The 70,586-nt window shown below is 46.8% G+C and overlaps 4 protein-coding genes and 3 non-coding genes across 9 annotated transcripts; 1 reads left to right on the forward strand and 6 right to left on the reverse strand.

The window, feature by feature from the left end:
- Positions 1–15,597: 15,597 nt before the first annotated feature.
- On the reverse strand, positions 15,598–19,355 carry LOC136550586 (protein ENHANCED DISEASE RESISTANCE 4-like). Its single transcript, XM_066542200.1, has 3 exons — positions 19,056–19,355; positions 18,074–18,240; positions 15,598–17,947 (listed from the first exon to the last, which is right to left on the reverse strand). Exons 2-3 carry the CDS (start codon positions 18,189–18,191, stop codon positions 15,837–15,839), a joined length of 2,229 nt encoding a protein of 742 aa, XP_066398297.1. The 5' UTR covers positions 18,192–18,240; positions 19,056–19,355; the 3' UTR covers positions 15,598–15,836.
- Positions 19,356–22,870: 3,515 nt separating this feature from the next.
- LOC136550587 (serine/threonine-protein kinase AtPK2/AtPK19-like) lies at positions 22,871–26,986 on the forward strand. 2 transcript variants are annotated; one of them, XM_066542203.1, is made up of 7 exons: positions 22,871–23,160; positions 24,632–25,494; positions 25,605–25,687; positions 25,773–25,893; positions 25,979–26,152; positions 26,244–26,348; positions 26,452–26,986. In XM_066542203.1, the coding sequence occupies exons 2-7, from the start codon at positions 24,835–24,837 to the stop codon at positions 26,767–26,769; spliced, it is 1,461 nt and encodes a 486-aa protein (XP_066398300.1). In that variant the 5' UTR covers positions 22,871–23,160; positions 24,632–24,834; the 3' UTR covers positions 26,770–26,986. The 2 variants fall into 2 exon arrangements, with proteins under 2 accessions (XP_066398300.1, XP_066398298.1); XM_066542201.1 differs by having other exon boundaries at positions 22,874–23,032.
- Positions 26,987–28,053: 1,067 nt separating this feature from the next.
- Positions 28,054–32,424, reverse strand: LOC136550589 (eukaryotic translation initiation factor 2 subunit beta). Its single transcript, XM_066542206.1, has 9 exons — positions 32,280–32,424; positions 32,097–32,194; positions 31,744–31,905; positions 31,599–31,650; positions 31,423–31,520; positions 30,910–31,055; positions 30,647–30,789; positions 30,404–30,489; positions 28,054–28,401 (listed from the first exon to the last, which is right to left on the reverse strand). The coding sequence occupies exons 2-9, from the start codon at positions 32,139–32,141 to the stop codon at positions 28,330–28,332; spliced, it is 804 nt and encodes a 267-aa protein (XP_066398303.1). The 5' UTR covers positions 32,142–32,194; positions 32,280–32,424; the 3' UTR covers positions 28,054–28,329.
- Positions 28,472–28,555, reverse strand: LOC136553077 (small nucleolar RNA SNORD34). Its single transcript, XR_010782983.1, has one exon. It is a non-coding gene; the product is annotated as a small nucleolar RNA SNORD34 (small nucleolar RNA).
- On the reverse strand, positions 28,724–28,807 carry LOC136553073 (small nucleolar RNA SNORD34). Its single transcript, XR_010782978.1, has one exon. It is a non-coding gene; the product is annotated as a small nucleolar RNA SNORD34 (small nucleolar RNA).
- Positions 29,632–29,710, reverse strand: LOC136553079 (small nucleolar RNA SNORD34). The gene has a single exon (XR_010782985.1). It is a non-coding gene; the product is annotated as a small nucleolar RNA SNORD34 (small nucleolar RNA).
- Positions 32,425–32,979: 555 nt separating the features above from the next.
- On the reverse strand, positions 32,980–39,039 carry LOC136550588 (probable inactive receptor kinase At5g58300). Of its 2 annotated transcripts, XM_066542205.1 has the most exons (4): positions 38,839–39,039; positions 38,376–38,409; positions 34,259–35,611; positions 32,980–33,835 (listed from the first exon to the last, which is right to left on the reverse strand). In XM_066542205.1, the coding sequence occupies exons 3-4, from the start codon at positions 35,538–35,540 to the stop codon at positions 33,204–33,206; spliced, it is 1,914 nt and encodes a 637-aa protein (XP_066398302.1). In that variant the 5' UTR covers positions 35,541–35,611; positions 38,376–38,409; positions 38,839–39,039; the 3' UTR covers positions 32,980–33,203. The 2 variants fall into 2 exon arrangements, with proteins under 2 accessions (XP_066398302.1, XP_066398301.1); XM_066542204.1 differs by lacking the exon at positions 38,376–38,409.
- Positions 39,040–70,586: the final 31,547 nt, after the last annotated feature.

Here is a 70,586-nt window from a genome sequence, read left to right on the forward strand (position 1 = left end):
TGATTTTCTCAGGGGCTCCGGATTGCAGAAGCAAACATCAAGAAAAACTAGCACTGCGGACCATTATGACCGCAGAACCGGCTACACCAAGATACCTCAATTGGTCACAGTATCCTATCCAATTCACCAGAGAAGACCAATGGACTAGCGTGGGAAACGCAGGCCATTATCCATTGGTTCTGGATCCGACTATAGCTGGTATGACCGTCACCAAAGTACTAATCGATGGAGGAGCTGGGCTTAACATCATCTTTTCAGAAACTCTAAGGAAAATGGGACTACAACTCGTCGGGATGATTACACCAACAAGCACACCTTTTTACGGAATAGTACCCGGCAAAGCAGCCATGCCACTCGGACAAATTACTTTACCTGTTACCTTTGGAACTCCTTCAAACTACCGAACAGAGTTTATCAAATTCGAAGTCGTCGACTTCGATTCATCATATCATGCAATCCTAGGACGTGCAGCACTGGCCAAATTCATGGCAATACCACATTATCCGTACTTACTGCTTAAGATGCCAGGACCCCACGGTATCCTTTCTCTTCGAAGCGATTTAAAGCGCGCTTTTGACTACGACGTTCAGGCGATCCAAATTGCAGCTAAAGCACAAGCTGACAATGGAAGAAAAGAAATAGCCGCAATCGCTGTAGAAACAAGCCAAGAAGAATTAGAAATACCAGCTAAAAACCCAGTATCATCGCGCCACCAAAAGAAGCCGACGTCAAGCAAATCGACTTAGGCACAGGCGACACCTCTAAGACAGCAACTATCAGTGCTCACCTCTCGGCAAAATAGGAACTCGCGCTCACCAACTTTCTTTGGGACAACAAAGATATCTTCGCCTGGAAGCCAGCCGACATGCCAGGAGTCCCAAGGGAGTTGGCTGAGCACAGAATTGATGTTAACGAAGGCTCCAAACCTGTAAAACAACGGTTATGATGATTCTCACCCGACAAGAAGGCAGCAATTAAAAAGGAAATAACAAAACTGATGGCAGCCGAATTCATCAAGGAAATCCTTCATCCAGATTGGCTAGCCAACCCGGTCCTTGTACAGAAGAAAAACACGGACGAGTGGCGTATGTGCGTCGATTACACAGATCTCAACAAACATTGCCCAAAAGATCCGTTCGAGCTACCACGCATTGACCAGATAGTTGACTCAACAGCAGGATCTGCGTTATTATCTTTTCTCGATTGCTATTCAGGGTATCACCAGATCGCACTAAAAGAAGAAGACCAGAGCAAGACATCTTTCATCACCCCGTTTGGCGCCTACTGCTACAAGACCATGTCGTTTGGACTAAAGAACGCAGGCGCCACGTACCAAAGAGCTATCCAGACTTGCCTTGGGAATCAAATAGGTGAAAATGTGGAAGCATACGTGGACGATGTGGTGGTGAAAACAAAGAACCCAGACACTCTAATTGAAGATTTAAAGCAAACCTTCGAAAACTTGAAGAAATGGAGATGGAAATTGAACCCAAATAAATGTGTATTTGGAGTTCTCTGAGGACAACTACTCGGATTTTTGGTTAGTCAGCGCGGGATCGAAGCCAGCACCAAGCAAATTCGAGCTATAACAGAAATGGGCCCACCTAGGAGTGTCAAAGATGTGCAAAAACTAACAGGATGCATGGCGGCCCTCAACCGTTTCATATCAAGACTCGGCGAAAAGGGGTTACCTTTCTTTAAACTACTAAAGAAGGCAGACAAGTTCGAGTGGACAATAGAAGCCGACGAAGCTTTCAAAAAACTTAAAGAATACCTCACTTCATCGCCCATCCTGACACCTCCAAAGAAAGATGAAGATATGATGCTATATATCGCGGCAACTCCCACCGTAATCAGTACAGCGATAGTCATAGAAAGAGAAGAACAAGGGCGCGTGTATAAAGTGCAACGTCTAGTATACTACATCAGCGAAGTACTATCAGAATCCAAAATAAGGTACCCACACGTACAAAAACTACTCTACGCTCTACTCATTACCTCACGGAAGCTTCGCCACTATTTCGAAAGCCACAAGATTACCGTAGTGACAGATTTTCCACTCGGAGACATCCTACACAATAAAGACGCCACAGGGCGCATATCCAAATGGGCAGTTGAAATTGGAGCTCTTGATATCAATTTCACCCCACAGAAAGCAATCAAATCTCAAGCCCTCGCCGATTTCGTGGCCGAATGGACAAAGATTCAACAGCCCTTATCAGATACAATCCTCGACCACTAGAAAATGTACTTTGATGGATCACTCAAACTAGGCGGGGCCGGTGCAGGCATTCTCCTCATTTCTCCAGAAGGAAAACAACTCAAGTACGTCCTTCAGATATTATGGCAAGCTACAAATAACGAAGCAGAATACGAAGCCCTCATCCACGGGCTACGAGTCACGATTACCCTCGGAATAAAAAGATTACTCGTATACGGCGATTCAGCAGTGGTCATCAACCAAGTCAATAAAGATTGGGACTGCAACAAAGAAAACATGGGTGCTTATTGTGCTGAAATACGGAAACTTGAAAAACACTTCCAAGGATTAGAAATTTTACACGTCCTACGCAATTCTAACATTGCAGCAGATGTCCTTACCAAGCTCGGGTCAGACAGAGCAAAGGTTCCACCCGGCGTATTCATAGAAGAGCTATCAGTTCCCTCTATCAAACAACCCGGTGAAACAACACATGAAATTCAGGCTAAAAGCATTCAGATCTTGACAATCAACACTTCATGGACCCAAGATTTCATTGAATATATCAAAGGAAATAAACTGCCAACAGATAAAGCAGAGGCCACATGAGTTGTTCGCAGAAGCAAAAACTACGTTTTAGTAGGGAATAAACTCTACAGAAGAGCAGCATCATCAGGAGTATTACTAAAATGTGTCTCATTTGAAGAAGGCAAAGAAATCCTAAATGAAATACACTTAGGTTGCTGTGGAAATCATGCCGCCTCAAGGACACTGGTTGGCAAAGCATTTCGCACCGGATTCTACTGGCCAACCGCTTTAAAAGACGCCGAAGAGCTTGTCAGAAAATGCAAAGGTTGCCAAATGTTTGCAAGACAAGCCCATATACTAGCTCACAATCTTATCTGCATCCCACCCGCTTGGCCTTTTTCCTGCTGGGGGCTAGATCAAGTAGGACCCTTGAAAAAAGCAAAAGGCAGTTTCGAGTACATCTTCGTAGCAATCGACAAATTCACCAAGTGGATTGAATACAAACCGCTCGCAAAGTACAGCGCAACCAAAGCAGTTGAGTTCATCCAAGACATTATGCACCGCTTCGGCATGCCCAATCGAATCATCACAGATCTAGGCTCCCCCTTCACGACTATGGAATTCAAGAGCTGGGCACAAGACTGTGGTTTCAGTATAGACTATGCGTCCGTTGCACATCCAGAAGCCAATGGACAAGTAGAAAGGGCTAACGGACTCATACTAGCCGGATTAAAACCAAGGTTATACGAAGAACTAGTGGACTATGGGTCCAAATGGATTGAAGAATTACCAAAAGTAGTATGGGGGCTACGAACTCAGATAAGCAGAGCAACAGGCCACTCACCCTTCTTCCTAGTTTACGGGTCAGAGGCCGTACTACCCGCTGACTTGATCTGGACTTCCCCAAAAATAGAACAATATGATAAAGGAGAAGCAGAACACACAAGAAGATTAGAACTCGACAGCTCAGAAGAAGTCAGAATAAACGCTACCCTCCAATCAGCCAGATACCTACAAGGTTTAAGACGGCACTACAACAAGAGTACCCAACCGCGATCACTACAAGTTGGAGACTTAGTACTAAGAAGGATACAAAAGACTGATGGACGACATAAGCTACTCAGTCCATGGGAAGGCCCGTTCATTGTCACAAAAGTCACCGGACCAGGCACATACAAATTGATGACCGAAGATGAAAAAGAAGTCAGCAATACATGGCACATCAGCCAGCTAAGAAGATTCTACGTGTAAAAACAACTCAAGAAAAAACAGATATGCAAGCCACAAGGGACCTACAATCAACGAAAGACAATACTCTTCAACAATATATGTATTAGTTTATACTCATGATCAATAAAGATGATATTCATCCACAGCATGTCTTGTCACGAACTCCAACGAGTTGTTTTCACGAAAAAGCAAAATGGCTGAAAACATGCCTGAGCATTCCGGCCGAGAGCAAAATAGCTGAAAAGATGCTTGAGCCCACCGATGAGGGTAGCTAAAAGCTAACACCCGAAACAAAAAGCAAAATGGCTGAAAACATGCCTGAGCATTATGGCCGAGAGCAAAATAGCTGAAAAAATGCTTGAGCCCGCCAATGAGGGTAGCTAAAAAGCTAACACCCGAAACAAAAAGCAAAATGGCTGAAAACATGCCTGAGCATCCCGGCCGAGAGCAAAATAGCTGAAAAGATGCTTGAGCCCGCCGATGAGGGTAGCTAAAAGCTAACACCCGAAACAAAAAGCAAAATGGCTGAAAACATGCCTGAGCATTCCGGCCGAGAGCAAAATAGCTGAAAAGACGCTTGAGCCCGCCGATGAGGGTAGCTAAAAGCTAACACCCGAAACAAAAAGCAAAAATGGCTGAAAACATGCCTGAGCATCCCGGCCAAGAGCAAAATAGCTAAAAAAAACGCTTCAACTCGCCAATGAGGGTAGCTAAAAGCTAACAAAAAACAAATTGGCTGAGTCGACCGAAATTTAACTTCAAAAGATCCTCCAGCACTTCGTTCCGAAAAGCAAGAGGCTCGGGGGCTACATCCAGATAGGAATACTTTTTCCTCACAAAAGCATAAGCGCCACTCAAGAAAGCACTCGGACAACGAAGTTTGTCGAGGCAACTTTCTATACCGAGTCGTTTTACATAGCGCAGGCGAAAGGTTGTTAACACAAAAGATCTACATCTAACAAGTCATAGCACGGACAAAGCACTCGACGAATCACAAAGGAAAGAAGAAAATAAAAGTACTCGACAAATCGAGGGGCCTCGTCAGAATAATGCACAGAGTTGTCTTACGGAGCAGAGACGGGAACAAGACAAGGTACTCAGCAAGTCAAGTAACTTCAACCACACCCATGCAAAGAATACATCAACAAAGATAAAGAATCTTCATTTAAAAAGAAGTGTAATATTACAAGAGGACGCTCAACCGAGTCAGGCGTTGTCATCAGAAAGGGAAATATCAATATTTAGACTATCTACAACCCTACTGGCTAGATCTTCAACCTCGGGTTCCATCCTTTCAACGGCGTCAAGATATTCTTGGCTTTCAGCTTCTTCTGCTATATTGGAGAGAGGCGCTTCTGGAGCAAGGACCCGGACCTGGGCCAGCACATTCTTGGTACATACTTGGGCACACCTCTTCACGAACTCTTGGAAACGAGTCGGAATTCGGGGAATGAACTGCGTCCAAGATTGCCCGTCATCCGCTGGAGTCCGAAGGACATCGGCCACCGAGCGAAAAGACTTCCACAAGGCATTCCAATTCTCGGTAGCCGTCGCCAGCTTCCCGGACAAGCCTTCAATGGTTTTTTGGGCCTGCACAAGATCTCTGTCAGCTCCACGCCTAATCAGCCTAGCAAGGGCGAGTTCTTCCTCAGCATGAGTGTTTACCTCCTCAGCTCTATTATGACTAGAACGGACAAGGGCCTTCATTTCATCAATACTCTCCGAGAGCTTTTGTTTCTCAACTCGGAGAGCTAGACAGAACACCAAAGAACAAGTCAGCGGAAAAAGAAGTCAAAATACAAGAAGAAACAGGCAGAACCCACGGCACCTTTGCATTCATTCTTCGCAGACTCCACCGCAGCATCTCTCTATTTCTCCGTCTCCACTACCCGAGCGCGAAGGGCTTTCTCCTCCTTTTGGTGCAATTGACGCTCCGTCTCCAACTCAACCCGGAGAAGGTCAAGATCGGCTTTCAGAGCGTCCACCTCCGAAGACAACTTCCTCTCATTTTCAGATGAGAAAAAGAAGCCAGAATGATCACGAGAAAAAGACTGGGCAGAAAGAGGCAAAGAGAAACAAGGCATAAGGATAGAAGAAAAACAAGTATGCAAAAGAGAAGTGGCAGTAAAACTTACCTGGAGCTTTTCACCAAAAGAAGTCGTGAGGGTCGACAAGCTCCCCCAGGCTGTGGTCAGCTCCGATAACCGATGAGTGGCATCGAACTGTTGCACCACGTCATCGGACAGGGAGGGGCCGCCGGAGGCAAAAGAAGGGGAAAGAGAAGCCAGCTGGGCGAAGCAGGAGCGACCAGAGCAACCTCCAGGGAAGCCGGAGCCAAACCCCCAGAAGAACCCGGCGCGACGGCCACAGTTACCTCCGAAGCGACCAAGTCCACGACTCCGCCAGGTAGCTCTGAAGCCCCCGTCGCGACTTCATCAATAGAATGTTGTGAGTCTCGAGGCTCAGAACTCGTTGGCACGGTGGGAGGCAGAGAAGAAGTCGATGAAGAAATTAGAGAAGACGAAGCACTGAAAAGTGATAAAAGGAAGCACCAATAAGAACCAGAGGAAGGAAGATAAAAGCCAAAAAGATGAAGCAAGAATCTACTCACCCGACTACTTTTTTCTTTGCGAAGCCAAGAGAAGGCCTCGCAGGGGGAACCACGACGGCGAAGACGTCCCCGCCACCCAGCGACGGGAGCGGGACAGCCGACAGCGGAGCCGTGGAAGAAGCCGGAGCTGGAGCCGTGGAAGAACTCCGCACCGGAGGAGCAGTACAGCTCGGGGCAGAGGCAACCAAAGAACTCGACCCCGGAGCTTTGGAAGAAGTCGGCGCGAGAGCCTCGGAAGAACTCACACCCGACCTCCGATTACTTCAAAAAAGTTCAAGACTAAAATTAAAAACAAAGAGGAAAAATTCAATGCGATAAGAATATGAAAAACAACTCACCGCCGCATGATGAGGGGAACTTCATCATCCTCTTCTTCCTCAGCCAGCGAAACCAGAGCACCTGCTGAAAAAGAGATGAAAAGTACTCGGTTCAAGAGAGAAACATGAAAATAAAAGAACAAAGAGTACTAAATGTGCTCACCTAAGAGCATGCTAGCAACAACTGGAGTACCTGAGGGAGTACTTGGTTTGCGAGGCTTCTTGGAGACAGGCAAGCCAGATGAAGACCCGTCCATTCGCCCCCTCTTCGGGACACTGCGAGGACCGCGAGGGACTAGACGAGGAACATGCTCTTCATATACATCATCAAATCTGAAAGAAACCCCAGGAAGGGCTGTAAAAGTTTGAGACTTACTAATTGTAGAAGTACCGGCTAGACGATCCCCAGTCTCCGCCACAGCAGGGAGAACATCAAGGGGGATCGGATCAACAAAGTTCCGCCCAAGCTCCTGCGAAAATAGACAAAACACCAAGACAAGGAAAAGCTAAGCAAGAACGGACGCAGCAAGAGTACATAAAGAACTCAAATAAAAAAAAAGAAGATAGACAACTCACAGCTGGGGGCGGGTTGTTGGCCGAGTACTCAGGGACGGCAGGAGGAATGACGCTCACTCCTTTCAGCATCTTCTGGAGACGCTCTAGTACCTCCTCACCGGTCAGCTCAAGAGCTGGGACCATGCGTGAAGGATCCTCGGCCCCAGAATACTCAAAGCCAAGATGTTCCCGCTCTTTCAAGGGCTGAACCCGGTGACGAAGAAAACTTGAGACAATACCAAAGCCAGTCAATCCCTACTGTTTCATCGTGCTAATCCTATCAAGGAGTGGCTGGATCGCTTGAATCTCAGCAGGAGACTCAAGCTTCTTGTCCCACCGGTCATTCGCCATAGGACCAGATCCGGAGTGAACAACAAGAGAAGGGATCAAATTAGCAGCATAAAACCACTCGGCGCGCCAATCCTTGACAGAATCGACCAGGTCATAATCAAAAAACTTGATTTTGAGACCCTGGCGAAACTGAATCCCGCAACCGCCGAGGGCACTGGTTTCCTCGCGGCGGGGTTGAGGTTTCAGGCGAAAGAAAAAACAAAAAAGAGATAGAGAAGGAGGGATCCCAAGGAAGGCATCGCAAAGGTGAACAAAAACAGAAAGATGGAGAACGGCATTGGGGGTTAGATGGTTCAAACTAACCCCGAAATACCCAAGAAACTGATGAAGGAAGACGGAAGCAGGAAGACAAAGACCAGCACGGACAAAAGAAACAAAAAGGATAATCTCACCAGGACCCGGGGCCGGAACCCGATGCTCGCCCGGAACTCTCCATTCAGCGATGACTTTGCTTTGGATCAAGCCATCACTAACGAGCTCGCGCAGCTGGTCTTCGCTGGTTGTTGGAGCCGGCCAAACCTTCTGAGCTGCTCTCATGGCCACGAACTCCTGGTTTTCAATCAAAGGCAGCGATGACTCCTCGTCCACGAAGGTCGCCTGAGATTTGCTTGCGGTCTTCTTCTTTCCCATGAACTGGCGGAAGCAACAAAGGCGCTAAGGAGGATGAATCTAGAATGATGGTGCTCGGGCGATAACGACAATGATGGCGGCGGTTTTCTGAGAACTAGGGTTTAAAGGCAAGAGCTGGGCGACAAGGGAAAGGAAGATAAAAGGTCTTTAAATAGATTTCTCAGTGATACAAATGGCCCATAAGGCCTGTTAAAGCACAGCGTGGGAACGCAACGATCCATTTACCGACGCAGCTAAAACGATGGAGGGCACGAATCCACACAACGGTACAAACCAACGGGCAGATTTCAGACTTATCCGCGCAGCATCACAACAGGGTTATCAGATAGCCACAAGAACAACTCGTTGAACCAAGAAGAAAAAAGGGCTACCTCACGAGGAACAAAAGAACCCGGTTATGTAAGAAAGAACTCGGTAGACTCATGAACGACAGGGATCACAACAGAAAAGTCAAAGACAACTCAGAAGACAAGATTCGTTACATTACAAGTGACTTCAAAAATAGAAGATTACAAATCATACAAGACCCAACGAACTCGGCACCACGAAAAGCAAAGTAGCAAAGAGGAACACGGACATGACTAGGCTTTGGAACGACTACGTGTCCCAAATTGCTACTCGGAAGGACAGACCGCCATTAGCTACACTGTTTTCTTCAAAGGACGAACGCAGTGCATCCAAGGCGGAAATCGGCAGCACGGCAGGGCAACATGGAGCAGAGAAGGCCGGCGGGCATCTGTCTACCCAAGACCGATGTGATGCTGGATATGGTGTTGATCTGCACCGGACGGTCTCAAGACAGGCGACGAGGATCAACCCAGAACTGCCGGATGAAGGAACGAAGCCCACATCACAAGACTTCCTCCAACTACCACCATGTACATCCTGGCACAATGCTGTCGCGGGATTAGCCTACCTCTAATCCCTATCACAAGACTTCCTCCAGCTACGGCAAGACACACAGAAACTACAAAACATGCCCGGGGGCTGCTCTACTTCACAAACTACCATGTTCATGACCACCAAGGCTTCAACAGAATATCCAATGAATGAAAACAAGCACTCCGAGACAGTATTTATAGACCAAAGGATCGGCGCACATGGACTAGGAGTACCAACGAAATAAGTCTAACAAAGGACACAGTGAAAAGACAGGACACAATAATGGACGACTCAGGCGAGAAGAGGCAGTACTCGAAGATGGGCATATTCGGAAGAATATACCAGCACAGTACAACCCGTGAACAAAAGGCATTTACACTCAACCACCACCATACAACTACATCTGACAACAGCAGACTATCAAAGAATACGCCAAGACCTCGCATCCGAGTTCTTCCCGAACAAAACAACACGGATATACGCTCGGGGCCTCGACCAACATCATAGCTTAATCAACACTAAGCTAGGGAGCTCGGCTTTTCATTTCAACTACCCCCCGGAGGCTCGGAACCAAAGACAAAAGACCAAGAATACAAGAAGCTCAAGACTACAACGACGACAACACATCAAGACTCTCCATCCGACTTCTTTTCTAAAAAAGAAGAACATGGAGAAAGCAGGATACATAGCCACAGAATTTTTCGAAGACAAGAATCAAGACCCTCCAACTTTTTGTTCCAAATAGCAAGAGGCTCGGGGGCTACACTCAGTGAGTGCACTTTTTCTTCAAAAAACGCACGTCACCAAAAGACTTGCTCAACGCAGATCACTTCAAGACACTACGACAAAAAGAACCCGGAACGAGCCATATTCGAGTTCTTTTTCATAAAACTTCAACAAACAATCAGAGCAACTTCAAGACAAGATCCTCCAGCTCCTTGTTCCAAATAGCGAGAGGCTCGGGGGCTACAACCAGGTGGATGTACTTTTTCTTCAAAAAGCACTCACCACTCGAAGATCCCAAGAAGCGCTACAAGGTTTTACTCCAGAAAGTACTCGGATGACATTTTGTTCCTACTCAACAAAACTTGAAGAAGCAAAGCGAGACTTTCAGAGCTCAACCATGAAGTGCTCGGGGGCTTATCGATGCGGGACCTACAGGATACCCCGCAAGGGAGAGAGAAGATCTAGTCCAACTAGGATTCTCCCCATGTAATCTTGGTAGTATAGCTATTAAGTAATCCTACTAGGAAATCTCATTGTAAACGGACTAGGACTCTGGCCTCCTGACTATATAAAGGAGGGCAGGGCTCCTGAGACGAAGGACAATTGTACAACACAACACTCGACAATCAATCCAACGCAAAGGCTAACGCCGACTGGACGTAAGGTTATTACTCGATCTACGATCGAGGGCCTGAACCAGGATAAATCGACTGTGCCTTGCGTTAACCCCGTGGCAGGCTATCGGTGGTGAAACATCGACAGCTCCTTAGCGACGTCCTGCTCTTCCTACATGTACATGGGCTCCGCGCTCCACGTTATGGTTAACAGGCTAGTTAGGGCTGTAGACTCAGCTACACACTAATTGGTCGGGCGGTTTATATTAAATATAAACATATCTTCATAATAACACTAAGTGTTCACACCAACTGATCGTTGAGCTGCATAAACTATTTCCTGAATTTTTTATATTTTGGCCATTTTTTTGAAAGTTTCTCACAAATATACCTCTGGCGGAAAGAATTTAGAAAATGGACCCTTAGCTCGGCGCCATTGGTGCTGGCGTCGAGCTTCTGGGCACGGTAGATGACATGGCAGTGATCTCGACGCCAGTCACTCTGGCGCCGAGCTTACTGCCATTTAACCCCGAGCAGCCTTCCTGCCCAAACGTTTTTTCTCTTCTTTTTCCTCTCTCTCGGGTTTTTTCTCTCCCCACTTCACCCTATCTCACGAATCAACATATTGGACCTTGGAAACTTTGATTTGATCCGTAGATCTTCGAGAGCAAGGTATCCTCGCTCTCCTCCTATTTTTTTCACATCGATTCGGTATGTATTAGTCGGATTTTTGAACGTAATATTCGTCATCACTTAGGTTTTCATTGTATCCATCAATATATGTATTATACAACCGTAGGATGATGCCAAGACGTGAAAAAGCTTGCAAACTTAAGCGCATGTAGTTATGTTATGGGTTCATTGTTGTGCATCAAATGTAAAACCCTAGGTTTATGATTTAATGTTAACTGCTTTGGGTTCTTAGAACGAAATTGGTTGTATTGTAGTTATGGTTCTCATTGACATTTATTTATGATGTTTTGATTTATGTTTGTTAAATTACATCCGTTTTGTTAGATACAAGAAATGTTTCGGGAAGAGTTTTCGCGAAAACAGGGTCGTCCTCGAGAATTATATCCTGACGCGTCTAGCAAAGATACCCCCGTCCCTCCTGATCTCCTTGTCAGGTTGATAGAGCAACTAGTTTTTTTCTTATTTCAATTGGACGACCCGACCGGAAGCTAGAGCCTGTGCCTTTTTTTTGGGGGGGGGGGGGATCTGTAGGGTCCAAATCAGCTTTGGCACCGATAGCCTGACATCGGCCCAAGATGTGGGGAGGAAGGGAGGCCCAAGTTGGACATCGAGCATAGCTCGGCCCAACTCTATGAAAAAGTCGGCCCAGATTATTTCCCCCCCTTACTAATAAGGAAAAAGTTTATATTACCTCCATAAATTTTTGCAAAAGTCTATTTTTCCTTCCTAAACTCCAAAATCGGGTAAACCACCTCTCTGAACTTTTAAAACCGTTCGTTTTACTTCTCTGACCGGTTATAAGCGGTTTTCAAAGGCGGTTTTGTCTTTTTCTTTTCTATTTATTTCGGTTGAATCTTTGAAAAATCATTGTAAATCACAGAAAAATCATAAAATGGATAATCCAATTTTGTTGAACTCCACATGAGTAGATCTACGTAGTGAACATATAATATGATATGCTTTAGTACAAATTTTTTTCCGTAGCTTTAGATCAATGCCTTTGTGTAATTAATTCATAGCTGCAGTTTCTATGGTGAAATTTTTATGGTGTGCTAATTATTGTATTCTTGAACTGTAGTAAAAATTTCATACTCATTGGATCATGTATAACTTCCTTCGTTATAGATTTATAAATACTTTAAATCTATAACTAGCAACGATTAATCGACGTGGTCAGATTGGAAAAGCGTGGTCTAACTCACGAGGCGCTTTATCGGGACTGCACGGTTAGGCGTTGGTCACATGCGGGTCTAGTGGTTTGGTAAACGTAAGATCTGGCTTAGGCCTCAGCAGATGGCCCAGCGTTTGTTGTTCCTGAGACCACACGGCCACACGACGCACTGAACCTAGCTTGCCCTCCTGGAAAAGGGATTGCCAATTTTCAGAGACCGTAAGCAGCAAGTATTATTGCCGATGAACCATGATCAGTTGGTGATGGTAATTACAGAGAAAGAAAGAGGAGACAAAATGGAGCAACAAGAGAGAGCAGCAGGGAAGACCCAGGGCACAAATCCTCTCTTTTTTTTTTCTTCTCTCTCTTTCACTCACTCACTCACTCACTACTACGTATTTTCACCTACAAAACTAACCAAACATCATCCACCAGTTGAGGGAGGTAACGTGGACTTTTTCCTCCTAATAATCTCCTATAACCTGCGTGGTGATTGGGGGTGATAACGAAAACGATAATTCTCAATTTCCAGAGATTGTTTTCATGATTTTTCCGGTTTTTAAGCTTAAGCAAAAACAGATTACGGAAAAACGATGATAAGATGACATGGACCGAAAGTAAAAAACGATTTTATATTCTTGATTGAGAAATACTGTATTTTGCCGTCTCCGACAGGTCAACTGCATGTATAAAATATTGTAAAATCCTTCAATTTTCTGGTCAACTACCTCGTCTTTATACCTTCATGTATGACCACTTCTTTCTTCTATCTATAATATAAAGATATTGTAAAATCCTTCAATTTTTTGAGATTTTCCAAATATTTTTCAATGCAACTCTACACATGTAACTTGCTTGTTTTTGTAACTAAAATATTTAAACGACATTTAAGTTTCTAGTTTTAATGGTTTGACTACAGAAGTTTGTTCCAACTACTAAACGATTTTTTTTTTATGACTGCAGATAGTAGAGAGATAGATACTACGTGCAAACTTTGCTGTTCTTAGTCTCTGCTTGCACTTCATGCAAACAAATTCATGTTTGTAGTTCTTGTTTTTCAAATTACGGCAATATTATCTTTGAAAAAAAAATATACTGCAATAGTCCTTTCTTATACACTTCGGCTTCTTCATCAGGCACCTTCATTTTTCTTGTTCCGGCCTTTGTGGATTCTCAACCTCCGAAGTCCTATAGAGTGATCGATAAAGGGGAAAAAAGACTGACCCTTCCCCCGCGTCGCTCCCTGGGGCGGCTCGGGCGGAACCCCATCGCCCTCGCCGTAGCCCCTCCCTCACCGCTCCGCCAGCCTTGCCGCCGCTTGAGCGCGCCACCGGGTGTCCGCGCGGCCGCAAGGACGGCGGCGGCGGGACCTTCTTCCCCTGCGCTTTTTCCTCTCTAGTGGTGCTGTTGCGAACGTCGAGGCCCCATCCGACGGTGGCTGACGTGGCCGTTCCTACGGCAGAGAGGGCGGATCCGTGTGCTAGTCGGCCGGATCCGGTCGCCGGTGGCCAGATCTGTGGCTGCCGAGCTCGCCTGCCCACATCTTTCGGCGGCTGGGACACGGTGGTCGTGTGGTCGGCGGTCGGGGCTGCCTGGGTGCTCTCCTCCTGTCCCCTCCCTTGCTCAGGCTGCGCTTGGGCAGGGCGCCGGAGGTGGCAAGGAAAGGCGCGGTGGTGCAGCGGTCGGGCTAGCGTTCGTCCAGATGTACAGCGCTGCGATGTGGCCCTGGCCGTCGGTACAGTGCGCGTGGAGGCGGTGGTTGGCCATCGGCGCCGTGGGTGCGGAGGCGGTGGTGGTGTGTCCGGCCGTGGCTTGGCTGGGTTTGCTCCAGCGGCGCCATGGTGGCGCTGGCTGGTGGCGGCCTGGTGTTGGCGTGCCCGTAGTGCCGTGGTGGCACGGCTGGTGGTGCCAGGCCAGGGTGAGGCCGCAGATCCGCCACCTCCGTTGCTGGACCTGGCGGTCCTTGGGCCAGAGCTGCTCTGGTGCAGCTTGTCGACGGTGGTGGTGCCATGGGGCCGGTGCCTCTCGATCCGGCGGCTCGGGGCCGGATCCGGTGGCCTGTTGGCGGGATCCGGTGGTTCTTTGCGGATCCGGCGGGGAGCCCATGCGTCCACGGCGGCGGCTCCAGCCTAGGTGCTGGGAACGACGCCGGTGCCTGGGGCTGCAGGCGCTTGGTTCTTGGCGCTCCCATTGCGGCATCCTGCGTCTTCCTCGCCCGGTGCCAGTGATGTGGTTTGGCCAAGATCCACGGAGGGCTGGGGGTCTGGCGTGACGGCGGTAGTTCGGCGCGGAGGCTGCTGGAGGTGTTGCACGGCGTGGTTGTTGTGGGGCCGGCTCGGCAGGGGGTGGGGACGTTGGTGTGATGGGCGACTGGGTCTTCTTCTGATCCCGGCCCTCTTCTCCGAACCATCTGCCTTTCCCCTTCCCCGGGCTGGTTTTCATGGTGGAGCGGGCTGGTTTTCATGGTGCTGGCCGGCGTTGCCGGTTGCGGTGGGGGACTCTCCGGCGGGTTCCCCAACGCTTCTCCTGGTCGACGTCCCTTGGGGCGGCGTCTAGGCGCCGCACCCTGCCTTCTGGTAGGGTTGGGCCTCTGGCGGCGACGGTGTGGAGGTGGTTTGAAGTGGGGGCGAAAGCGTGGACGACGACGTTTGCGGACGTCGTTCCCTTCTTGAAGGCGTCCTTTCCTACCTCTTCTCCTACCGTATTGGATGTTGTAGGTGAAAACCTTCCTTAGCGGGCTACCATGACGGCGCTTTTAGCGTCGGTTCCTCCTTGGGGGCTTGGCTGGGCATTCCAGTTTCACGATTGTTCCTTGCTGTTTGGTGTCGCTCAGCAGGACGTTGTCTTCTTGGGTCCTTGTTAGTTGATAGTTGAGTTGTTTAGTTGGATCGTTTTGATAAGTTAGATGAAGTAGTGGGGTGAGTTGTGATAGTTGTTGTACCAAAGTTGCTAGGATGAGTGGTGCACTCTCCTGATTTGTATGGTTTTTGGACCCAGTTTCCGCTCAAAAAAACTGGGCAAGCATTTGTCTTGTTTTCTTTCTTCATCTAGTAAAAATCGCGTCAAAGCTTTTGCCGTCCTTTCTAAAAAAAAAAATTTCTTGTTCCCAAACAAGGCCATAATGCTTCTTTCTGAGACTCTCAATGCTGGATATTTACATTTCATTGTACAGCATTTTCAGGCTCCAAAAAAATGGCAAACAAACAGCCTATAAATCCAATACCGCACCTAAAATGAATAGTAATAAAACTATAAAACTATGAGAATTCCAATTCGAATTCCAAAACCTGAACCTATTCCTGCAATATACACAAGCCTTTCCTGCTATTTACTTTATCCTGATGGCTCCCGCTGCTGGAGTCCCCTTGCCGGGCATCCATGGGAGCTGCCAGCCAGACCCTTTCCCCACTGATCTCTTCAGCGCACCAACGTCTTCCTCGTCCGAGTCATCGACGTCGTAGTCATCGTCGTCGTCGTCGATGCAAACGCCTTTCCCTTTCGTGTCGTGCTGTCTCACGTCAGGCGTCGTCCGCTCGCTGAAGCTCTCGTACAGGTCAGGGGAGTGGCGCAGCAGCTCGCTAGCTGACCCGTACCCCATCAGCCGGTGCAGCCGCCCCACGGCTTTCGTCCCGTCGAGGGTGTCGAACGACGTGTTCCTCGAGACGGGCAGCCGCTGCTCGTCCTCCGTCGAGTAGCTGCTGAGACCGAAGGCATCGATGAACGGCGCGAACGGGTCGGATCGTTCGTCGCCTTTGCCGCCGTGCAGCTCGGAGCCATCTGTGCTGCACCGATCGACGGAGTCCTGGTAGGCCTTCTTCCTGGCCGGGTCCCTGTAGGAGTAGGAGAGGACGGTGGAGCAGGAGCCGCAACGCAGCTTGCGCACTGTCTTGGTCGAGACGGCGAAGTCGGCGGGCACCTGAACCAGCTTGAAGCAGCTGGAGCAGACGATGAACGGCGCGCCCTTCAGCACCGGTCGGCAGTGGTTGCGGGGCGGCAGGCGCCGCTTGGGCTCCTTGCCTGCCGGCGGCTTCCGCGGCGCGGACGGCTCCTGCGCTCTGGGCCTGCAGCAGTATCCTCGGCAGCTGCTACACTCCGGTTTGCCGTGGTGGCGGCAGCAGCCGTGCTGGCACGGCCTCGGCTCCACGTTACAGCAGCACGGGTGTGCTCTGCACTGGTGGTAGCGCCGTGACGGCAAGCCACGGGGAGGAGCAGCGGCTTGACGGGGTTTCAACGCACGAGCTGCGCTGCCATGGTGACCACGGTGACCGTCGGTAGTAGCAGCGGCGTGACGAGCTCTGGCAGGGAAGCCCGAGGCCGCCGCCGCGCGAGACACGTAGCCTTCTTGCTTTGGAAGACGAGCAGGGCGCGCGCGTGGCTGGTTGAGCTCTGGGGACTTGCTGAAAAGTTCAGAGAGGTCGCCTTTCAGCTCATCCACCGTCTTCAGAATCTTCTTCCGCAAGGGCCCCAGATGTTCTACTTGAATCTCATGGCGAGATGGGCTTGGCGCCTTTTCCCGGCCAGCGTCATCATCAACATTTTCTTCCCGTGCAGGCTGAGCAGCTGCGGGTTGAGCTGATGATTTCGGTGCAAGTTCTTGGCGACGGTCATGGTGGTACTGCGGCTGCACTGCAGCTTCACCTGAATGTTTCTTTCTGGCAGCATCGGTCGATTCGGCCTGGCGTTTCATCCCCTTGTCTGTGTCATCCTGCAATTCAGGAGAAGCATCTTTGTTTCCTCCGGAGAAGCGGGCAATACCGACGCCGGGCTCTGCACCTCCGGCATCTCTTGGTCCGCAGCCTTCAGAGTCGTCACGGACTTCCTGACTGGCCGCGCTCTGTTCGCGCTCCCTCTTCTCGATCAGTGCCAGTTGCTCAGAAACACGATTCCTCGCCGGCACAGGACCACCGGACTCACCCCGGCTCGTCGTGTCCGCGCCTGGACGCCCGCTACCCGCGATGGCATTGGCGTCAGGGGTGCTGCTGGTGCTGGCAACGTCGCCGGAGCCACGGCTCCTCGCGGCGGACACGAGACCACCGGACTCGCGCCGGCTCGTCGCGTCGGTGCCTTGGCGCCTGCTGCTCGCGGTGGCGTCAGGAGTACTGCTGGTGCTCGCGACGTCACCGGACCCACGCGTCCCGGCCGACACGAGAGCGAGATCACCGGAACCGTGCCGGCTGCCTGTCGCGTCGGTGGCTCGGTGCCAGCTGGTCCCGACTTCCGGAAGGGTCGGGGTGCCGGACCTGCTGGTGCTCGCGACATGAGGAGTCGTCGGGGTGCCGGACCTGCTGGTGCTCCCGACATGAGGAGGGGTCGGGGTGCTGGACCTGCTGGTGCTCGCGACGTCGCTGGCGTCCAGGTGCCTGCTCTGAGGAGGCAGCCCGCTCCGCGACGGCGACGCCCTGGCCGCGTCTCCCGCGCCGGTGCCGGTGCGGTTCTTTGCTGCACGATCGAGCATGTACGGGAGAATATCCGTCAGAAACCAAACCAAACCAAAACCTCTGAGAGCGGAGCAAGCATCCAAATGCGAGCTCCAGGAATCGGAATGGGATTGGGACGTTAGGTTACCTCGAAGGGTGGTGCCGCATCCACCGCATTGGTACACCGGAGCGCCAGGCTCCTCAAGAACGCAGTGGCACCTCGGACACCTCACGCGGCGAACCGATCTGGCATCTGAATTTTCCATGGGCCGGTAGGCCCCAAGGACATCCGGAGGACGGGACGGAGAACGCTGCCTGTGGCGTCAAAAGTAAACAACAGGGAAACACCATCAGCGTTCTGTTCATCAGCTCATGTATCTGTCTAAAAAAATTGCGCCTTGTAACTGAAGAGATTAGCGGACATTGCTTGCTAGCAGACAAATTCTGTGCTTGTATGCAACGACGTCTGGTAGGCAAAGTCTGACTTAAGTGCGAATAATGACACAGAAAGAATGGTAAGCATGCACTAATAAAAGCGACCGCTACGTTTGAACTGTTCTTTTTTGGGTTTTCGTAACATTCAGGAGGAAACGTTTGAACTGTTCTTTTTGGTAAATATACTAACTGTTCTTTTTCGTATCATTCAGGAGGAAACGCTCATTTGCTGCCACTTTTTTTTTTTTTAAATGAGGGAAGCAATAAAACAGCTGTTAGCCCACTGGCCATTTCAGTTAGCTTGTGCTACAGGATTCCAATTTCCAGGAGAGTGGAAAATTGCTTACTAGTAGTACTCCTAAGTAACCTGTGTTTGAACAGAGCAAGAACAAAACAAGGCAGAGAAAGCAGGTGTTCGACGATACAAGCTCAAGGTCCATGCGCATTCCAACCAAGTTCTTCCGATTTCTGCCCTATACTGCATGCAATCCACGATGAAACCGGGAATTGCAGAACACTCTAGAAGGGAATCGCATGCAATCCGAAGTACTGTAGGAGTACTAGCAAGAAAAAGCAGAGCAGCACGCGCGCGCAAGAGAGAGAGGCACGGCTGGCAGGCAAGTCCAAGAATGGGAATGGGAACAGGAACAGGAACAGGAACAGGAACAGGAACAGGAACAGAGCCGGGCACTCACCTCTCCTTTCCCCTTTCCCTCGTTGCTCCTGTAGGTGCTGCTGCGCCCTGTCCGTCGTCCCGTCGCCAACTGCTCCTCCAACTCCAATTCTCCGGAGCGCCTCCGCTTTATACGCCTCCTCGGGCTCCAACTCCAGGTAGTTGCGCCTGCCTACCCGGCCGAACAATTCGCGAGCGGGAGACGGGATGGGTCTCCGAGTTCGCTGAGCGGATACGTGTGTGGAGAGGCCGGGGCCGGGGGAGCAATAGTAGAAAAAGAAGATGGGAGGAGGCGCGGAGCAGAGGGTGAGGTCATGGCGCGTGCTCGGCAAATATTTATACGCGGAGGCGGAGGCGGAGGAGAAAGGGGGAGGAGGGAGCCGCGGCGGGTGCGGGCGACCACTTCAACGACGACGAGTGGTCTGGTGGAGACGTCCACTGCCTGGGTGCTGGGGCCCTGGGCCCTGGGCCTGTGGGTGAAGGAAGGAGGGCCAGGTCGCCCCCCGGGACGGAGGAGGGGACTGGGCGAGTGGCGGGAGACCGCGTCGCCGACGCCAGTCGCGGGTGCCACCGCGTCGCCTTCTCATCTCTGCACGTAGGATTGGAACCGTATCCCTTCTGGATGCGCACCGGGGGGCGACCGCGACGGGAGTAGCCGAGTAGGGACGCGGCTGCTTTGCTCCTGACGGCTCCGCGGGCCACGCGGCCCGGGTGGGGATTGGGGAAACGCGAGGCAGGCGGCGAATTGTTTGCCCTCTGGCCGGCCCCGGGCGAGGTGGGCACGGCGCGGTAGCTGGAAAGGTTTCGTAGAGGCGCAGGTATCGAAAATGAACTGGGGCCGGCACGGCACAGGCACGTCGCGGTCCAACCAGGCGTCGTTCGTGCATGCGCTCCGCGAGGTCACGTACAGAAGAGAAAAGGCAGGCAGCGTATCATATCACATGCCATGATTGTGCGCCGGTCGGTCGGACGGACGGACGCATGAGTAGCTCGTGGTCCGTGGAGGCGTAAAGCGATTGAGGACTCCACCCGGCTTCCGGAAAGTGTACTCCTACGTGTACATCCATATGGCGGCTCAAGTTCCGCTCACAGCCTCACAGCTTTTCCCCTTCTGGGTCCGGGCCCGTACTAAGTGGTAGTTTAAATTTATGGAGTAAAATTTAGGGGTATCATATCGGGTGTCATATTCAGGTGTAATAATAAAATAAATTATATAAGTTCTCGATAACCCACGAGACGAATTTGTTAAGCCTAATTAATCCGTTATTAGCACATATTCACTGTAGTACCACAGTGTCAAGGCTTAAAAAATTTGTTTCGCAAATTAGTCGTAATTTGTGCAATTAGTTATTTTTTAAGTCTATATTTAATACTCTATGTATGTGTGTAAACATTCGATGTGATACGGAGTAAATTTTAGAGAAGGAACTAAATAAAGCCTAATATAGGCAAATCAAATGTCACAGTGGACCGGTCTGACACGTACTAGTACTATATTTCCCTAAAAAAATACGGAGTACTATAGTACTCGAGAATGAAGAATGTGCATGCGCGTTGAATTTCTTTGTCTTCCTCGCGCGCCTTGCCTACTCGTTTTGGCTGGCCCAAAGAAACGTGGCAAGCGAGGCGACTCCTCTAGCTACTACCCGGAACGGAAAAGGCCCCGGCCGGGTGACGCCATGCCGGAGCCTGGAGGGGAGGCGCGTTATCCTGTACGGGCGGCCGGATCCGCCCAATAAGCCCGTGTTCAGTTCCATACCAAATTCTTAAAAAGTGCTACAGTACACATTACATCGAATCTTATGATACCTACATGGAGCATTAAATATAAACGAAAAAAAACTAATTACACAGTTTAGTTGGAAATTACGAGACGAACATTTTGAGCCTAATTAGTATATGATTGAACACTAATTACCAAATAAAAACGAAAATGCTACAGTATCCCCAGTTCCAAACTCCTGCCAACTAAACACGCTCTAAATGCGGCCGCGCCGAATGGCCTCGAAACGGAAAAAGGCGTTTGTCAGCCGGTAGTACCCCGCAGTTGGTGCCTCGGCGGCGCAGGTCAAACGCACGAGAAGAAACGACAACCAAGAGAGCAACGGCAGTGATGAGTCGTCGGCCGCCCGGCGCACGTGTGGCCGCGCCCGAGCACGGACGGTGCCGTGCCGTGCTTCCATGTGCCCATCCCCAGCAGATCCACCTACACTCTGCAAGGGCAGCTGCGCTGCGAGAATGGTCCAGTTACAGCCAGGGCGCACCGCGCACCAACCCCACGGGCCACGGCGGAAGGCAGCTGCGCCCAAGCCACACGACCTTTCCAGCAACGCTGCTTCGTTTCTTTTCTTTTTTCGGTAGAAGAAGAGAGTCTGTCAATCCAACAATTATGTATTTTATGCAGTTTCAACATATGAATTTTTTTACATCATAAAATTAAGATCCAAGAACCTTCATCCTCCTTCTATCTCCAGTCTTCTTCTACCTCCAGCCTTCTTCTACCTCTAGACAATCATAAATCACAATATCACAGATTTGCAGATCCACACCACAAGAAATAATTTTTTTCTATACAAGGACAAGAGGACAAATCGTTTGACTGAAGATCTTCGCTTGGTTTGACTGCCTCGTCAGTACTTCAAATTTTGAAACGCACGGTCGCTTATTGGTTCGGCCAGCGGGCAGGGGCGGGGAGCGGGGCTACGTGGCCGTGTCCAGGGACCACGGTGGCTGCCCACTGTAAAAAGAGAGAGAGAGTGAGAGAAAGAAAATCTATGCGTTTTTTTTGTTAAAACATATGTATGTTGTATAGCATTTCTGGAAGAAAAATATATCTAGGAGTAGGAGAAATAGCTATTTTTATACCTCGTGTCTTTCGATGTTCAATTTTGTCCATAATTATTAAAATGGCGGTCTTTGGCATGTTAAATTTTGGAAGTCAATCAAACATGTCCTTTGCTCCTAAACTATCAAAACGACAATTTTAGACCCTACACTTTATTTTTGGTCTTAATTTCATCAATGAATTATTAAACTTTCTTTTGACCTAATTTCATTCCTTATTCCTTATTAACTCTAGTGTTGTTTTTCTCATCTTACATGACACATGCACATTTTCATGCCTCGTCAGCTCCAGCACCGCTAATCATCCTACGTGGCACCATCGTTTGAGGATACGACAGATTGTAGAGGCGATGCAGCTCAAAGGTCTCCTCCACCGCCCCACCCATTCTTATCCTGCACCTGTCCTATCATGCATAGTTGTACTTGTACGCCATGCCTCCTTAGATAGGCCTCATCCGCTTCGTTGAAAAAATAAATCGAAACACTATTTCAATTAATTTATTATAAAAGAAAAATACTGTTTTAATTAAAAAAATAAGCTGAAAAGACATATTATAAGAGAAACGAAGTTTGAGAAACGAAGTGCCTCTCGTTACTTTGCCAATTCGAACAACATAATAAAAAAATGGACACAAAGTGTCAGTGTGAGACACGAAGTTGTTGTAAACAACTAAGTGAGAAAGCTATACAAGCGCAGTGTTAGCTAGCTGGGCTCGGCCCAGCGCGTAGCTGGGCCCCTGCCTACCTGGGCTCCTCACAACGACGGGCTCCCCATGTCCAGTGAAAACTCCGCTGGCGCTGCGCGCTGCCGTTGGTCAACAAAGGTTTCCCGCGAGTCGGAAAAAGATAACGAGCATCGAGCAGATCCAGATGGAAACAAAATCGACCTGGCGGCTGAGCAGGCCCTGGCCCACCGCTTGACACTGACCGGTGGGCCCTCCTTCGCCAACGTGCTTGGACTGGCGTGCGCCATTTCGGAAGCCACGCGCCCCCATCCCAGGGAGCCTTCCGCTTTCCCCTCCCTCCTTCCTCCTCGGCACTCCCCACTCCCCGCCACCAACCAACCAACCCGCGCGCGGCGCGCCCCGAAGGAGAAGAGCGGGTCGGAGGTCCGAAGTCGGAGCTGAGCGCGCCCCCATCTTCCATCGGCGAGAGGTAGCACCGCGGAATTCCTCCGCTCCCTCCTTCGCCTGCGCCGCATCCCGCATCTTTTTCGCGAGTGTTTCGTCACACACAGGGGTTCCCACTCGCTAGCGATCCGCGGGCTCCGGAGATAACGAACGGTTCGATCTCTTGATCCTGGCATGTTCGCCCGTAGTTTTCGCTTGATCGGTTCTCTCGTTCGATTCCCCCATGCAAATCCTGCTGTCCCTATTTTTTTTGGCGGATTGGTTGCTTGCGCTGTTACGATTTTGTCATTTGGATGTGGGCATGTGGTTGTGCTGGGAAGCAGAGCAGCGATTTTACCAATTGTTTGATTGCCTTGGCTGGAGCCGCCGGGCTGCCAATCGTTTGCCCATGCAGGTATCTGAACTGCGCTTAATTACGAGCTTGTTGGCAGCCAGCCGAGCCGGGATCCCACAGACCCACACTATGTGATTTCATTTGGTGCAAACTAGTAACTGCTACAGGATAGTATGTATAGGACGATAGGATTGGAGAGTACATGCCTAGAGTATCTCTTAATGGCGTCACTAGGATAGTCAGATTAATGAGGATTTGGTAAACCTTTAGAATATAAGCATAGGTCCTGCTTTGTTAGGAAGCAAAAAATCATGTGATTTGTTGCTTTCCATAAAAGCAGGGGTTGTGCCTCTATTCTAAAGTTTTGGAGCTAAGTTTTGGGAACTGATGGTCCTTGCTTTGCTCTAAAGCTTCATTCATTCATAGCTGTGGATGTGTCATGGTGCTCCAAGTCTAATCCCTGGTGGTCTGATCTGTCACTAGTAAAACCGTCACGCCGTAGGGATTAACAATTTAATTCGGTGCCATTCAAGGGATATCGGTTTTAGCAGTGGCAGACCAGGCATTAGAGTTTATCAAGATTCTCAGCACATTGTTCATGGTTCAATTTCATTACCTATAGGCTGTTAAGGGCATGTTTGGATGACAGTCTTTTAAAGAGTCATGATATCAACAACTTGTTTTATAGAGTAGGTGCATGGCATCCCAAGTGTATTTCTAATCTATGACTCCAAAAGGCTACAGTTTTAGAAATATCTAGATTTTCTAAACTTGTTGCATCCAACTATTTTCGAAAACCGCTGTAGTTTCCTAAAACTCCAAGAAAACTTAGTGTTCAAACAGCTCCTAAGTTGCATACTTACCCATTTGCTTGTTGATTGCTGCGCTGGAGTTTCTAATGCACTAGGCAAGCGGTGCTGATAACCCAGTGCTGTAGAACGTTGCCTACTTATGGAGATTTTACAGCATTCAGCTACATTTTTTATTCGCAAGATAGAATGTTTGTTTAGCTTTTATAGCATTGTTCAGGTTTTCTCCTTTTCTTTTTTTGGTGTGGGTGTGTTTGGGAGGGGGTGTGGGGTTATCAGATATATCTGCAATGTCAATGAATGTAGGAATCCTAGTAAGGCAACTAGTTTCACGAACTTTCTAGGATTTGTAACCTGTTATTGTAGCTTTCTCTGTAAAATAATTCTTTTCAAGCTACTGTATGATAAAAGATGTTTTTTTTTTCTCCTGTTCCTCTTCTGGTAAAAGGGAAGGCTAACCAAATATCTACTTTGTCTTCAGCTTTGTCTGTTTCAGCTTCATGAGTTCTGGGAAAGCACTGGCATCCAACATCCCTTATTCAACAGTGAACAGCAGCAGCATCTTTCTCTGCCTTTTCGCGGGATACTTGGGAATTCTTGGTGGAAGGTTCAGTGGAGGAAGCCTAATTTAGACACTGTGATAGAAGCTTGGCCTAAGAGTTTGTAGGCTTTCAAGCTTTTGAAATGGTTTCTTCTCAGCCATCCTCTCTAACTGCAATCCTCGCACAGGGCCCCAACCTCTGCCCAGTAAAGATACTTCTCCCAATGGGCCCTCCAGATGTTGTCTCCTCAGATAACATCGAGTACGATTTCTCTGATGTTTTTGGTTCCACCCCAGTCCAAACACCAACAAACCTTGGTGGTCTTGGTCCGGACAGTCCTTCACCTACTGTTGAGTCCAATGAAGAATTTTACAGTGATCCTATTATCATCATCAACCGATCCCATTCTCTTGTTGGTCCAACATCACTTGTTAGCCGCTCCTTGCGACTTAGCAAGCTTAGTCTAGGAAAAACTGAGGGATCATCAGAACTTGTAAAGTGCCTCTCAGAAGAAAAGGAAGGGGACCAAGGGCAGCTCAGTGATGAAGAGCTTGGTAATGCTATGACGGAGGATGAGGGCGTTGGGCTTGATGACTTCGAAATCTTGAAGCTTGTTGGCCAAGGGGCATTCGGTAAAGTATTTCAGGTGAGAAAGAAAAACACCTCAGAGATATATGCAATGAAAGTTATGAGGAAGGACAAGATATTAGAAAAAAACCATTCTGAGTATATGAAAGCCGAGAGAGAGATATTGACAAAAGTTGACCACCCTTTCATAGTGCAGCTGAGGTACTCATTTCAGGTAAACTGTGTGTGTGCATACTCTCATCCTTATTCACTGTACAGAAAAAATATATTAAGTTTGGTGAAATTCTAGTACAAATTTTTTATTGTAATGCTCTAACTGTGCAGACGAAATATCGACTTTACCTTGTCCTGGACTTCATAAACGGGGGGCATCTTTTCTTTCAGCTCTACAAGCAAGGATTGTTTAGGTATCTTCCATTTTTCGCTAGGTAGTTTTATTTGCCAAAAGGTAGTAACACTAGTACTGAAACTAAACTGGTTTTACATAACAAGGGAGGAGCTTGCACGAATCTATACAGCTGAAATTGTATATGCCGTAGCGCATCTTCATGCTAATGGAATTATGCATAGGGATCTCAAGCCCGAAAACATCCTTCTGGATGCTGATGGCCATGTAAGAATCACTGACGATGACTGTCAACCTTCCTTTTCCAGTTCCTCATTTTGCTAACATCTCGTCATTCGCCCTACCTTTCTAGGCCATGCTCACAGACTTTGGCCTTGCAAAGGAATTCTGTGAAAATACCAGATCAAACTCGATGTGCGGCACTCTTGAGTACATGGCCCCGGAAATTATTCTTGGCCGGGGGCATGATAAGGCTGCTGACTGGTGGAGTGTGGGAATCCTGCTCTTTGAAATGCTTACAGGCAAGGTGAGTTGCGAGGTTCAGAACTTCTCAACGGATGTTGCCATCTCATTTGCTTTTGTTTCTAATTATTCATACCCTTGGCAACACATTGCAGCCACCATTTGTTGGGAATAGGGACAAAGTTCAGCAGAAGATTATAAAAGATAAACTGAAGCTTCCTTCATTTTTGTCTAGTGAAGCTCATTCCCTCCTGAAAGGCGTAAGCTTTTACATCCATTTCCCTTGATCGCGTCATTCATTTAATCAGTGCACAAGCGTTAGCTTAATTTGATCTCACGTTCTCTGCCCCCTCCATTTTCCAGCTCCTGCACAAGGAACCCAACAAGCGGTTGGGCAGCGGCCCCGGAGGCAGCAATGAGATAAAGAACCACAAGTGGTTCAAGCCAATCAATTGGAGGAAGCTGGAGGCCCGGCAGATCCAGCCAAGCTTTCGGCCGAATGTAGCTGGGCTTACCTGCATTGCCAACTTCGACGAGTGCTGGACGAAGACGCCCGTGCTGGACTCTCCGGTGACCACCCCCGCTGGCGGCGGGCACAGCCACTTCGCAGGCTTCACCTACGTCAGGCCTGCACCGATCCTTGAGGAGGTGAACGCATCCGGCTCGAGGCTGAAGGACTAAGGATGTTTAGTGCATTGAAAATGTGCTTAAAATTTTGATCGAGTGACATGTTATGGAACGCGACTTATGTGCAGAAGAGACGCTGGTTCTGTATCGTCTATTAAAACATGTAGCGTTAGCATGGAAATACCGGATATGGACAATTAGCTCTGGTTCTAGCTTTTGTACTCGAAAATATGTTCATAAGGTCAAATATGATAATGGTAAATGTTAAGGCGATGTTGGCACTGTTTGGTTGGGATTTGGGAGCTTCTCTCATCCTTTGATCGGCTTTAATCACACTATTAGCCAAGCGAAAGTCACCTCCATCCACTAAAAGGAAAATGCCTGCACCCTAACATTGAACATTTAAATTTTAGACCAAAAAAAGAAAAGAAAACGCATGTACCCCAACATGGAAATCTAAAGAGGAGGTTTATTTAAATGGAAATTCACACAATTTACTCGTTAAATGGTATGCATGGTGACTTTGTTTGGTGGATTTAGAGGGAGCTAAAGAGAATGGTTTACTTGTTAATGGTATGTGCATGGTGACTTCGTTTGGTGGATTTAGAGGGAGCTAAAGAGAATGTTTATTGAAATAAATCAGGAAAAACATGCAAATTAGAAGATGATAATTAAAAAAAAGAAATTTCACACAATCTAGTCGTTATGTATATGGTGGTTTTAGAGGAGGCTAAAAAGGAGGATTATTAAATAAATTAAATAAATCAGATAGAATCCGTAGGAAAAAAATTTAAGTGTGTGGATTGATCGTATTACATGACAGAGGAAGTAGACCTTTAGAGTGGTTTTAATCGCAAAAAAAAGGAGGGCTATTAATCGCAAAAAAAGGAGGGCTATTAATTAAAGAAATTACATGATAGAGGAAGTTGATCTTTACAGCTTAGGACAGATTATTATCCTCCGAATGCGATACAAATAAAGCCCCTAAGTATACGTAGCAACATTAAATGTAATATATTTATCCTAAATGGAGAGAGCAACATTTATCTAAAATAGAACACATAATATAAAAATAATTTTTATAATAAATATTGTAATGCCAGTCTTTGCGTTATTAACTTCTGATATTCATGATCCAACTTTAAAAACAAAATACTTGGGACAAATCTTGATGAACTCGTGTTTGTGACCGCAAGTAGTTTAACCGACAGATAATAGCCAGCTATCACAGGATTATGATCGCAGGGAGTCGCTTATCAGGATGCATGACAGTGACACTCGCCATCTGCCACAGAACTGCGACATCATTTGATGAATCTTCTGAATGCAGACAAAGGGTATTGTTGACAGATCTTGCTCAACATTGCACAGCAGAATATGTAGTCAGCAAATAATCTAATATTGTTGAATTGGTATGGCCCCAATTCCAGCCATATATAGATAATAAAGCAAATCATAAACTGAAACTCAGCTGCATTAACATGGCACAAGAAAAAAAAAATACACGGCCACAATGGTCGCAATGCAAAATTGGTTGCCAAAACAGAGCACAAGCTCAATTCTAACATCATATGGCAGCACACAGGATTAATAATGCAAAGCTTTGTTTTGTGTTCAGGCCTTCCGACGACCAACTTGCGCAACGAATCCAGCTTTGATTGGAGCAACGGACCTTGAAGATCCACACTATAGATAGCAAAAGAAATGGCTCATTAGAGTTGGAATCAAATATGAGTCTTCCATTCTGATTTCAAAGAATAGCCTCAGAACTTTGCAGATAATATCAATGTTTTACTCAAACAATGTAGGCAAATAATTCTGAAACTCATCATAGGCTACAAGAATAAACACACACAAGAATGAAGTAGCGAATTTCAGCACGGGAAATGTTTGGTTGGTAGGAGAAAACTCAAGGTTATATTCATAAGCAACAATACCTATATAAACATAAAATAAGTGATAGTGAAACTGATAGCAGATATATTATCGCACAAATTTATGACTCTATTTAAGCCTCAGTAATTGCACTTCTTATCACAGAAGACTAGTCAAACAATGTAGGCAATAAAGTTGCAATTCATCATTGGCAAAACCATATAGTGGAGTGATGGTTCTATGCAAGTGTCAACTAGAACTCTGGAAGTGTTCACCAAGTAAAAGTAACATGGAATGGAAGTGAAATGAGAATGAAAAGGCAACAACAAGAAGGTACTCCCTCCGTATCGCAAATAGCGGTCGTTCTGGCCACGGACGGATCTGAGCGATTAGAAGTCGTTCTGGCCTCCAACGCAAAGTTTGGACGATGCTGCCCCTTGCGCTTCGTATCCCTCGCCGCGCGTTAAGAGCTCGCGCTTCGCATCCGGCGCCGCGCATTAAGAGCCCGATCGATTCCTTGGCTTCCCTCGCGGCGTCAATAGGCCAACCACTCGCCGCTAAGAACACGCGCGGCTGCCGCCACCGCACACCATCTCCACCTCACGCCGCACGCCGCTCGCCGTTCACGCGCTCGCCGTTCACCGCACGCCGCATCGATGAAACAAAGAGTGAACGAAAAAGTCTACACACGCGGCAACTGAAAAAATTCGCGCGGCATAGCGCGCAACCAGCGTGCATGCGAGAGCAAGCAGCGAGCGTGCACAGCGCCATGCAAATTCCCGCGAGCGTCCAAAAAAATAGTGCGGCCAAGGGATTCGAACGCTGGACCTCCAGCCTCGGTCCGCAGATCGCTTACCACTCGGACTATGAGGAATTGTTGTATAGGAGACACCCGCAGTCCTATTTAGTAAGGGCAAAGAAGGAAAACTCCCCCCTAATTAATCACTCTTTGGCACTCCTTGGTAAGTGTAATCCTGTCCTAAACGACTTCTAATTGCGATACGGAGGGAGTATAATATTTGGTCTTCCAATATGATCAATGAAAGACTCAGATTTTGCAGATGTTATCACGAACTCAAACAATGTAGGCAAATGATTCTGCAACTCATCATAGTCTAGAACACAATGGCTGGGCCAAACAAGGCCTAACAAGCCAATCCGCAAATGTAGGGAAAAATGAGTACTAGGAAAGTCAGCAAAAATTGTTTCATTTTCAAAGGATCTTAAATATGCGCAAAAATATCTAGAGCAGCAAAATATGAGATGGTAACATTGATAGCAGATAATGCATGGAATGAATTGTGGAATTGTTTGCCTCAGAAATTGCACTTCTCATCAGACTTTCAAAATAACCCTAAACTAAGTTGCAACTCATCATTGGCAGGGCATCAAACAAGGGCTAACAAGCCAATCCATAAATGTAGGGAAAAATGAGTACTAGAAAAGTCAGCAAAAATTGTTTCATTTTGAAAGGATCTTAAATATGCGCAAAACTATCTAGAGCAGCAAAATATGAGATGGTAACATTGATAGCAGATAATGCATGGAATGAATTGTGGAATTGTTTGCCTCAGAAATTGCACTTCTCATCAGACTTTCAAAATAACCCTAAACCAAGTTGCAACTCATCATTGGCAGAAAAATACACAGATGATGGGACAAATGGCATCAATTACCAATGTATAATAACAAAAAACAGTCATGGATAAAGTGTAAGGAAACGGGAATAACGAAATGTTCCCAGAGCCGTTGGAAATCTATCACAACAAAACTGCAGGCCCCACATCCTACATGGTTTTGCAAGATATTTCACCTGTTCACAGCGAAGGAAGAACAGACGATTTTCCTTGGACAGAATGGTATCAGGGCTCTTGCATCCATTGCAGATGACATACTCATCTGAAAAATTGAGTCACAGGGAGAGAAACAGTAAACAACCATCATATTTATTCAATCATATCAGCAGTCAGCAGGTATGTTCATAAAAAGGAATGCCATGCCATCTGTTCACAAAGGGATACTACAACCATCAACGCAATCAAATTGGATGACTTACTGATGTATCTCCTCAGGATTGCTTCAAAGTTTTTGGGGGCAAATCTTCCTTTGATCACCAACCTTTGCTGCCCATCAAGTGACCCACTTGTTCCCATTTCAGCAAGCAAAAACATCATCACATGCTCAGGTTGTCTATGCATCCTGAAGATACAGTTAAAAGTCAGTTCATTGTAATTTTAACAACTGGAGCAGCAGAGAGCACTTAAGAAGGTGAGAGAGTATCAGTTAAAAATATGCTTCCACAGTTAGGTTGAAACTTACGTTTTACACAAATCCATAAAATTAACAAAAACTGTCTTCTTTGTTCCCTCCCTAAGAACTTGTGGTGGCCTCATAACGGTCCTACGCCTATCCCCAGCAAGATCTGGGTTGTTCTCGCGAAGAATGTTGAACACTCTGTCCAGCAGCTGCAACAGAAAAAGCTCAAGGTTAAATTTCAGAGACAAAAAGGTAACACATCGCTGTAGTGATTTGGTTCCTCCAAGGTAATTATATATTGGAGACCCACAGTGAAAAGAAGTAACCAAAATTAATAATAAAGAATGATGCATATATGAATGCACCCAAAGAAACAGGTATTAATAGCATGCAAGTCATAACGACAAAATGTGGTTGTAATGTCATAGAACATTGGAAACATGAAGATGTAAAGCTCTGGGGCAATTGTGAAATATAAGCCTCTGGCTACCAAATAGTCACATTTTTACTAATAATAACTAATGCACAGAGATCCATGTTTACAAGGGAAAAATATTTGGCAGAAAATGTGATCACCTCTTCATATTTATAATCCCGGTCAGTTCCTTCCCAAGGATATGTAGGACCACCTCCAAGCTCAATGCCTTCCGCTTGTTCCTCTACAGCTTGATCATCTGAAAAGCAAGGAGTCATACACATTGCAGAAGTAGTCAATGAGAGCAAGGTTTAGATTAATAACAAGTAAAATGCACCTTGAGTGTCCTCCCCATCTCCAAGGTCGGCAATAGATGACTCAAGATCCACCTGAAATTTTCCAGAATGAATAAATGTAAAGCCTCGATTCATTTTCTGATTCTTAAGCATTGTCCAGATGAGCTCTAAGTCTATCTGCCGTACCTGCTTCTTCTTTTTCTTCTTCATTCCAGTGAAGTTAAGTTCAGCGGGTTCTGTGACTGCCAATGTTTCTGTCTTCTCTGCAAGCTTGTCCACTTCATCAGAAGGTTCTTGGATGACAACCTTCTTCTTTTTCTTCTTCTTGGTTGGATCGAAGGGGGCAAGCTGTAGGAGAAGGAAAAAAATATACATAAACATGTGGTGGAACAGAACCTCAAATCCAGCCCACAACTCGCAAGCTCAACCCTAGCTAGAACCGCATCGAATCAGGGCAAGCAGCCGAACGGCACTAGAACTAGAACTAACTGAAACCCCCCGTCTCGATCAGCGCAGCGACGAAGAAAGAACCAGCTCACCTCCGAGGCCTCCTCCCTCCTCTCCGGGTGCTCCTCGTCCGCCATGGCTGACGCGGTCGCCTCCGAGACGCTTCTACTGGAATCCAGAGCTCCGATCCCTGCGACGGCACGAAGCAGGTTAGATCGACCGCGGGGCGCTGGTTCGACTTTATCGATGCGAGATGCTCGGGTGGGAGTTCTCACGGGCGGAGAGCGCGAGCGAGCGAGCTAGAGACGACGGTGACGGCGGCGCGGTTCTTCGAATTAGGGTTTTCTCGGTGGAGATCCTTTCGCCTTAGCCTTATCTTTTCTGCTTCTATATACTCCTCGGAGATCGTCACGGTAATGTAAGGGTTCTATACGCAAAAACGCCTACCGCTGACCGCCTCAATCTCAGCCGCTTGATTTTGATCGGACGCGCCCTCGGGCAACCTCATGGTGCTAGACTTGGAGAAATATGCTTCTGTTTGGAGGGTCTTACTGAAAATGTCTCTCTCAACGTCAACCCGAGCCGTTGATTTACATCGGACGCAAATTCTTGGAAAACTCCCTTAACAAAGTCTTGCGCGTTACGCCGCCGTCTCCAAATTTCTGCTGCCCATCGATCCCCTTCCTTCCCAGCACCGGCACGGCAAGACTCAAATTGTTCGAGGGCGCATGCGACGACGGCGCGCTGAGTGCTCCACCCTATATCGGCAGCGGCAGCAGCAACGGCAGCGATCCAGTTTGTTCTTGTTTTTGACTTGTTGTTCAGTATATGTTACAAACTGTATGCTTGTGCCAATTGAGGTGCGGGGTGAGCCAGAGACTCAGAGTCAGGTGATTATCAAATGCTCTGAAAGATGCAACTGTAAAAAGAATTTGCAATCGAGCTGGCACCTGTAATGTAAGCACACCATCACCATGGAACAAGCCTAACAATTTCAATTTTCCAGCGGAAGAATTCTACACTCACCAAGATACAGAGTCTCAAACTTTCAATGAGAAAGCTCAGTTCTTTCTATCTGAGGCTGAATGCACCTGATGCCAACCACGGGTTTACATGAACTCAATCATAAATTAGCTAACAAATCAAATGAGCTGCAACTGGCAGCAACCGATGAAGCAAACAAACTCCGCTGCACAGGATTACACTGATGGAGGGTTCGACTCCTTGGATTTCTCACCAGACGACGCGCGGCTCTCCGAGGTGGACTGGCGGAGCCCCTCGATCATCCTGATCACCTCCTCCACTGCCGGGCGCCGGTCTGGCGACTTTGCCGTGCACACCATGGCTATCTGCAGCATTTGTACAAGCTCCTCCTCGATGTTCTGGTGCTTCATCAGCTCCACGTCAAACACCTCGGCCGTCCACTCCTCCCGGACCACCGAGTGCACCCATCTCGGCAGGTCGACGACATCGTCGTTCCCCTGGGTCTGGAGCAGGGGTTTTCCTGTGAGCATCTCCATGAGAAGGACACCGAAGCTGTAGACGTCAGACTTTTGGGTGATCTTGCGGTTCTCGACTGTCTCTGGAGCGCGGTAACCGACCACAATGCGAGATGTGTTGACTGGCACACTCATCAGAGCGCTGAGGCCATAGTCCGAAACAGAAGGATTGTGATCTTGGTCTACGAGTACGTTAGTTGACTTGATATTGCCATGGGTGAGCTTCGTGCCCCCTTCTGCATGTATATGCGCAATTCCATATGCTGTCCCAAGGATGATCTTCACTCTGGAGTTCCAGTCTAATGGTGTCTTCTCAGTAACACCCCGGATACCTGTTGATCAAGAAATGCAGCAAGAAACACTCATTAACAAAACAAATTGATATCTCGAGTTATTTGGCGCAAGTTGCACTCTGTAGCATGAGATTGTCAAGCTATGTAAAAGCAATGCAAGTGCAGCTTCAGTCTTCGGCAAGTGGAAGATATACATATGAAGGTTCTAACCATATTGAAGAAAAGACCCAACTATTATCGAGTCAGTGACATAACTTTAGATGTTAAACTGAGAGAACTATAATAAAATGGCAGAGATACAGCAAGTTATGTGATTCAAGCTATGCTTGTTGTCAGGGGTTGGCACTTTTAGGAATGCTGGCCTGTTGCTAGTACTTGAATTGAGTATTGATCAATCACATCAGTAATGTTTTTGAAAAGATATCACATCAGTAATATGTCTGTAGCAGTGAAAAATCATACCATGCAACATGGCTGAAACACTTCCAGTGTCAATATAATCGTAGACGATAAGCTTCTCATCTTTGGAATAGTAGTAGGCACGTAGCGGGACTAGGTTTGCATGTTTGCCCAACCTCCCGATGAGCTCCATCTGCTGCTCAAACTCTCTTTTCCCTGACACAACATCTTTCAATCTCTTGACTACCACGACAGTACCATCTTCGAGTATAGCTTTGTAAGCAGTTCCATAACTACCCTTGCCAAGGACCTCTGCAGAAGCTCTCAATAGATCCTCCAAGTCAAAGCTATAGGTGCAACCCTCCAAGAACACTAACTTATTCTTCTCAGCAATTTGGACACCACTACTGAATTCTTGCTTCAGCTTCTCACTCCTGGTGGCAGTACCTTTGGATTCCACATCAATCTCGTCCTTGCCTTTCCTCTTTGAAGAGCACACGACCAACACAACCACGACTAGCATCAGCAATGCAAACCCACCAACAGCAACTGCAACTATGAAACCTGTGCCTAGTTTCTTATCATGATGTGGCGAAGGTGGAGATTGAGGCAATGAAGATGATTCAGGTGAGGGCGTTGGTGAAGGAAATGAGCATTCAGCTAGAGGTAGCCCGCACAGTCCAGGATTCCCTGAAAATGAACCCTTCGGAAATATCTGGAGCGAACGAGGAATTGAGCCTTTCAGTTCATTGTTGCTCAGATTTAGTAGTTTCAGACTGTGAAGCTTGAGATCAGGGATGGATCCAGAGAAAGAATTATCTTGCAAATTAAGGACAGTTAACTGAGTAAGGGTTTGTAAACTTGCAGGTACTTCTCCTGTAAAGGAATTGTAGGAGAAGTCTATTACACTGAGGCTAGGACTGAAGGAAGAAGGCAACCCTCCTGAAAGTTCATTGTGCTGTAGGTATATGGAACGTAAAGAAGGAAGTAAGGCCACATCAGATGGAAGACTTCCAGTCAATCGATTAGACCGCAAGCTCAGTACTTGAAGAGAATCAAGCTTGCCAAGAGTGTATGGAGGAATTGCTCCGATAAGACCAGCAGCTGGTACCCTCAATTCAAAAACTTGTGACTGATCTGCTGAGCATTTTACGCCATGCCATGAACATATTGAGGCATTTTTGTCCCAGTTGAGCTTGTTTCCATGATATACTGCAGAGACAAAGTCAAGAAGGGCTTGCTTCTCCGAGGCTAAGTCCGCTACAACCAAGGGGTTGAACAACGATAGCAGCAACTGCATCGAGAGCAGAATAAGGAAAGAGCTCCCAAGATTGAGACAATCCATCTGATGAATTTCCTTGGGCAAATTAAATGAGCAGCATATTCAATTGACTATATCAGGCAAAGTAAGCAACCCTGTTCAATAAAAAATAGAGCATAATCAGTGACAAATGCTACCATACTGACATTAAGATGTCAAATGCAGGTAAGTGTTTCTTCAGGAGGCAACTAAACACATGTCAGCAATCATTGCATGCCCTGGACTTAACCAAAAAAAATGTGTGTTTAGGCAAAAGTGCGCATGCCTCAGCAAAACGCAGTGGGGTAGCACAATAAACATTCCTTTCCAGCAAGTGACTCATGACACTGACCAAGATACTTTGGAAAAGAAGAAATTCCCATCAATGTCTTAATGATTACAGAGTTCTCATTCCAACCAATGCAACTTACTTTTTCATGGTTTCATTATAGAATGCATGCAAAATGTATCATTTGAAATCAGTATGTATTACGTGCCATTGAGAAATATTTATTCTAAGCTTAATTTTGGTATATATCCCCCTAGGCGCACAGCGCAGTAGCTGCTGGGTATTTTACTGAGCGACCTGGCAACGCAAAAACAAGGTACATAAATTCCATCTTCAAAGAATGAAATCCAATAATAACAACAATAGCCTTTCAATCCCAAGCAAGTTAGGGTAGGCTAGAGTTGAAACCTACCAAAAGTCCCAAGTCACGGTTCAGGCACTTCAATAGCTGCTTTCCAAGTACTCCTATTCAAACATAGATCTCTAGGATATATCCCAAGCTTTCAATTCTCTTTTTATTGCCCACCCTCCATGTCAATTTCGGTCTTCCTCTACCTCTCCTCGTATTATTAGCTTGGCTTAGGACTCCACAATGCACTGGTGTCCTCTGGAGGTCTTCTTTGGACATGGCCAAACCACCTCAACCGATGTTGGACAAGCTTTTCTTCAATTGGTGCTACCTCTAGGCGACCACGTATATCATCGTTTCGAACTCGGTCCATTCTTGTGTGACCGCAAATCCATCGCAACATACACATTTCTGCAACACTCAGTTGCTGACATGTCGAATCTTTGTAGGCCAACATTCCGCTCCATACAACATAGCCGGTCTAATCGCCGTTCTATAGAACTTGCCTTTTAGCTTTCGTGGTACCCTCTTATCACAGAGAATGCCAGAAGCTTGTCACCACTTGATCCATCCTGCTTTGATTCTATGGCTAACGTCCGCATCAATATCTCCATCCCTCTGTAGCATCGATCCCAGATACCGAAAGGTATCCTTCTTAGGCACTACTTGACCTTCCAAACTCACATCTCCCTCCTCCTGTACAACTCCGCCAAAGTCGCATCTCATGTATTCGGTTTTAGTTCTGCTCAATCTAAAACCTTTAGACTCAAGGGTCTGCCGCCATAACTCTAGTTTCCTATTTACTCCCGCCTGGCTTTCGTCCACTAACACTACATCATCAGCGAACAACATACACCAAGGGCTATCCCCTTGTATGCTCCTGGTAGCACCAATAAAGTCAAAAAAAGGAACTAGAAAATCCTGGACATAAAGTAAATAAAGATAAAGAAAGGGAGAAAAAGTGAAATGATCCGGTCAACATATAAAAGTCAAAAGCATCAACAAAGTAGGCAGAAAAGAGGGAGCAAGAACAAAGCTGGACTCATCATAGCGTTCACAAAGATGAGCATGGCACATCATGTATCTGATGTTTATTACTTGTTCACAAGAAAAGAGTATCTCAGGCTGTCAGGGAGAGCATTCTTACACTGAGACGCAACGATATTGAACAAACAAATTATCATGTCGCAACTTTCTGCACTCTTAGCCTCTTAGGACTAACATGGAGCAGAGCAGCCTTACCATCTCATAAAGCGTTCTGCAACTGTGGCAGTGATCATCAAAAAAGACTAATGTGATCTGAGACGCCACTAAAAAAAGTTGAACAAAAAGAGAAAGAAACAAAGGCAAGGGTTTAGCTAATATAACCTAAGCTAATTCAAATGGGAACTCGGGAAGATCCCACTGCCAGGAAGACGTGTATGTGGATGTGGGAAACTACCGCACATGCCAATGTGCGCGGAGATTTACTACATTGTTTACAGACTACAAGATCTAGATTCTAGAACAGTACAGAGTTACTTAACCTCCACTTAAAGAGACCCTGAGACGAACCAATTCCTTATTCAAGCCAGCAAGTGACCTGGGAGCAGTGCTCAAAAGTCCAAGATCAACTGCTAATTAGTTGTTTGCAAGGATCCACGCATTTTTCAAGTGGTAGCTTCTAACTCCAAGTGGGCAACCCAAGATTGACCGCAGGCCATTCGAGGGTACGAGATTAAATTTATAGCTCAAGTGGGACTTATTTTATTTTGAGTCAATTCTAAGCAATAGGAGGGAACATGCTACAGGAAGAAGATGAAAAAAAAAATCATAGCAAAGCAGCTACTGTTTACTAGTAGTAGTTACAGCCCATGTCTAGATCCACCACACAAGTGGATACAAGAACTGGAACTCAAAAGGAGATCCAACGTTTGTCCATTTCAATCAAGGTAACTAAAACAGCAAGACTGAAAGGAAAAGGGTGAAGTTAGTGGAGCATTATGGATGTATGCTGCTCCCAGCACCTGTCGTTTGGCGCCAAAGACAACATTACTGTAGGCTTGCCTAAACTACGGGAAACAGGAAGCTGGAAGCTAAACAGCGCCGCCAGACATCAATCAGTGTAACTGAGCATAAAACACCCATTGATGCAAGCACGGTAAGGTTCAGCCAAAATCATGAGGAAATGCATAGATTTGGGCTCCTATTCCCTGAGTACACACAGGATGTCAAGTCGTGGAAGGACAGGCAAAGCACCAACCTTTCCTCGACGGAACCCCTTGTCAAATTGAACACTGCAGAGGAGAGAGATGGTACGGTTGTGTCAATTATTTAGGAATTCGGCAGGCCAGGTAGTACAACTGAAACTCGAAATGCAAGGGCATAACCCAAAACGTTCACCTCTGCCTTGTCTTTTGTAATGGAAAAAAAACACAACCAACACGGCTAAAAATCCTCCTGCTCTAAAGTCTAATCAAACCAACCAAATGCAACATGTCCCCGTCCATTCCAAGAAAAATTGCCTAAAGTAAAAGACGAGATTTTTTTTTCAGGGAGGGGCGAAACGCTTAGCTAAGGTATGCACATCCCGCGAAGCGACCTAGGAGGATGAGCGCGCGCAGGAAGAGCAACCGGAATCGCAAAGGAAGCAGAGCTCGGAGCAGAAGGGTTTCAATGGAGAGCCTGAGCAGAAGCAGTAGCAGCGAGGGCAAGGCGGGGTTTACCTCCGCCGGCGATAGCCGCCGGTACAGCGGAGCGGAGCGCACCGAGAGCCGCAGCAAATGTGCGTGCGGGCTCAGGGCTCGGCCGTGGCGCGCCCCTGTCGGCAGGGCGAGGATTTGCGCGCTGCTGCAGTGCTGCTGAGTGCCGCTGGGGGCAGGGGCTTTGTGGGGAGTCTGGGGAGACGGCAGTCGAACGGGAGAGGGGTGGCTCCCAGGACAGGAGGAGAGAGAAAGGAGGTGCATTTAAGAGGAGGAATGAAACGTGGGGAGTAGCAACGGCGCCTCTCACTCTGACTAGCTGGCCTGCCTGAAGTTGGGGTGTTTGGTTTACGTGATAAACTTTAGTCGATGTCCCGTGAGATGTATAGACAAGTATTAAATATAGATTATTTACAAAACTAAATATATAGATTGAATTTTTAAACTTAATTAACTCATGATTTAATAATATGGTGCTACAGTAAACATGTGCTAACGACGGATTAATTAGGTTTAATACATTTATCTTGCACATTATTAACGGATTCTGTAATTTGTTTTTTTATTAGTATCCCACATGTGACAACCCATGTGACATTCAACGTGACACATCTAAAACTTTAACCCCTACATGACCTTGTTTAGTTCCTCTCCTAAAATTTAGTCCATATCACATCGTATGTTTGGACACATGTATGGAGTATTAAATATAGACTAAAAAATAACTAATTGCACAGATTACGACTACTTTGCGAAATGAATTTTTAAGCCTAATTAGTCCATGATTTGACAATGTGGTACTACCGTAAATATGTGCTAATAATAAGTTAATTAGATTTAATAAATTAGTCTAGCGGATTACTGATGACTTATGTAATTTATTTTATTATTACTATCCGAATACTCTGATGTGAACTTGACACCCCTAAACCCTGGATTTAAACACCGCCGGACACCGTGACAGTGAGTGAGCAGCTACTGTACACTGCACTAGACAGTAGACACTAGTGCTTGTAGTACTGCTGAATACTGAACAGTGATCACTCCCTACAATGTGTCTTGTATTTCTTTCCCTGTCTTTAGGCCTCTTTGATTGCAAGATTTACCTTTTCTATTTCCCATGTTTCTCTATAAAAATATACTGTTTTTGTGAAATTCTTATATAATTTTTATGAATTTTTTCTGTATTATAAAAGGTGATAGGATTTGCGGCCTCTAAAAAAAACTTGTATGATCTAAATTTTGTTTCACGAAAATACGAAGCATATCATTCTAGTATTTAGAAACTCGGTGGGGTCTATGTGCATTAAATAAACACATGCTGCTAAATGAGAACAGCTGCTAAATTAATAGGGACATCTATGGTTGATTTTGGATCCATTAGCACTAAAAATTAGCTAGCTAATAGATAATAGCTGTTAATTTTTAGCTAGCTAATTTTTAGCAAGAGATCGTTTTGGATCCACCTCCTAATAGGTAGTTGGATATTGAGTTGAAAATACATATGAACTACTAGCATTTATCAGCAACTTCAGACTTGCTAATGGAACTAATAGTGAGTAGACTTACAGCTAATAATTAGTCGATTTATTAGTTGCTAATTTTCAGTGCTAATAGATCCAAACAGACCCTATATTAAAGGCCTCTTTGGATACCAGAGCTAATTACTAGCTAGCTAAAATTAATCCTAGTGTGTTCAAACAAAAGGGCTAATATATGAGCTAAATGTTTAGCCAAGTCTCCAACTAGTTGTTAGCCAACTAGCTAGCTAACTTTAGCTAATTTTTAGCCCAATAATAATTAGCTATAGCTCATCCAAATATGTCCTAACTTCACATCTCTTTTAATCTATCCAAAAAATAGTAATTTGTTATGTTTTTTTTTGAGGATGGAATATTCCTAATTTATATGCCATTCCTTCTCACTAAGAGCTAATGATCGGTAGGAACGACAAAGCCATAAAAGACACACACTATACAGATATAGGAGCTTTGTAGGATTTTCTCGCTCTTGATTTTGACATCGATCTTGAGAGTGTCTCTAGTAGTTGTAGCTACGGCTAGTTTTAGTCCCCTGACGTATCTCCTATTATATAAGTTATGTTCGCTTGGTCGTAAACGATCGTAAATTTTTCAGTCAGAACAGTATTTTCTCTCACACCAAATCAGCCAGTAGTAATAATCCACGATCGTATACGATCGTTTCAGCCCCAGCCGAACAGGCTGATAGTCTATAAAACAGCATCTATCTGTGATTCATCTCTTGACACATTATCCAAGTTTTTTAAGCTAGTCCTGTACCATTTTTCTCTCTCCGTGGGTTGGACCTTGATAGATGGGTTGCAATCTTGAAAAATGCAAGAGCGATGGACGAAATAAGAGATAGAGGCTAGCATACTTTTTCTTCCCTTGCCCTTCTCTCTATTATGAGGACACCTCTAATAATGTCTTATGAGGTAGCTCGAATCATATTATTTCATATTTAATATATAAAAGACCTGATAAAAGTTATATCTTGGTCAAGAGCTAATTTCATGCACATACTTTAAGATTATGTGAAGTTGTCATGTGTGGCTATTAATTAATTATATTATGAGATATGTGCTAATTAAATAAAGTCAATACTATTAGAGAAATTATCTTAGAGCCGATAACTATCTCATACTATCAAGGATGCCCTAAACATGCGTACTATATACTCAGTCCAATTAAGTCCATAGTCACCTATCTAAGTAGTCTGCGGCCATCAGTGTGAGAGCTACTCTTTTGGTCCTAAGAGCATGTCAAAAACACTTAACTATAAAGTTGGTCGAACTTAAAATGATTTGGCTTGTGATAAAACTAAAGTGGATTTTTTTTTGACAAAACGGGTAACTGGTATTGGTAATCCTGAATTTGCCCTCTCTAACCCGGTAAATATGACATCTGGAAAAAAAAAAGATGGAAGTCTCTGAAACCTCGACATGATTGCTAACAGCCATAACAAGCTAATCGTGTCTGCTACAGCAGCTTCCAGTGGTACTTGTTCTCCTTCGCCACCATCGCTTCAGCATGCACGACCGTTGATGGAACGCAAACCGTCTCTGCCTGCCTGCTCCACGGACCCATCCTGTTAGCCGGTTGATGTTGCTTTATTGTGAGAGAAAAATATTGTATGGGTTCTGTTCGGCTTATCCTCATATCCGGCTTGTTCAGGTTTCTTTTTTTAGCCGAAACAATGTTTTTCTCTCACAACAATTCAGTCAGAATAGTATTTTTTAACTAGTTTCAGCCAAAATTCAGCCAGTCGAACGGGCCCATGGCTGATACGATAAGTGCACGGCCAACAAACTATGATAGGCAGAATCAAGAGGATCCTCTTGTTGGAACTGGAAGCTGCATCTCAACCCGTCGGTTTATGTTCTGTAGCAGATGCGGGCAACAACCACCGGTTATTATTGCAGAGGCATGTTGGTGCAGCGTAGTACGCGCAACCACCCCAGTAATGGACGGGTCCCAGTCGCTAACGAGCTAGGCCGCCTTCATTTACACCATGGAGGTTGGAGGGGTCGGTGCCTTGGACCTGAAGAATGCATGGATCGGAATGGGCGGGCAGCAGAATGACTGATGGAGGAGCTGTCCTTCACTGCACTGCTCTGCACCACCGTTGAAGATGAAGATTGATCCATCCACCGGCCGACAGTCACGGTGGCTGGTACCGGGTACGTGGTGGTAGGTTGGTGGTACGGGCTATGAGCCCTGGTCCATGCCTGTGTAGTTTAGATGCACTGCACGTAAACATGGCGACTTGGCCATTGCTTGCTGTTGCGTTCACAGGTTAGCTATGTTGTACGGAGTGAGTGAGTGACACAGTGCAGAACTTTGAGCTCGTTTGTAAGCAGGGGTCCAGGGTATCAGTTTTACAGCAGCTGATGAACGAGGAAGGCAGATTGCTACACTCAGTTCAGTCAAGGTTACAGCCCCCTCCCTTCGAGGCACAGTAACTTATATATGTAGAAGCCAACTGGCTGTTGTTCTGTCAGTTTGCTCATGGAATCCTTAACGAGAACCTCCTGTTTAATTATGTAAAACTGTTGTCCATCGTCTACCATTCAGATTTTCAGAGTGGGGTGATATTCAGATATAAGCACAAGCACAGACCTAACACTCCGCTGCTTGTCAACTCTTTCTTTGACAAATTGCTAGCATGTCTGAAAACAGTTGCTACTTTAATTCTTTTGTTATTTGTAGTGGAAAAATATACTTGTGTGACTTCCAGCTGCATGGTTGACGGACAAAATTGACAGCGGCACACGTGTTGCGGATTTGTCAGCATCTTTTGGAGTCGGAGTCTCCGGGTTATATGAGGGATATATATATAAAGTGATCTTTTTCCCCCAGTCAGATGAGACGCAGCGACGTCAATGCGCAAAGCAGATACATCCGGCTCTGAAAGAGAAATACAATCGATTGGAGTCCGGTCGCAGCTGGCTTAATATCCATGTGACTTGGTTAAGAAAAATCCTGCTCTGACGAAAGCTACTCTCTTCAGCTAATTGCCTAATTGCCATGGCCTGTCGTCGTCGTCTGCCGTGGCTTGCCACTGCCCAGGCGGCCCAGCGGTGAGGCTAAGGCTAGGGCTAGGAGCAGCTTGATGGAATCTAATCCTATTCAATATACTCGATGCCAGACGTACGATGGCGATTTGGTTTTGTGGAGCCATCATGCATCGCTGTGACTGTGACGCTATGTGCATATCCATCTTTAATTTTCAAAGCCGCGTCAAACCCTACACACATGGGGACTTATGGTCGGATGATGTGCTTGTATAGCCTTGAGCTGTGCATTTGACCCAGGAGCCAGGAGTAATGCAGGCTTCCATCCAGCCTTCTTTTCTTTCTCTCCTGAAAGCCATTCCATCAGCTTTTTTATACATAATTAACAGGAGTACCTCACTGAAAGAGAACTGAACAGTACTAGCTACATAGCTCAGTAGCTCCTACTGCGAGCTAACTAGCGTTTGAGGCCTTATTTAGATCGAGGGTGTAAAATTTTAAGATGTCACATTGGGTGTTATATGGGGGTGTCGTATGGGGGTGTTCGGATACTAATAAACAAACAAATTACAGAATCCGTCAGTAAACCGCGAGACGAATTTATTAAGTATAATTAACCCATCATTAACACATGTGTTACTGTAGCACAACATTGTCAACTTATAAACTAATTAGGCTTAAAAAATTTGTCTCGCAAAGTAGTCACAGTATGTGCAATTAGTTATTTTTTTAATCTATATTTAATATTTCGTACATTGTCGTAATTCAATGCGGACGTAAACTTTTGAGTGCGGAACTGAACGAGTCCTCAATGCAACGAACAACGGCTTACAGGTGATGATGATGATGCATCCGATGCAGTGTGCACATGCACTTGGCATCTCATGCCAGTGTGGAATCTTCTCTGCAGGCAGAAGTCTAATCCAGAGAGGCCCTGCCAGAGACCAGTAAATACTCCCTCTGTCCTAAAATAAAAGACGTTTTGGGTTTTCGTGCCACAAGTTTGACTCGATTTATAGAAAATACGTGCAATATTTACATCTTCAAATAAATTTGTTAAAAAACTAGACAAAAAGATCTTTTCGATGATACTAATTACTTAGCATAAATATTTATATATTTTAATATATAATTGCCGGTAGTCGTTCCTCGGGAAACGAAAACATCACTTATTTTGGGACGGAGGGAGTACTAAATAACAACAGGATTGGGGCTGTTGGCTAGTGGCTTATTAGCAGGTGCGTTTACACTTGTTTATCGTTCCCAACTTCCCAATGTACTAGAGCTCTGGGTCAATCGGGGGCTCTAGCCACCAGGTTCTCATGAAGAAAAGCAAAGCATGCAAAGACAGTTTTTTTTTTCTTTTGAGGAAAAAGACATACTACAAGGCTACAAGCCAATTTTGTTTGAGCATATATATTTACTCCATAATAAGCCAATAAGATCCTGCAGGTAGGTATTGGAACTTGTAAACAAATATATAGTCAACAAAGGCCACAAGTTTCCAAATCAGACATATATATACAGTTTTAGCTTATTATTAGTCGATCTAATCATGCATGCATGGCAAATGCCGCCAAGAGAATGCTTGCAAGAAACAGCATGCCGGACCGGGGCTCTACCTATATCTTGACACTCTCAAGTCTCAACCAGAATACCTCTGCATGTGTACATACGATAAGATACGCATGCTGCATCATGCATGCATGTACCGTACCGCACGCTGTTTGTCAACTTGCTTGTAGCAGTCGTCGTATATATATATATATAGCTAGCATCGGCGATTGATGACGTATATGTTCAATGATGATGTGACCATGCATGTATATAGGGAGTTGCTATATTTTGCATGAAATATAGTATTTTTTCAGGCAATAGTGGCAACTATTACTAGTATTCTATCATGTGATCAACACATTGACTACTACTACTAGCAGCTTCCCTCAACACTCAGATGGATCGCCTGAACGTTCGGGCGTCTGAGATGGAGGAAAGGTGGCATGTATATCGTAGGTCCTGATCTCGACGTTCTTCCTGCCACTGTTGTGTACAGATATCCATTTTTATTTTCTGTCATGTGATACGCACCCTACCTACATACGTACGTATGTTATTTCGTCCATAAGTGCATGCCGGTGTCACTCTCATCATCGTTTTTTTTTGTCTCTGCTGTCTTAATTATTTTTTCTCTGCATCGTTAGCGATGTAATTGTAGTAGCAGTGGTATGAGTACAAATGATGGTATATGACTAACAGCTTTGATTGTGTCGACTGTCGAGTGGTTGAGCGGCATATGGTCGCACTGGGAATATAATATGCACCTAGTAGCATTTAAGTGCCGCATTTTTCAGCTGAAAAGTGGCACTCGTTGTTGCCCGCAGGACGTGGTACCACCGGTGATTCCTGCAGAACTCGACCGTCTTGTTAGGGCGTTCAGAATGCCAATTTGTAAATAGTTAGTTAGATGAGGCATAATAATAATAAAAAATAAATACAGTAGTGGAGAGTTATGTGAGTTGTGAGAGAGGTGTTTCTGAAATATCGTGTTAGACTAGCTATTTGATCTCTCTCCTTAGAGCATCTCCAGCAGTTTCCCAATACCTTCCATGTCCCCATAAAACTGTCATATTAGAGATAGCTATGCTTTTTTCTTGCTCCAGCAATTCTCCAATACCTCTCCCTTTTTTGGTGGCCACTAATATTTTGCTCATCTCCCATCAACGAAAGGGGGAGATTCAACTCCCCCAATACCATGTGGACCATCCCAACTACCACTTTTCAGCCATATTTTCTCTTACACTCCTGTGGAACCCACCTTTCATATGGGTATTGGGGAAAATATATTATGGTACTGCTACAACATCTCCCCCAATAAATCTAAAAAGTGATATTGGGCTACCCCGATACCGTCTGATTGGAGAAGTTGTATTGGAAGATTGCTGTAGATGTTCTTATAGCCAATGGAATTCTTCCTAAACTAGTTATTTGGGAATCGTCGGGGCGCCCTTATTAGAACATAGACCCTACTGCATTCTAGAGTTTTTACATACCTAGAAATCTTTTTCCCTTGCGTCGAGTAATAAAACTAAAGAGAACAGACGAACCAACAGATCGACTTATAGGCTGTTTGGTTTGCCGGATCAAACTGTTCGGGTCAAGGTGGCTCCGGATGGAGTGGCTCCTTGCTTTTCCGACGGACGAGTTGATTCTAGAAAATGAACTGCAACCCTTACCCGGATGACTTCATTTCATACCTCAATCCAAACAAATTTGTAGGTTCGGATGACTCGACCGGTATGTGATCCAACCCAAACAGGTCATTAGTGTGTGGTCTATCTCGCGGTAGCTCTAAAAAGTTTGTGTTTGATCCATCGATCAGGATCTCCGTTATCCGTGACAGAAAACAGAAAGGTGCATCATATGGGTGCAGACTGCAGAGCGAGCTCGCCGATGACGTACGGGCTCTGTGCTAGCATGTACTGTACAGTATTATATATGTGTATATCTATTTTGTATCGTGGACATTTGTGTCCGACAGCCAAGCCATGCATGGCACTTTCCGCGTGTAGCACTTCGAAAACCGAATGTTATTGTTATCCATGGTACTATTTGCTATATATGCATCCAAGTCGTATGGTAAAAGCAAAAGCTGAGAGCGGCACTGTGGAGAAGTCGTCCCCGCCCACGCGTGCCTGGCTGCCTGCACTGCACTGCACTGCAGCGTTAAGCAAAAAGCAGGGGCAGGCAGCGCACTGGTGAGTGGTGAGCGGTGAGCGCCGAGCGCCGAGCGCGTGCGCGTGCAGGTGGCAGCGAACAAGCAACCCAACAGGCAGACGCAGAGGCAGGCCGTCGTCTTTCTCTGCGAAAGCATGCAACGAAAAGAAGAGCGGAGGAATCAACGAGACCAGACCCCGGCGTGCACTCGGCGGCAGCGGGGTTACGTTCAACGGGTACGCAAATTATTCCCTGCTCTTCTTGGCCACCTCCGGCCGAGCGAGACGTCAGACGTGTACTGCGAGAACGACGGAGCCAGGTGGTGTGGCACCGTTAAGCTTTGTATTTAACACTTGTGTAAGAGTGCGTACTCTGGACGGTAGTAAGGATGTACGGAAAGCTAGACGTGAGCTCAAAGACAGGGTAGTCCTGATCGTCTTGGCAGTTGGTTGTCCTTAATTGTGCGGCTGTGGGGGATATGACCCCCGGTACCCATAAGACAAGACATGGGCCGCACCATCAGAGGTGGTCTAGCCCACAAGATCAAGGCGTGCACGGCACTGGTCGACGTGCACCGCAAGATATTGTATAGTACCAAATATGATACTTTAACCCTACCCCTTCAGAGTATATAAGGAGAGGCAGGGGTCCCCTAGTCAACAGCTACTACATCTCAATACAATACACCAAAGACACAAGACGTAGGGTATTACGTCGATCGGACGGCCCGAACCTGTCTAAATCGTTGTCTCTGCGCCTTGTGTCACCATCCGGTTCCTATCACGCGCACCTTCACCGATCAATCTACCTTCGTGGGATACCCCTCGGAGGACTACCGAGCATCTTTTGTCGGCAGTTGGCGCCCACCGAGGGGCTCGTGCGCGCTGACCCCTGGTGATCCAGATGGCGTAACTCAAGATCAATATCCTTCGCGGCAACTCGGCTGATCGCGTCGACATCCTTCGACAACCACGGCGCACGTCTTCGTACGTGGATTGACACCGCCAAGCTCCGACTACGTCCGTCCTACTCCAACACGAGATCAACTTCGTTCTAGCCGTCAAGCGAGCTGCCCGCGTCGCCGATCAGATAACGCCATACGCCGTCGACCAGACATTCTGTCTAAAGCTAAGTCACGCTTTAATATTTTTTCTAAATATTCTCCAATCTTCGTATATCACCATAATGTTTCTCAGAGCTATTTTCTCCATGTTTGCTATCTAAACGATTTTTTTTCATGTATACCATTTTAAAGATGACATACAGCTAAGTCTAAGGCGAACCCCCGAACAGTTATGTTGATGCTCGGATGTTCCCAGAGACAGCCTTTGTGGCAGAACCGCCTAATCTAATACCTTTCAGGAGTGCTTGTCTTCCATTAGACACTAAGCACCCAAAGGAGAACACTAAATTGTTTAGTTCCGTCGGGCACACCCCAGAGGAGAACCCGAAAATTCAAATTTTTGCCATCAGGATCACAAATGAGAGAATAAAGCTTACAACATTCTTACCAATTCTTACATCACTTTACATATACATCAGAGTATAACATTTATTATTATAATAGCGAAATGTAATCATATTATCAGAGTTATGAATATTTTAATTGAACAGCGGAATATAAACATGTGAACAGAGTTATAGCAGAAATAAACATCTATTAATGACATGATGAAGTATTGATATGTAAACTATGACAACAGGTTATAAACTATCGTTTATACAAACATTTGGTAAGAGTTATAAATAAAAACTACGATAGCAGCGTAAAGGAAATCCTCGCTGAGCCCACCAGGAGGTATCCACACACAACAGTCAGCTCTAGCATCTACCTGTCACCTACAATAGGGGGAATAAAACCCTGAGTACTCAATTGTACTCAACAAGACTTACCCGACAGGAGGAAAGAAAAGACTCCAAGGATATGCAATGCTATCTGGCTTGTGGGTTTATTGCATTTGCAGGAAGCATTACTAAGCGTGCGTTCTTATATTCGATTTTTATTAATAGCCGCATTGGTTCATTAACTAACCATTCTATGTAAGCACATGTGCTACTTTCAAGCAGGTGATAAGCAATCATATTTCCCTTGTCTATCTTCCTATCTTTCATCTTTCAGTTCTTACTACGATGCTAAACCGTAGATAAGCCGTACCGGATCCCCATCCAAACTGGGACTCCAAGCCCCCGCACCTGAGTCCTGGACTTAGTGCGGTGCAAGGACCTCCTCCACATAAAAAAAACCCTGACAGTCGGTCCGGAAAGAGCCAGATCCACGATAAGAGAGCAACAAGTCTTCCAAGCGCCCATACACAAAGTATGTGCTCAAGATAATAAGTCTGTGACCTGCCTAGAGTCTCATGCAACGAACGGTCCTTAACCAACCAGACAGAGAAAAACAGTGTAACCAAGCTATGCCCCGTGTCCACGGCGACACAACCTCTTACACTCACCAATACCCAAACCACATCCCTGCACGGTCACCACTTTTCCTTTCCACCATTTTATGTTTTTGCAGTGATAATAATCCAGTAATATATTTCCTATATCTCGCGAGTGACAGCCATCGCTCGACTTCTACCGGAGTCCTGTAGCATAGCATTCTACACGATCCTGTCATACTAGTAAAACTCATAGGATAAAGATATATATGTAAGTGGGTTTCATTCAATTACTTAAAACTTAATGCATAAATATAATTTAAACCGTAGAAAAGTAGAGGTTATGCACCGGGGCTTGGCTGGGTAAGATATATTTAAAAGTTAGTATCTGCATCTTCAGATCATCCACATCATCTGATTAGGAAGCCCATTGCATTATCTCCTAGAGAGAATACCATTACACCATCTGCAGATTCCCACTCATCCTTCACTTGATCCGTTGATCCATCATCGTACCTATATGATATGCATTGATGCAAATGCGTAGATGTAAATCACCAATGACAGCCGAAATACTTAAAAACCCGATCACGCCTCACAAGCTAACGAGATAGCTCTAACGTTGGTCTACGCACCCATGTTGTCGAATAAGCCATCATTTCCCAACAAATATTTTAGTTACATGCCCGAGTTGTTTCTTTATTTCGTCCTATCAATTTAATTATTATTCGAATTAGAGCATCGTTATCTATCTAGCAAACTAATTATTCTAGTGATACAAGAATTACCGTGAGTACCTAGTATTGCTAGGAACCTACTGTATAAATTTTAGATTTGACTATATTACCAATTTATCACGAAAATTCATACAAGTTTATATTTTGCAATATTAAGTATCTTAGATTAATTATATAGCTCCCAAAAATATTATTGAACTATGTGCACAAAATGTACTAATAGGTAGATTCTAATTTTAGAGACCTAATAAAACTGGTTTCATAATTTTTGGACTCCTATACCATTTTATATCGATTTTACAAGTTTCAGCCATTTAAACAAAAACTTAGAAAAGAGATGGGCACTCGGGCTGGCCTCGGCCAGCGCGGCCCACGCGGGCAGCCAAGAGGCCCAAGCACCCACAGCCCATTCAGCCAAGTAGACGGCCCACCGGCAGGCAGTGGCCTAGGCGGGGCGCAGCGCTCGCAGCCTAGTCGCGCTCGCGGCCCAACCAAGCCGACAGTGGCCCAGGCGAGGCATAGCGCTCGCGGCCCAGCCAAGCCGACAGTGGCCTGCAGTGTAGGAACAACAGTAGCAGGCCGGCCTAGGCAGCCGATGGCGCAACACATTAGCAAACCGACCCCTGCACTTTCCCTAAATCAACCCGCGGTACACTAGACACTATTCAGACAAGCCACGTATTTTGCAAATAAGACCCTGTATAATGCTTCTTCTTGGACTCTTACCCTTTTACCCACCTCTTCATCTTCCCTGAATAGAGCACCAGCGGAGAGGAGCTCCGGCCGACGACCAAACCTAGCCGGGAAGGCACTACGGTGGCAAGAGACCAGCCAGAGAGTTGCCTAGGAACTCACACGACCACGGCCCGGCCAAGGCAAGGCTCAAGCTGCCCCACGGTAGCTTGCCCGTGCGAACCGCGGAAGGCGGCAAATCGATAGCGGCGGCTCTGACCGGACGGATGGCGGAAACGGCGCGAAGGCGAGCGGCTCTGGCTGGCCGGTAGCTAGGCGGTGCGAGGGCGCCGAAAAGCAGCACGGGGAAACCGTGGTCACATTCGGTGGGGTGGCTCCGGTTCTCGGCGGCTCGGCGAGGTCAGGGGGCGCGGTGGCCGCACACGACCGCGGTAGCGAAGGAAAATGAGGGGGGGGGGGTGCCCGGCACACGGCAGCTGTGCAGCGGCGGCGCGCATGTGAAGAGAAAGGCACGGTCGGGCAGGCGCTAGTGCGGGGGAAAAGACCGGCTCTGGCGTGGACGGGCGGACCTGGTCCAGCGGAGGACTGGGGGCACTGCAAAGGGCAGCGCCATGGCGCTATGGGGCAGCGAGTGTGCGGTACAGCCTGGCACAGGAGTGAGGCGCGACTAGTGTCGGTGCGTAGAGCGTGCATACGCGAGGAGCAGGGAGAACAATGGCAGGAGGGGCTGCCTTGGCAGGTGCTGCGGCTCAGGCAGTAGGACAAGGACTGCGGACGCCGAGCGTTGAGGAGGAAAGAGAGGGAGCGCCGGCGACTGCGGCATGAACGCACGGGTTGCACGGTAGGGCGATGGTGCTGTAGGCATGAATGGAGGCGAAGAGGGAAGGGAAAGCGTGAACTAGGATTTCAGGTTCAGCGCGTAGCAAGCAGAGGGAAAGAAATGAGCCAGCAGTGGCGATAGCAGCTCGGCTTGGAAAGCAATCGAAGACAGATATGACAGGACAGGGCAGACAGAGGTAAAGCGAGACCCAAATGGGCAGAGGTAGCAGCAGCAGAGAGATGCCCCATTAGGATTCAGAGGATGCAGAAACATACATGCAGGCAACACACAGCGCAGCATACGGTGAAGTCGGTTTCCTCCTCATGTGTGTGTGTGTGTATAACCCCTAAATCTACCGTGAGTGCTACTCCTAGCCCTTTAAACATTTGATAATCCATTGTGTGACATGTCTCACACAAGAAGATCATATTATATATTATATACGGTGCAGTCACTTGTGTCTTTGTTATATGTGTGTGTGAACAACAATTGAATGAGACGATCAATTAGAGAGCTAAGCATGCATGCACGTAGTTCCGGAGCTAAGCAGAGGCAGCTAGTTCAACGAACAAAACTAGGGGAGGGAGAGTCAGCAGGAACACAGCGTAGACCGAGACGACTCAACTTGGCTAGGACACGAAGGCAGACAATGGCTCTACGACAAAGGCAATAACGCGACGAGACAACAGAGGCAGACTGCAGTACAGCTCCGTTGGCGATATCTAACAAGCCCGCGTACACGGCGACGTGGTCCGACAACGCGACGCGGAATGTGAACAGAGAATTGTTTATAAAAATTGTTTTTCACTGCTTAATCAAATAAACAAGCCATTCGCCCTTTTATTTGCTATCAGACATTTTTAAACATAAGTCAAATTTTAAAATCCGAGAAAATCATTTTGGAAATTTTTTCTTAGGCCTAAACCACGGTGCTAAACAAGCTCGTAACACCAGAGGTGTTACAACCAACCCCCCTTAAAAAGAATCTCGTCCTGAGATTCGAAGCTAGACCAGAAAGGGGGAAACACGATTACATTCCGTAGATCAGGGATTACACGAAACATTACACGACTTTAGATACTAAACCGCACGGGGATTTAGCGATACATGGTTAAGAGCAACCTGGTACAACCGAGACTTAATCCAGAAGTCCGAGACAGACTGAGGACAATGGAGAAACAACAAGAAGATGATTATCCAAAACATAGCGTAGCACCATATGATCCAGAAACAGTACTCCCAGAACTCAAACATCGTGAACCCTAAGACCAACTAACCAAAGGGAACTTGAACTTCTTTGACAAACAAAATCCTTTCTTCTCCTCAGATTACACCATCAACTCTGACTGACGAACCTAATTCCACGAGTGATGACTAGATCTCATAGCTCTGCTCCAAAGGCGAGGGAATAGGATGAAGAAGAAGGGGAAGGACCAAGAGTATTTTATAGAGGCGAATGGAGGTGGGGCGCAACACACCAAAAGCGGATGCAGCGGGGATGGGATACACAGGCGCCACATGCTGTGGAGATAAGGTCGAAGACATGGTGCGCTTCCTGCGCGAGCGGCTGGAAGGAAAATAAAGGAGAGGAGAGGGGGTCCGCTTGACGAGGCAGGCGTGTGGGCGGTCATGTCACCTAAAAGAAGAAGGAAAGGAGAGGGAAGGGGGGTCTGGTATGGGGAAGAGGCATGAGAGTCGAGAGCCGACCGGATGCTGGGAAAAAGGAAAAGGGCATAGTGCACAAGGATGGCGAGCATAGTACGATGCCACGGCCACGTGAAAACGGGGAGCTAAGGACTCGATACAGGCAGCGTTCGTAGGGCATGTAGCGAAATGACCTAGCATGCGTAGCACGATCAACTAAACACAGGGCTTATGACATGACGTCCACACAGACTTTTACGACTACCCACGGCTAACCTTCCCTACTAGTCTTCTTTTTCTTTTCTTTACTCGACCACATCTGTCTTTCGTGTAGACTGATACCACGTCATACTTTCTTCCTCTAAAACCATCTCTTGTTTACCTTGAGAGAGCACTTTTGCATCAACTCATTGTGGATTTCCCATTTGAACACCCGAATATTTCCAAGGAGAAAAATTTAAAATAAAACGGTACGGCGGTGTAACTTAGGTACAGGTACTTGGTCAACAACCTCGATACCAGCGTGTGTCCGAGCAGCGTCACCATGTGGCAGCTGTTCCACAGGGGCCCTCGGTTTCGTCGCTGGCACCATAAGCTTTTAACCAGGCAACTATTACCAACTTACACGCCACGAAGGCAGTGGGGTCATAGACCGTAGAGTAAGGGGAGTATCGCAAGGGAAAAATTCAAATAACCAAGGTTTCCCTTCACAACAAGGGACAAGGAATTTAAATCCAATGACGGATTTGTTTTAAAGAGATTCAAGTGTTCTACTGGGACATCCACAATTAGTCGATACAGTGTCCTATATTATCCAATCATGGCTGATCTACTGGCATCCAAATGTCAACTTCTCTTGTAACCTGCTAAATATCTCCCTTGACAACCTTAAGCACAGCTAGCAAAACTAAAGTAGATGAACGCAATAAACACAGCGAAATAAACAAAATGTATATTCCGAATGGTCTCATACGGGTACAACATACAAGCATTCAGGCTCCCATTCACGACACAGCATTCACCTACGGTCGAACGAGCTCAACAACTATGGACGACAACAACGGCAAGAGTACAATACCAGGGGGACAACAACGAAAAACACTACTACTATGGGTACAACATCCCAAGGCAACTAATCTACATCTTCTCGTGGCAATGGCTGAGTGAGAGGAATCAAGGGCTCAACTTCTGACACTTCTGAGGGTGGAGGTGCTAACGGTTTTGCAACACCAGTTCTTCTTCTTTCTGGCGGGTGGATAGGGATCCCTTCCAAGATCAGGGCATCCTGCCTTTCAGCAGCCAACGTCCTCCGTTCGGCCCTGGTGACAAGATAGGCCACCCACAGCTGATAAACATGCTAATCTTTGGCCTCCTTTAGGGCTTCCTCCATGGCAGCATCTCGAATCTCAGCAGCTACAGCGCTAGCATGCGCTTCGGCGAGCTATACCTGAAGCATCCAGTTGAAGATCTCGGCTTCCCTGACACATCGAAGGCACGCCTCTAGTTCCAAGGCTTGACAGTCATACTGCTCATCCAGAGCGAGCAGGTACGTGGTCAAGTGCACCACGGTGGGATTGTCCTCTTGTGCATCCCGCCCTTGCAAAGCCTCCATGCGAGCCCTCCATGCCCGCTAATTCCTGTCCAAAGGAGGAAAGAACTACATGGGGGTACGGGCAATGGGTTCCTCATAGATCTAGCAGCGCATGGCTTTGTGGGCCACAACCTGGTAGGTGTCGACAAAGCGAAACCTCGATTGCGGTCACACTCTAGTCTTTAGTGAGGTCGGGGAACTCTTCACTCTTCATAATGTAGATGGTAACCTCACACCGCTCGGTGCCATGCTCCTCATACTCATGGCCCTCATACTCGGGCGATCTCTGACTCTAAGCTTTTGTAGGGTGGTAAGCAGGATTTTGGGAAAACCCTCAATGTTCAGGCAATAGGTACTAACCCAGGTTCCTGCCATCTCTAGCGGTGGTTGCAAGGAAGGCTGAGAGAAAAGCTGGCTCAAGGAAAAACTAAGCGAGCTCAAGTGTGCCGAGTGGTGGTACCGAAGGCTAAGTCAGGCTCTGCTTATAAAGGCAGAGCGCTCAGTGGTCCTAGCACGGTTCACCAGGGTTCCCACATGAGATCACTAGGACGGATCGACCAAACTCCATGCGTTCTAGGCGAGCGACGTGCGAGGCCATTACTAACCAGAACTACTAAAGGGCAAGAGTCTGACAAGAGCGCATAAAAGGGACATGGGGAGATGTGGGTGATAATAGGCGTGAACCATAGGCGAACACGGAACATGAAGCCATAGTGCAGACCTAACTCTGGAACTAAAACGGGCTAGTCGTGCGCAACACGACACGCGTCACACCTATAGGTAGCATATCAGTAAGTAATACGAGCGCTACAATGCACAAACAGGATATGCATGAATGCACGTCCTATACGTCCATTCACTGTTGCTAGCATATAGGGCAATTGTTCTCAGATTTTTGGCACATCGTTCTCTCTCTGTAGCTAGTCGATACTATCAGACTATGCTCGAGTCAGTGTACCTACAGAAAACTTAATTAAGTCAACCTATGTCAATAGAGTGCCATCTATCCGGGATACATAACCACAGTAATAGGGCTTACTTATATAACTTCGTATGTAAACGTCCTAACTTTTTGCAAAAATGGGTTGTCAAATTTTAGTTTAGAAAAGGTTTTTGAAGCCTTATTTTCTCATTTGCGCTCGAATACCACCTGTGGCAGAACCACCTAATCTAATGCCTTCTAGGAGTGCTTGTCTTCCATTAGACACTAAGCACCCAAAGGAGAACACTAAATTGTTCGGTTCCATCGGGCACACCCTAGGGGAGAACCCGAAAATCCACATTTTTGCCATCAGGATCACAAATAAGAGAATAAAGTTTACAACATTCTTACCATTTCTTACGTCACTTTACATGTACATCAGAGTATAACATTTATTATTATAATAGCGAAATGTAATCATATTATCAGAGTTATGAATATTTTAATTGAATAGCGGAATATAAACAATGAATAGAGTTACAGCGGAAATAAACATCTATTAATGACATGATGAAGTATTGATATGTAAACTATGACAACAGGTTATAAACTTTCGTTTATACAAACATTTGGTAAGAGTTATAAATAAAAACTATGATCGCAGCGTAAAAGAAATCCTCGATGAGCCCACCAGGAGGTATCCACACACAAAAGTCAGCTCTATCATCCACCTATCACCTACAACAGGGGGAATAAAACCCTGAGTACTCAATTGTACTCAGCAAGACTTACTCGACAGGAGGAAAGAAAAGACTCTAAGGATATGCAAGGATATCTGGCTTGTGGTTTATTGCATTTGTAGGAAGCATTACTAAGCGTGCATTCTTATATTTGATTTTTATTAGTAGCCGCATTGGTTCATTAACTAACCATTCTATGTAAGCACATGTGCTACTTTCAAGCAGGTGGCAAGCAATCAGATTTCTCTTGTCCATCTTCCATCTTTTATCTTTTAGTTCTCACAATGATGCTAAACCAGTAGACAAGCCGTACCGGATCGCCCGACGATTCGTGAATCAATGCCCCTGAGCTATGTACCATGAAAACACATGCCCCGCTGGTACCCCAGGCATAAGCAGAACCAACCCATCACTTTTCTATCCTCGGTGTCTAGGTCCCCATCCAAACTAGGACTCCAAGCCCCCGCACCTAAGTCCCGGACTCAGTGCGGTGCACGGACCTCCTCCACCAAAAAGAAACCCTGACAGTCGGTCCAGAAAAGAGCCAGATCCACGATAAGAGAGCAACAAGTCTTCCAAGCGCCCATACACAAGTATGTGCTTAGGATAATAAGTCTGTGACCTGCCTAGAGTCTCATGCAACGAACGGTCCTTAACCGACCAGACAGAGAAAAACAGTGTAACCAAGCTATGCCCCGTGTCCATGGCGACACAACCTCTTAGACTCACTAATACCCAAACCACATCCCTGCCTAGGTCAACATTTTTTCTTTCCACCATTTTATGTTTTTCTAGTGATAATAATCCAGTAATATATTTCCTGTATCTCGCGAGTGATAGCCATCGCTCGATTTCTACCGGAGTCCTGTAGCATAGCATTCTACACGATCCTGTCATACTAGTAAAACTCATAGGATAAAGATATATATATGCAAGTGGGTTTCATTCAATTCCTTAAAACTTAATGCACAAATATAATTTAAACTGCAGAAAAGTAGAGGTTATGCACCGGGGCTTGTCCTGGGTAAGATATATTTAAAAGTTAGTATCTGCATCTTCAGATCATCCACATCATCTGAATAGGAAGCCCATTGCATCATCTCCTAGAGAGAATACCATTACACCATCTGTAGATTCCCACTCATCCTTCACTTGATCCGTTGATCCATCATCGTACCTATATGATATGCATTGATGCAAATGCATAGATGTAAATCACCAATGACAGCCGAAATGCTTAGAAACCCGATCACGCCTCACAAGCTAACGAGATAGCTCTAACGTTGGTCTACACACCCATGTTGTCGAATAAGCCATCATTTCCCAACAAATATTTTAGTTACATATCCGAGTTGTTTCTTTAGTTTATCCTATCGATTTAATTATTATTCTAATTGGAGCATTGTTATCTATCTAACAAACTAATTATTCTGGTGATACAAGAATTACCGCGAGTACCTAGTATTGCTAGGAACCTACTGTACAAATTTTAGATTTCACTATATTACCAATTTATCACAAAAATTCATACAAGTTTATATTTTGCAATATTCAAGTATCTTAGATTAATTATATAGCTCCCAAAAATATTATCGAACTATGTGCACAAAATGTACTAATAGGTAGATCCTAATTTTAGAGACCCAACAAAACTGGTTTCATAATTTTTGGACTCCTATACCATGTTATATCGATTTTACAAGTTTCAGCCATTTAAACAAAAACTTAGAAAAGAGATGGGCACTCGGGCCGACCTCGGCCAGCGTGGCCCACGCTGGCGGCCAAGAGGCCCAAGCACCCGTAGCCCACTCAGCCAAGTAGACGGCCCACCGGCAGGCAATGGCCTAGGCGGGGCGCAGCGCTCGCAGCCCAGTCGCGCTCGCGGCCCAACCAAGCCGGCAGTGGCCTAGGCGGGGCGCAGCACTCGCGGCCCAGTCGAGCTCGCGGCCTTGCCAAGCCGACAGTGGCCCGCAGCGTAGGAACAACAGTAGAAGGCCTGGCCCAGGCAGCTGATGGCGCGGCACATTAGCAAAATGACCCTGCACTTTCGCTAAATCAACCCATGGTACACTAGATACTATTTAGACGAGCCACGTATTTTGCAAATAAGACCCTATATAATGCTTCTTCTTGGACTCTTACCCTTCTACCCACCTCTTCATCTTCCCCGAACAGAGCACCAGCGGAGAGGAGCTCCGTCTAGCGACCAAACCCGTCCGGGAAGGCACTGTGGTGGCAGGAGACCCACCAGAGAGTTGCACGGGAACTTGCGCGACCACGGCCCGGCCACGGCAAGGCCCGAGCTACCCCACGGTAGCCTGCCCGCGCGAACCGCAGAAGGTGGCAAATCGGCAGCGGCGGCTCTGACCGAACGGATGGTGGAAACGGCGTGAAGGCGAGCGGCTCCGGTTGGCTGGCAGCTAGGCGGTGCGAGGGCTCCGAAAAGCAGCGCGGGGAAACCGTGGTCGCGTTCGGTGGGGCGGCTCCAGTTCTCGGCGGCTCGGCGAGGTCAGGGGGTGCGGTGGCCGCACATGACCGTGGTAGCGAAGGAAAAGGAGGGGGGTGCCCAGCGCACGACAACTGTGCAGCGGCGGCGAGCACGTGAAGAGGAAGGCACGGTCGGGCAGGCGCTAGTGCGGGGGGAAAAGACCGGCTCCAGCACGGACGGGCGGCCTGGTCCAGCGCAGGACCGGGGGCATGTAAAGGGTAGCGCCATGGCGCTGTGGGGCAGCGAGCGTGCGGTACGGACCGACGTAGGAGTGAGGCACGTCGGCGCCAGTGCGCAGAGCGCGCGTACACGAGGAGCAGGGAGAACGACGACGGGAGGGGCAGCCTTGGCAGGTGCTGCGGCTCGGGCAGTAGGGCAAGGACGTGTATGCCGAGCACTGGGGAGGAAAGAGAGGGAGCGCCGGCGACTGAGGCACGGACGCACGGGTTGCACGGCAGGGCGACGGTGCCGTAGGTGCGAATGGAGGCGAACAGGGAAGGAAAAGCATGAACTGGGATTTCGTTTAGCGCGTAGCAAGCAAAGGGAAAGAAATGAGCCAGCAGTGGCGGTAGCACCTCGGCTCGGAAAGCAATCGGAGACAGATATGACAGGACTAGGGCAGACAGAGGTAAAGCGAGACAAGACCGAACGGGCAGAGGTAGCAGCAGCAGAGAGACGTCCCATCAGCATTCAGACGACGCAGAAACAGACATGCATGCAACACACAACTGCAACATATGGTGAAGTCGGTTTCCCCCATTATATATATATGTGTGTGTGTGTATAACCCCAAAATCTACCGTGAGTGCTACTCCTAGCCCTTTTAAACACTTAATAATCCATCGTGTAACACGTCTCACACACGAAGATCATATTATATATTATATACAGTGCAGTCACTTTGCGTCTTCATTATATGTGTGTGTGAACAACAATTGAATGAGACGATCGATTAGAGAGCTAAGCATGCATGCACGTACTTCCAGGAGCTAAGCAGAGGTAGCTAGTTCAACGAATGAAACTAGGGAGGGAGAGACAGCAGGAACACAGCGTAGACAGAGACGACTCAACTTGGCAGGACGCGAAGGCAGACAACGGCGCTGCGACAAAGGCAATAACACGGCGAGACAACAGAGGCAGACCGCGGTACAGCTCCGTTGGCAATATCTAACAAGCCCACGTACACGGCGACGTGGTCCGACAACGCGACGCGGATGTGAACAGAGAATTGTTTATAAAAATTGGTTTTCACGCTTAATCAAATAAACAAGTCATTCGCCCTTTTATTTACTATCAGGCATTTTTAAACATAAGTCAAATTTTAAAATCCAAGAAAATCATTTTGAAAATTTTTCTTAGGCCTAAACCACGGTGTTAAACAAGCTCGTAACACTAGAGGTGTTACAGCCCTGTCTCCATCCCCTCCCTACACGTGCACGAGCTTCTGCCCTCTGCGTCATGGGTGGACGGCAACAGCTCCTTAGCGACGCTTTGTTCTTCCTATACGCACACGGGCGCCGCGCTCCGCGTTATGGTTAACAGGCTAGCTAGGGCTGGAGACTCAGCTACACACTAACTGGTCGGACGGTTTATATTAAATATAAATACATCTTCACACCAACTGATCGTCGAGCTGCATACGCTATTTCATCGCTATTGCTGATTTTTCTCTGGAGTTCATATATTTTTACATCACGTACTACCTGTTCTACATATTTGTATTGCAAGATCATCGTCCAGGTGATCGGACCACCTAGTGCTCGGACTTCTCCACCGATCAACTGGTCGAACCGCTAGGTTCATGGACTTCGTCGCCGACCAGTTACGCCGGGGACTCCTCGGTGCTCGGACATCGCCAACTACGCTGGGAACTCTTCGGTGCTCGGACATCGCCAGCTGCGCCGGGGACTCATCGATACTCGAACATCGCCAGCTACGCTGGGGACTCCTCAGTGTTCGAATTCTTTGTGCAAGCATCGCCAGCTAAGCTGAGGACTCCCTTGGTAGTCGGATCTTGCTACGTCTCATCGGTGTGGTATCAAGCTGCTCCATGCTGTTCGGATCAGGGTGCTGATCTTAGGACAGCACGTCTGGGGTCTTGATACGCGCATGTCGGATGACGTCGGCAAGCTTTTAGACTTCTTTTCTTTGACCCTGCTACAAGATTAATTCTTCATCTTTCAACAGGCTCGGGGACTAAGTGGCTACACTTCACCTAGCGGTGAATATAGTGCTTATTTCTTGGTTTACCCTCTTTATTGACGGGATCTAAGTGGCTACACTTCTCCTAAGTAGAAGAATTTTTAGAATTTTCAGATTTTGAACTTGAGCTCCTTACATCCTTATGGCAAGTCTTACTTAGGGATACACTGCTCAGCGATGGTTCACACTGCTCGGCGACGGTTCACAGCTGCTCGGGGACGGTTCACAACTGCTCGGCGACGGTTCACAGCTGCTCGGGGACGGTTCACAACTGCTCAGCGACGGTTCACACTGCTCGGCAACTCATCATGGTGGTCGGACCATAAGTTTGACTGTTCGGCTTTGTTCGCACCTGCTTGAACAAGCTCAAGACGGCGTTGCACAACGGATACAAGGCGCTCGGGGACTAGCTGTGGGGGATATGACTCCTGGTACCCATAAGACAAGACATGGACCGCACCATCAGAGGTGGCCCAGCCCACAAGATCAAAGCGTGCACGACACTGATCGACGTGCACCGCAAGATATTGTATAGTACCATCCACGTCCCCTGGCCGGCCGGTCGACCCCCGCTATTGTCGCATGGATCCACGGGGACCATTGCCGACGGTAGCCTGGCACTGGCACGCCGGATGCTCTGGCGGACGGTCTGCCTGCCGTTGCATGCCCCTACTACCAGCCTGTTCGGCAGGCCATAAACGATCGTAGATTATTTACTACTGATTGGTTTGGTGTGAGAGAAAAATACTATTCCAACTTATAATACACGATCGTATACGAGCCAGCCAACCGGCTGAGCTGTGCCTGGTTGGGTGTGCCGTCGCCGTCCTTGGCTGCCACGCACGGCAAGGGAACACCAGCTGGGACCGAGCGAGACCTTGTGTCGTTGACAAGCACACCATGACACACGTGGTCAGGCAGGCCGACACGTATCTTTGGCCTTGTTTAGATTGGGGTTATGAATTAGTATTTGATATTGTAGCACTTTCGTTTGTATTTAACAATTATTGTTCAATCATGGCCTAACTAGGCTCAAAAGATTCGTCTCGTAATTTATAATCAAACTGTGTAATTAGATATTTTTTTAATCTACATTTAATACTCCATATATGTGTCCAAAAATTTGATATGATAGAGAGAGAGTAAAAAAAGTTATAATCTAAACGAGCCCTCGTGCTCTCTCTTTGTCTGCGACGCCCCCAGATTACTTAAAATTTAGAAAGGAAATAGTAGCGGGCGGAAAGGAAACCAGTACTATGTGTCGTGCCATCCTACCTACTAGCTAGTGGCATTCTGGTATGCATGATGTATATGTGCTTAATAAACTATATATATACACAATTTACTAAGACCCTTGGGGACATTCACATTAGCAAGCAAGAGAACAATATCAGCATGTTCGTTTGACTGTGTCTTATCGTAAATGATCATAAATTTTTAGCCAGCAACAGTATTTTTCTCTCACACAAACCTAGTCAGCAGTACTTATTTATAAACCAGCAACGATACGAACAACCAAATAGGCTGAATGATGGGCATGGAGCATGCATGCCAGGTCATGCTTGTGTGGGAGAATGGAGCAGCTGCAGCGGCAGTCCTACGTACTACATGCAGGCTACGAGAACAAGACATGGGATGTATCCTAGCAAATTGATATATCTTAGTATCTCTGATCTTGTTCTTAGAGAGGAACAGCCACCTTGATTTCTGGCTCCTAAAAGATGAAAGAAATTCGGACCGAGGAGAGAATTGTACTCGCAGGATGGGCGTCACTGACCCTTTCTGTTTGTTTTCGGTAGTAGTGCAAGCTATATATGCAAGGGCTATATCCATTTAGAGTGCAATTCAAGATTTGAACCAAATCAAATTTTCTTAAGTTTAACTAAATTTATATAAAATAGTGTCTACATGTATGTCTCCAATAAATATGTTCATCGTAAAATATTATATATATATATATATATATTTCATGATTCATCTAACTGATACTTATTTGATATCATAAGTAATGTTAATACCTTCATTATTCTAAATTATAACACATTCTGGCTTTTCTAGATACATTATTTTATTATATATCTAGACATATCATATATCTAAGTGCATAGCACAAGTTATGAACCTAGAAAAGCAAAAAACATCTTACTTTTTTATATAGATTTGATTAAACTTAATATTGTTTGATTCATTAAAAAAAGTATAAAATGCATCGGAGGTCCATTAACTTTTGAGGGTGTGTCACTTTGGTCCATCAACTTTAAAACTATATTTTTAAGGTTCATAAACTTTTAAAGTAGTTTACCAGAGATCCATACCCTTTCATTTAGTCTTTAGATCTGACGTGGCAAGTACAGTCAGCAGCTGACTGTGTTTATATTTGCATAAACAACCCTGTGTTTCTCTGTCTTCCATGCAGTCGTCCCTAGGAGAGAGGAGCACGATTTTGCTGGCACAACATGCAGCATGAGCGCGTGCCCGCCGTGCTGGTGCGCAGGGGGCCAGAGCTGGCATGCGCAGCTTGGGCGCACGGTCGACGAGTGAGCGCGTGCTCGCCGCATGATGGGTAGGCCACGTGGAGCAGGCAAAGTTCATATGGCTGATGCGTAGCTCACTCAGCCGTGGACCTAGCCGTGTCGACGGTGCTACGGCGCGCCGAGAGACTATTGGTGGGGAACCTGATGAGGGCTACCTCAAGCGCCGGGACGCGCCACTATGCAAAGCCTCCGTGACTGGCTCGCCAGGTAGCAATTCGAACTGCTTGTGATGGGAGAGCTCATGGACCTCATCAAGAGCCCCATCGACCGGTATCGCGGTACGTCGGGGCGAGGGACGACTAGCGGCCATATGCGTCGTGCACCGAGGGCTGCCGTATGCATCATGCAGTCGTGGTCGGCAACATCGGCATCTGGCTTAACAATGCACCCGCGGGAGAGGGCAGGTACGCGCGCGGGTGGCACATCGGCGCCACGACCGGCCTGGCGTTCCGACAAGAACGTGCTGAGCCGAAGCACGGTGCACACCGGCTGCTGGTGCTACCGTGCGCCTGCGCCTAATTGCCTATCCTCACCTCCATATGTGCAACGCCGACCCGCATGGATGTGCATGCGTGCAAATAAGATTAGATGCCTCACAAGCCACTCCCTATCGACCTGGAAGCCCTCCGCTTCCCCTTCCTCACGGCGCCATCGATCACCCCTCTGTAGACGATGTCGAAGCCACCCTCATCGACGATCTACCTCAGCTCGAGTCAAAGTCGCATGTGGTCTTTCTGAGCTCGTCATACGTGACCAGCTTGAGGCGGCCGTACGTCAACATGGTCCAGAACTCCACGTGACCACGTCCTTGTGGCTTGGGCATGACCAGCATCCATATGGGCTTGCCTGCTCCGCGTTGGCCTACGAGCCGTACGTGCAATGAGCCTGCGAGCACGCGCTCGCTCGCCGGCCATACGCGGATGCGCCCTGGCTGCGCTCGCCACCTCTGGCCCCGGGCCTGCCGCGCTAGCTGGCCCGCCGGCTCGCGCTGCATGCTGCGCCCAGATCATCGTGCCCCTCTCTCCTAGTGATGACGGTATGGAAGACATAGAAACACGGGGTTGTTTTCGCAAATATAAACACAGTCAAAGCGACTGTATTTGCCGTGTCAGATCCAAAGACCAAATGAAGTGGTATGGACCTCCGGTGGACTACTTAAAGAGTTTATGGACCCAAAAAATTCAGTTTTAAAGTTGATGACCTAAGTGACACCCTCTCAAAAGTTAATGGACCTATAGTGTATTTTACTCTTAAAAAAATTACAACTACACTCCTTTGGAAAGGACGGAGTATGAATGTACGATGTTTGACGAGTATTTAAAACTTGGTTACCTAAAACCTACCACTAAGCATGGTGTCTAAGGGTGCGCTCACACGCCCCTGCCAAATACCAAATGTGGCACCCCTGCGGATGCACTCCACACACAGTCTCCGTAATGTTCTTTTTGCGAACCCCCTCGCGAACGGTAATTGATGAAGGGAGAGAGTGAGTGGCGACGACGTGTGGTCCCAAGGCTGAGTCGTCGGCCTGAAACCGCATTGTACGGGGCCGTCTTCTCCAAGCTTGGCATGAGGATCCATCTGTGGCGCGAGCGGGCGGGAAGCCAAGATACACGCCAAATCCATCGCCCAACCATCTCTGCACGTCATTCTTTGTTTCTCCGCCGTTCTCCATCCCCATCCGTGTGCATTGGAGATGTTGAGTGCGGCTGCGCTGATGAAGCTCAACGGCCCGGTGGCGGCACCCGTCTCCTTCAGCTTGCGGCAACAGCGCGGCGGCAGCTTCTGGTGGATATTGGAAGAATTTTAAAATTTTAATCCTTTTTTATTTAATATTTTAATAATAATCGCACATGAAATTTTTTTTGGGATCTGACCATTTTGGTCGCGCCGGTGCCGCTGGCACGACCAAATAACGCTGTCGTGCCACATGTATTGGCGCGACAATACCTGCTATGTTAGATAACGTTTTCGACGTGAAAAACCTTGTCGCGCCACTCCCATTGGTGTGACAATATTGTTCCGTCACGCCACCGGGGGTGACGTGACAATGCTTAAACTTAGAAAAAATTATAACTCTTCTATACGACATTGGATTGAGATGATTTTTATATGGAAATTGTAGATCTCGACGAGATCTACAACTTTGTAGTTTGAAGTTTTTCCATTTGAGAATGTTAAGATGCTCAAAAAAATTATATAAAATTTTAGCTGCATAGTAATCATGTACTATCACCCGTTGTATTAGGAAAATAGTATCATCTTTGTATGGTGTCAAATAAAGATACTTTTTATATCAAAGTTGTAGTTCTCAATGAGATCGACAATTTTATAGTTTCAAGTTTTTACAGTTAAGGTTGTTAAGATGCTCAAAAAAAAAATTTAACCTAGGCACGCATCCTTTTCCGTCATCGCGCTGGAAAGCCCCGGATATTTTGGCATCTATCGGCCTCCGAAGGTCCGTCTTGTCGGCTTCTGGAAGCCCGATAGGTATATGTCGGCGAACTAAGGGCTTGTTTGGCAGGGCTCCTCTCCGGCTCCGGCTCCGGCTCCTCCAGAGGAGCCCTGCCAAACGTTTTCTTGGAGGAGCCGTTTTTCAGTAAAAAACAGAGGAGCCGGAGCCGTTTTGGAGGAGCCACAATTTGTGGCTCCTCCAAAACGGCTCCGGCTCCTCCGGAGGAGCCCCTCGGGAGGAGCCGTGCCAAACAAGCCCTAAGGGCCGCTAGGGGTCCAGTCGGCTCCCCATTCCAAACCAGTCCATCCTGCAGCCAATTAATCATTAAAACGATTACCGACGGCAGCCTGGCACGGGCACGCTGGATGCTCTGGCGGACGGTCTGCCTGCCGTTGCATGCCCGTACTACGTGGCTGTGCCTGGTAGGGTGTGCCGTCGCCGTCCTTGGCTGCCACGCACGGCAAGGGAACACCAGCTGGGACCGAGCGAGACCTTGTGTCGTTGACAAGCACACCATGACACACGCGGTCAGGCAGGCCGACGCGTATCTCTCTTGTGCTCTCTCTCTCTCTCTCTGTCTGCGACGCCCCAGATTACTTAAAATTAGAAAGGAAATAGTAGCGGGCGGAAAGGAAACCAGTACTATGTCTATGCGCGTGTTTAGTTTCCACCTAAATTTTAAAAAAGTGCTACAGTAATAATTACATCAAATCTTGTGATACATGCACGGAGCATTAAATGTAGATGAAAAAAAACTAATTACACAGTTTGGTTGGAAATTACGAGACGAACGTTTTAAGCTTAATTAGTCCATGATTGAATACTATTTGCCAAATAAAAATGAAAAGTGCCGGTAACCCAAATTCCAAAATCCAGCCAACTAAACACGCTGTATGTGTCGTGCCATCCTACCTACTAGCTAGTGGCATTCTGGCATGCATGATGTATATGTGCTTAATAAACTATATATATACACAATTTACTAAGACCCTTGGGGACATTCACATCAGCAAGCAAGAGAACAATGATGGGCATGGAGCATGCATGCCAGGTCATGCTGTGTGGGAGAATGGAGCAGCTGCAGCGGCAGTCCTACGTACTACATGCAGGCTACGAGAACAAGACATGGGATGTATCCTAGCTAATTGATATATCTTAATATCTCTGATCTTGTTCTTAGAGAGGAACAGCCACCTTGGGCCATGTTTAGATGGGCACCGAATTCGGCGCAGCCGGATTTTCCGTCGGTACTGTAGGTACAGTACTATTTTATTTTTATTTGGTAATAATTGTCCAATCGTTGTCTAATTAGACTCAAAACGTTCGTCTTGTAAAGTACAACTAAACTGTGTAATTAGTTTTGATTTCGTCAACATTTAGTAATCCATGCATGTACCGCAAATTTGATGTGACGGAAAATCTTCTTTTTGCATAGTGTCAAATTCTGGAATTAGGAGAAACTAAACATGCCCTTGGTTTCTGGCTCCTAAAAATGAAAGAAATTTGGACCGAGGAGAGAATGGTACTCGCCGGATGGGCGTCACTGACCCTTTCTGTTTGTTTTCGGTAGTAGCGCAAGCTATATATGCAAGGGCTATATCCATTTAGAGTGCAATTCAAGATTTGAACCAAATCAAATTTTCTTAAGTTTAACTAAATTTATATAAAATAGTGTCTACATGTATGTCTCCAATAAATATGTTCACTATAAAATATTATATATATATATAGAACTACTATTCTGTAGCTGGCTACAGAATAACTTATTCTAATGGTACTGAATAACTTATCGTAAATTAGTATATATATTATGATTCATCTAATGGTACTTATTTGGTATCATAAGTTACTACCTTCATTATTCTAAATTATAACACATTCTGGCTCTTCTAGATACATTATTTTATTATATATCTAGACATATCATATATGTAAGTGCATAGCATAAATTATGAATCTAGAAAAGCCAAAAACATCTTACTTTTTAATATAGATTTGATTAAACTTAATATTGTTTGATTCATTAAAAAAGTATAAAATGCACCGGAGGTCCATTAACTTTTGAGGGTGTGTCACTTAGGTCCATCAACTTTAAAACTATATTTTTAGGTCCATAAACTTTTAAAGTAGTTTACCAGAGGTCCATACCCTTTCATTTAGTCTTTAGATCTGACGTGGCAAGTACAGTCAGCAGCTGACTGTGTTTATATTTGCAAAACAACCCTGTGTTTCTCTGTCTTCCATGCAGTCGTCCCTAGGAGAGAGGAGCACGATTTTGCTGGCACAACATGTAGCGTGAGCGCGTGCCCGCCGCGCTGGTGCGCAGGGGCCAGAGCTGGCATGCGCAGCTTGGGCGCACGGTCGACGAGTGAGTGCGTGCTCGCCGCACGATGGGTAGGCCACGTGGAGCAGGCAAAGTTCATATGGCTGATGCGCAGCTCACTCAGCCGTGGACCTAGCCGTGTCGACTGGTGCTACGGGCGCTGAGAGACTATTGGTGGGGAACCTGATGAGGGCTACCTCGAGCGTCGGGACGCGCCACTATGCGAAGCCTCCGTGACTGGCTCGCCAGGCAGCAATTCGAAACTGCTTGTGATGGGAGAGCTCGTGGACCTCATCAAGAGCCCCATCGACCGGTATCGCGGTACGTCGGGGCGAGGGACGACTAGCGGCCATACGCGTCGTGCACCGAGGGCTACCGTATGCATCATGCGCCGTGGTCGGCAACATCGGCATCTGGCTTGACAATGCACCCGCGGGCTGTGGGGGTATTAACCCCTATACCCTTACGGCTAAGCTTGGGCCAGGCCCGGATCGATGGGTCCGGTCCACCAAAAGACGACGTGTGGCCCAGCCAACCTGATCGGAGTCCCGCACAATGAGTCAAGGCGGATTTGGTGATCAAGCAAGATCCTGGTCGGTTAGAATAGAAATCCTTATCCGGCCACATATGGCAATTGTAACTGGCTATGATTAGTTTCCAGATCTGTAACCCTGCCCCCTGGACTATATAAGGCGGGCAGGGGATCCCTCTAAAAAACATCTCTCATTGACATACAGCGATACAAATCAGACGCAGGACGTAGGTATTACGCCTTCTGGGCGGCCGAACCTGGATAAAACCTCGTGTTTGTCTTACGTCACCATCTTGTTTGTGGCTTGCAGCATCTGTCTACCGATAATCTACTACCTTGGGCATACCCCTAGGTAGACTGCCCACCATATTTCATCGACACGGGCGAGGGCAGGTACATCACGCTCTTTGATCACTGGCTTCTAGATGCCTCTTGGCATTGACTTTTAAAACTGAACACCGCACAAGACATCAAATGTAATGGCACGACAAGACAAGGCGGGCAACAGAATGAGAAAGGTGGTCTGAAATACTTACTTTTCAGTTCCTCCTTCATTTTGGTGGTGTGGTCCTGGAGTTGAGAATGGTTGCGTGCCAGTTTCTCGTTGTCCTCCTTCAGACGACCACACTCTGCGGTCACGTGGCTATTCCCCTCTTGGAGGCGGGTTACTTCAGCTTCTAAGCCTGCATTACAGCTGTCACTACCAACAACGCAACAATACGTGTTATACACCTGCTGTGATAAAGTGACAACTTACTTATTTTTTTCTCGCTCTTTGTTATTAAGCTGGCCGACCAGGTTTTGGTTATGTGCCTTTAGCTCTGCCCTCTCCTGGTCGGTGGCTTCAAGTTGGCGACGCAAGTGTTCCACCTCGGCCGCCAGTTCTTTATTATTCGCCGTGATTCCCTCAATCTGGTCGAAGCACCTCTTTCGGTACTTCGCAGGTCTTCATCAAGTCCTGCATATAAACAAGCTAAGTCAGACAGATCGACTACATAATAGGGTCAAGTGGTCAAGCCAAACATACCTAGGACTTCTGTCACCAGACGCTTTGCCGCCCGTTCGACTCTTAGGGTCTCTTCGACCTCTGGGATTTCTTCATGCATAACCCACTCGTCGTTCCGCCAGCGCGACTCATATACATGTTGTCGTTTATCTTGGGGATGGCCCAGGATTTCTTCTACTTCGGCCTCTTTGGCCTCTTGTTCAGGGGGCGACGCCGATCTGGAGTCTGCAGTCACCGCGACCACCATGGCTTTCCCACGAGCCGTAGCATCGGCTAGCGTGCTCTGTGCCAACCCCGGTTGCTGCTCCTCGGCTTGAACTAGGTTCCTTTGGCGCCAAGGTACCTGCTTCAGCAGGGTTTGTGCTCGGAGCACTTGTACTTTGCTCGGCTGTCTTTTCGACTAGCTGCTCGGGGACTGACGTCTGGTCGCCCGCCTGCTAAGGCTCCGGTGAAATT

This window comes from Miscanthus floridulus, chromosome 4 (genome assembly GCF_019320115.1).
Source record: "Miscanthus floridulus cultivar M001 chromosome 4, ASM1932011v1, whole genome shotgun sequence".
Lineage (NCBI taxonomy): Eukaryota > Viridiplantae > Streptophyta > Magnoliopsida > Poales > Poaceae > Miscanthus > Miscanthus floridulus.

Bases quoted from the DNA above. Each gene is read 5' to 3' on its own strand.
- LOC136550588 (XM_066542204.1), bottom strand. From the start codon at position 35,540: ATGGATTGTCTCAATCTTGGGAGCTCTTTCCTTATTCTGCTCTCGATG. The intron at 33,836-34,258 runs GTATGATTTTTC...CTTGATCAACAG, and splicing joins TGTTTCAGCCATGTTGCATG to GTATCCGGGGTGTTACTGAG.
- LOC136550586 (XM_066542200.1), bottom strand. From the start codon at position 18,191: ATGGAAAATTCAGATGCCAGATCGGTTCGCCGCGTGAGGTGTCCGAGG. The intron at 17,948-18,073 runs GTAACCTAACGT...TCGATCGTGCAG, and splicing joins ATGCGGCACCACCCTTCGAG to CAAAGAACCGCACCGGCACC.
- LOC136550589 (XM_066542206.1), bottom strand. From the start codon at position 32,141: ATGGCGGACGAGGAGCACCCGGAGAGGAGGGAGGAGGCCTCGGAG. The intron at 31,906-32,096 runs GTGAGCTGGTTC...CTTCTCCTACAG, and splicing joins GGAGGGAGGAGGCCTCGGAG to CTTGCCCCCTTCGATCCAAC. The intron at 31,651-31,743 runs GTACGGCAGATA...GGAAAATTTCAG, and splicing joins AGAAGAAAAAGAAGAAGCAG to GTGGATCTTGAGTCATCTAT.
- LOC136550587 (XM_066542203.1), top strand. From the start codon at position 24,835: ATGGTTTCTTCTCAGCCATCCTCTCTAACTGCAATCCTCGCACAGGGC. The intron at 25,894-25,978 runs GTAAGAATCACT...CTACCTTTCTAG, and splicing joins TTCTGGATGCTGATGGCCAT to GCCATGCTCACAGACTTTGG. The intron at 26,153-26,243 runs GTGAGTTGCGAG...AACACATTGCAG, and splicing joins TTGAAATGCTTACAGGCAAG to CCACCATTTGTTGGGAATAG.